Below are 70,766 nucleotides of genomic sequence, written 5' to 3' on the forward strand. Positions count from 1 at the left end.
CCCCCAACCGAACCCACCAAAAAGACAAACCTTAAATAAGCACTCAGCATTGCTGATTGTAATCCTGTTTTAGAGACGACCGGAAACAGCTAGCCTGTATGTAACCAAAACACCAATTCTCAGTCTGATGTGGAGATACTGTAGGTGTTCGACTTTTCTTGGATCCAATCAGTTGCTACGCAGCCAGCAGAGGCAGCAGGTTATTATTCCTGATGATGAAGAAATACACAGTGCCTGCTTTCACTTTGCATGATATGTGTATGTGTACTATTGTCTAACGTTAGCATTTTAAGACAGAAGTTACATCATATGCATGAATAGGTAGAGTGCTTATCTATCTATCTATCTATCTATCTATCTTTCTGTCTATCTATCATCTATCTAATGGGTGCAATACACAGACACATATATTGACTAATTAATGGCCAAGTAACAGATTAATGAAACACTAGACTCTCACTCAATGCAACTGAAGCTCAAACTTGTGGTGAAGTTGTACCACACGGGCTATAATATTAGTCAGATAATCCGGTTTAATGACTCGAAGCAGCAGATTGGGCCCATCAGACACCAGCTCCAGATCTTTGTGTATGGACACCTGCAAGTTACTCTAACTCAATTATCCAGGTGAACAAGCTTTAAAAAAAACTTTTTTAAAAATCACCCCACTCAGAATTATTATGAGGGGGGGGGAACTATCCATAGAGGCAAAAGTCAGCTTTGGTACCAGGCTGTAAATATCTTCCTCACTGCTGTAAATTTGGACATTTTAACACAGGAGTCTGTTTTTCTGCTTCCACTTTGAATTCATTTTTCAGCTCTGGAAGTTTCCCCTTGTTTAAGACGCGCTCACATCACTGCTGAAAACCGGAGAAGATGGGAAAGTGTTGGAAAAGTTGCCATGGTAACCAACGCTCACTGGAGATGAACTCAGTAATGATTAAAAAAAAAAGATAAAAATTACACCGAGCAGAAAATGAAAGCATACATTTAAACAGAGTCAAACACTAAAAGAGAATGTGGACACACTACAGATATGTTTCATTTTCATTTCATTTATTAATGTATTTATTTGGATCATTTAACTCAGTGGGTGCTTTTTATGACGTGATTTATTTGATTTTTTTTTTTTTTTTTGTATTCACATAAGTGTTTTCTGTTTCTTTTTAATGGTGGTCTGGACGAACAGCAGTGATAATGAAGAAAAGATGTTTAAAAAAAACAGATAGTTCACTGTCAATAAATCACAAGTGAAAAAAAAAAAGTTTAGGGGCTGCGTAAATCCCAGAGGAAGATAACTAATATCCCATAAAATGAACCTTTGTGGCTAGATTTTACTGGCTACAAGTGAGAAAATATGATTTTATTTGGAATGGGTGAAGTGACCCTTTAAACCAATTAAAGAGAAAACATAAAGAGGTTAAATATAAGGCTCGGTGGATTTGACCCTCCCCTCTCTCTGGCATCATTTAGTGTCTTAAAACAGTATGTGTTTGTGTTTTATGTGACCTCCATTTTCTCATCCCGACCTCACTAAGCGTGCAAGCGTGCGAGGTCAGGGCGCCCCTCCACTTGGTTAAACGTTTTAATGTTGTACCTGACATCTTTGTGTTTACAAACTAGAGTCATCCCTCTCGTGGGGAAGACAGTGATGGAGGACCTAGTCTGCTGAGGCTGGAGAAAAAAAATCCTAAAAATGAAGCCAAGACAGAGGTTTGACCCAGAACAAAGAGAGAGGGAGGCAGGAAAGATCCCTCTGGTTAATGGGAGCGTGTGATTTACGGCAGATGTTGGCCAACTCCTGTTCAATCTAGAAACAATACGTGTGACACAAGGCTCGTTTCTAGATGGGAATGAATCGATGACACAGAGCGGTGTGGACTTTATGACAACCTGGGCTGGCCAGGCTGTGGGGGTGTGACAGATGCAAGTCATCCAAAATGATTCACGGCACACATGTGACACCTGGAAGAAAAGTGAAGCAGAAGGCTGCATTCGATACAGCCACAGTCTGCCCCTCATTGATTGCTGTTACACTGAAGTATGGGGATCCTCGGATCAACCTGGGATGCCCCCTTTTTTTTTTAACGATACTTAAAATAGATTATTTCCTGGAAAAAAAATGATTTAATGGATCCCGATGACCTCCTGCTGAAAACTTTCTCTAACAGGGAGACACAGAGAAACTTTGCTGTTTCGCACCACAATACCTGCATTCATTTTAAGGTCTTTAGTGATGCTGTAACACAGCAATTTCCCAACTTTTGAGGACAAATAAAGTATTTCTTCTTCTTCTGTTGCTGCTTCTCTTTTTCATGCCATGACCACAGGCGTTACACGTTCGTGATATCTCTTGGTCACCTTGAGGAAATTGCTTCAAACGGGCACAAATGTTCACTTTGGCTCAAGGATGAGTTGAAAAGACTTTATTGAGAGTCGATTATTAGGAAGAAAAGTGAAAATTAGAAAATGAGTTCTTATGCAACAGAATGCATTTTTCATCTAACTGATTAGAAGTTCCAGAGCTTTGACAAACTTAATAATCAGATGTCCACCTCTGTGACCTGAATATGATGATAATGAGATGTAAAAATCAAGGCTAGGTAATGCTCTTTGTGTGTGTGTGTGTGTGTGTGTGTGTGTGTGTGTAGCTTATCAGTTGCAACAGCAGAAGAAAGATTGCGTTAGTCCTAATTCTTGGGGCTTTTTTTTAAATGTGGAATCAACTTTGTAGGCCCCCCCGGTAAATGCTGCCTTAAAACCTTTTTTTCCTTCTTTATCCTTTTTTAAAATCTATTCACTGGTTTTTATAAGGTAGCCCAGCGGAGGTCAAAAAACTGGCTTTGAAGGGAGCACAGAAGGCTAAACCATCGCAGTGGAATAAATTCATAACTTTCACTTATGGAAGTGTTTAAATCAGAGATGGAGGGGTTAACCTGAAGTTTAGAAAAGGAAAAAGAAACAAAGGAGTCCTGTGGTTTGATGAATTCTGCCTCTAATCTTCAACAAAGTTTGTTTTTAACATCTTAAATCATTGGCATGCCTCATATGATGAAAGATGATTAATTCACATCTTAGGAATGAAATGCACTGCTGTGATTTTTATACTGTGTTTAAAAAAAAAAACAGAATAGCAGAAGGATGAAATAATCAAGGCTCATTAGAGCCCGTGATGTTATAGGAGAGGAGCAAACTGAAGGCTTAAATCAACAGCTGAAATTAAAAACAGTGGGGTGTTCTGTTGACGGTGAACCTGTCCAATTGTTTGAGAATTTTTGTGACGCGTATCCTGCAGGGGAACAACATCTTGGCAATGAAAGTTTGATTTTAGAGAAGAGCAGGTCTAGCAGACAAAGGGAGAAATGAGGAGCGCCATGTTGTCCTCTATTGTTCAGGTTACAACAGGAGGCCAGGCCAAAAAGGAGGCTGGCTATGCAGAGGGGCATCGTGACCCGTCGGACTGTATGAGGGTTTTTCCCTTCTGCTATCTCTTAAAGCCTTATTGAGGGACCCAGCAAGGTGTTTGCTTGCATTTTGTTTGTTGCGAGCTGCTTGAGAGTCTCCGGCCTGACCTGTGAGCAGGTCTCTCTGCAGCCAGCTCTGCGCTGTTGTCGCCTGTCTGCGACAGCGCAGAGCCAAGCGTTGCCCGTGTCACGCTCCGATAGCTCAATTTAAATGGAAATTGGATGAACTGCTTGGAAGTGATCCAGCCATCCAGAACAATTAACCCATATTACCGGCAGGCCTTGGAGGAGTAATTTGACTTTGAATGAGAATGGGGAGGATGGCCTGTGGTTTTTAACACAACTGCAAACAAAATAGCCCCCAGAAAAGATTGTGTTGCCAGCTTTTGGTAACAAAAACGGTATTTATGTCAAACATAAATCCTATTTGATGCAGCAATACATTTTCATTCATCACTCCTGAGAGTTAACATCCACAGCTTTCTTTCACTTTATCAGGTGGATTAGTTTGTTCAGTACTTTTCATCTCCTCTGTCTAAGGCACTCAGCCCAGTGGTTCCTATTAAAGGTGTAAATAAATGTATATACTAAAAAAAAAAAAAATCAAAATTTCCTAAAATAGCTGGACACAGTCTTGCTATATGTAAGTGACATGTGTGTACCTATATTTAAAAAGTCAAGCAATCAGAAAATCTGTATATTTCAATAAATTTAAATACAGAACATCCAATCAGTACTTTGAGATCTACAGGTTATGAAAGGAGGTTAATACGGAGAGAGGCTGGAGACTGTCCTTCCCTAACCTTACCTCATCGAGGTCAGAGACTTTAGAAATTGCAGAAGTGTCACCTTTACTTTATTGGGGTGGCAGCAGATAACTAAGAGGCTACCATCTTAGAACCCAGCCAGATAAAACTCAAACTGTCTGTGAGATGAGATACCACTAGGAGCAAGCAAGAAAAGATGATTTTTGTGGTCTGAGTGGACCGACCTTTCAACTCTACCAGGAGGAGAAAATAGAGTTGATGTTCGGGGGGGGGTGATAATGTCGAGCACAGAAACTAAAGCTTTATCTCTTTCACACGCTCATCTTAGCACACTCGGAAAGAAAACATTCATTTTGGATCTGCTAAATTTGGGCCCGCGTGACCGTTTTCCCTTCTTTCATCTTTTAGCTCGTTATGTTGCATATTTATCAAGTGACAGATTGCTTCCAGATTACAAAATGTGAATACGACCATCTGCAGACTGGAAAGCAATGTAACATTAGCAACATGTCATTTGTGTAGGCCGACTTTCAGACCATTTGGCTTTGATTGGATAATCGCTCTCACACTAACACTGTAATTACAGCCAGTAGTCTTTGAAATCCTGTGATTTAAGAGTAAATGCACAGCCGCAGTAAACAGAAGACTTGGCCGGGGGTATGGGGTGAAAAGTACAAAATTAAAAAAAATACATATCTCTGTTTTATAGATGAGTATTTAAAAGTAGAGAGTTACTTTGCCCCCCCTGTGGTGCTCACCAAAAGAAGTTGGAGGAAAAAGCAAAAAGAGAGGAGAGAAGAATGGTAAAAGCAGCTGAAATCACGGCACTTTGTATGCAGGGGACTGAAGCGTGCTGCACTTTTGAGTCAGTCAGGTAATGGGTGAAATTGTGTCTGCTGCACAGCTTATAAATCGCAGTGCTGGCAGTATTTATCTATGTCTCAGACAATCCTGCTGGGAGATGGGAACGGTGAAATGAGAATCAACAGCCTACTTCTCCTCCCCTCAGCTCCCGTCAGGTCATTTCACCCCCACAACCCTCTTCTTGAAAGCAACGTGTGAGAAGAAACTGATAAATATAAAGCAAGCTGCGAGCCGCCCGGCTCTGCCCCTCTGCCTTTTCACCGCAGCTCCTCAGGTCATTTTAATGTATTTTGTCCACTCATGAAGGGAACCTAACTAAACCGCCTTCTCTTGCCAAAATTCCCTGCCAAGTATTTGCTATGATGAAGAATTTATCCCTGTCCACCACTGCCACATTCAAGGCCATCATATCCTGTCCAACACTGTGTTTTTCGCTCAAACTCTGCATATTTCATCCCCCAAATCAGAAGCTTTTACACTCGGGCGATGGCCGCTGTGCTTTGTAATAAAACACGCAACTGAGCTATTTCTAGTTTCCCATCCAAGACAATTGCCCTTTGGCTTTGTCTCTAACAGTCAGACACAGTTAGAAAGGGATGCAATCAGACGGTCAGACGTGGGCATGAGGAAAAGGGTGAAGGGAGAGAAGAGGACGGGAACACGGGGAGGCGACAATAACACGCAATTTCAGGCCTTGTTGTAATTCCTCTCTCGTCTCGGTCCCAAGTGACGAGCAGCGAAGCCGCCCAGGATTCCAATCATTCCTGTTGTCAGATTGGTACCCCAAGTGAGACTGAGTTGATTGCTTGAACAAATTTGCAAAGTAACAACGCAATTTGATGCCTTCGGAGGGTTTTAGCGTCAGATTTGTGGCATCAGCGGAGAGAGTCGCAGGAGACCATGCTGGAAAGTTGTTGCGTTCTTTGAGAAAATTGTCGGCAACTAAATTAGTCTCACTGTTCGTGATTACGCGCGTAAGACACTAAGCTGTTTTATATCTGTGTGGACTCTGTGGGGTTTTTCTGCAACTAAAGGAGGCTGCGGGATTTTTTTTTTTTTTTTTAAATATCCTTGTTTGCTTTATTAAGATGAGAAGCCTGACTGAATCCCGTTCTTTGTACAGGGAATACAAAGCTGGAGTCAGCAGCAGCAAGCTTGGCTGTATCAAAGAGGAACAAAACTCACCTGCCTGCGCCTTTAATGTTTCATTTATAATTGTGTTTTAAGCTTGACTTTGACGGTTGTGTGTGTAGCCTCTGTGCACCTCCTCACAAATGTAATGCCTGTATGAAGGCTGAAAAAAAAATTCTCTTATCTTTAATACAAAACTTGAAAAGCCATTTCCACTGCAAACTTTCTGCTGAGTGCAGCCCCTGCAGTGAATGGAAGAACGAAAATGTGCCGGCTGCCAGGAAAACTCCTCTATTTGGCAAAGCGATAAGGGAGGCCTTCCAAATGGATCTTTATAGCACACACGAGATCAGGACAAAAACTAAAGAGATGGCATTTCAGCATAATGTTTGCTTTTATTTTTTAATATTTTATGGATCAAAGTGCACATTCTTTGGTGAGCTTCAGGGGTGGTAGCATTGGTTTGTGAATCCTTTCGGCCTTTTTTGGCCGTCTTGGTTCTTGCAAGAGCAAAGGGTGGATCTGACACAGAGGACATTGCATTGTCATACGGCAGAGACTTGTCGATCAAAGGTTAGTATACCCACATCATGCTGTGTTAAACCTTGAAACTAGCTACTGAGACCACAAACACACCAGTCAATTGTTTACTGAGGGCATAAATCAAGTCAAAAGCAGGGCCACTTGGATAAGGGGAAAAGGATGGATGGATGGATGGATGGAGTTGCACCCTGCTGGTCAGTAGAAGGAATGCAGGTTTAACACACTTCCACATGGCTGCGATCACAGGCATTTAAAAAAAAAAGAAAAAAAAAAGGACCACACCAGCTCTTCTGTTTCCCCATCATTATCCTAAGCTGAACCAATCAGCTGCTCGCTGTAGCTTCAAACAGTATTTATTAGAAATATGATAGCAGATCAATATTGATTTTCTCATTTAACTCTCAAGAAAGCAAATAATCGGGAAATAAAGCCTTCCAAACATTGTGTCCCCTAACACATCAGGGATGTTTCATCCTTGCGCATAATGAGACATGTCATTTTCCACTAACTCCAATCAATGAATATCAGAGCCCGAGGAACCCCAATCATCTCACTATATGAATATGAATTGGTTGCTGTTCAATCATCAAAGATTGCACTGACATGTTAGTGCACCAAATATAAGGACAATTCATTTCCAGTGTGACAGTTGCTATTCTTCATGGCGATTACCCTTTTATGAAGTTTGACATATTATAATAGATTGGAGGCAGCCAAGGTGTGCCAGAAAAGTATATTTGTCTTGGAATGAAAAGCAGTCCTTGAAAACAAAGAAACTGACGGAAAGATCAGATGAACGTTTGCCGTGGGGTGGCTGCGGCTCAGGAGCTAGAGCAGGTCACCTGCTAATCAGAAAGTTGATGGTTTGATCCCAGTCTGCAGGCCAAAGCATCAAGATACCAAACCCCAAGCTGCTCTCTAATGTGTTCATCAGAGTGTGAATGTTAGAGCACTGGCCCTGTGACAACCAGCCACATCTTAATACATAAATATCAGTAATTTGTTGGCACTCACACTTTTTATTTGTGTTTGTTTTACAACATTTTGACCTTAATGTTTACACTGTTTACTCTGACTCCCTCTCGTGCACACGTGCAAAAACTTTACTTTTCCTCGTGCAGGTTTTGAAGGTGACGTTGACATTTGTCGGTCTCAAAATACAAGGTGCATTTTGAGCCCCACTTGTTGGCTCAGGTTATGGTCTAGGTTAACATTGTCATGCATCACGTGCTGTAGCGCTGCACAGCCGGCAAAGGCAGCGGTTCCTGTTAGATTGCTGTGTACTGAACTGTTACCGAGCGACCGCTGAGCTGCTTGAATCGCTGGAAGACCACTGGAAAAACGATTATCCAGACACCAATGGGTGGCTGGCTGCTCCCACTGGCAAAGCAATCACTGTGTTATTTGGTAGAGAATGAATTACTGAACATTTTGAGATTTGATGCTTAATCCCCAAATGAATGGCTCGGGGTATTAAGGGACTGCACCACTGTTTGTGCGTTGCGCCTCTTTTGTCATTTATTCTCCCCAACCTGCCATTCCATGTTATTTTTTTTTTTTAAATCTGATATTATCTGGAGGTAGATGCAGGAACTGTTGGTTAAAACAGTGGTAGCATCAAAGTATAGTCCTCTCCTTTGCTTTGTTCTTTGTAGTTGATCCAACTCTGTGCCTTTACTCATCTCCTGTGGCCACGTTTGATTTGCTGTAGCCTTGACCAAGGCTCGGCACTCAGCAGTGTCACCCCTGATTAGTAAGAAGCACAGATCTCTACAGAGCCCTGCAGAGGGCAAAAGAAAAAAAGCCAAAAAAAAAAAAGCATCAGAGATCACAATGGGTAATCACTGTTAAAAAAGGGTGGGGGCTGCAGAGGATATGAGAATCTTTGTACAAAGAGGTGTACTCCAGCAATATGAATGAGTTGCAAAGGCTGTGCCCTGCAGGGATTTCTATCATCTCTCTCAGAACTTGATACCAGGTTGAAGACGAAGCTTGCACCAGCTCCTTTTATCTAGCCTGAGATTGGTGATTAGATTGAGGAGCCCGGCAGAGGAGACAAGTCCTCTCCTCCACACCAAGAGGAAAAGCAATGTTCCACAAGACTACACATTCATTACTCAAAATAAATCTCCATTAAACAAATGCCACAAGCATAATTAGGCTATAGGAATAATTATAATTGTGATTAGTTTCTCCACGGGCTGACCTATGTAAATTGTGATTGACACTCGGCAAATAACGAATGCATTACTCTGGCATCAGCGATACGCAGACACATACGGCAGCAGAATACTGAGGAAACAAAGGGACTGAGGGCACGGGTGGCTGTAAACATGCCTCCACTGCACATTCATAATCCAAGCTACACAAGGCTACAAACAACCAGTGTGTTTTGTATAAGGAATAACTCCTCAAAGAAATGATTACACACACAGCTGCAAATGCATCATACCACAACAGTCCTGCAACAAATCCAGCCCTTATGAGGGTGATGATCTGTATTTAGTTAAAGCTGTGCGCCTCTATTGAAATACACACTTCTCAGTTTGAAAGGATACAGAACAACTACAGCCCCATGGAGCAGTGATACTATACTGAGTTCAGTTTTTTCTGTACGGGAGGCAAAATAATTCGGAAAAAAACAGGAGTTTGGTGGGAGTAAACTTGGCATGTATTATGATCCAGAATAAGTCATTTTGACTCCATTAGAAGACAACATAAAGTTAAATTATGGACTAAATAAGGCAAACAGTGTGTATGCATCAGTGCCCTGACATTTAAGAATAAAAGGGATCACTTGATAAAAATGGTGAGATTCAAACCAACCCAAGCTGTGTCCCAGTTCCATACTATATACAGACTATATGCTATATCAGTGACATCACAGGAAGGACTGTGTATAATTCAAGAATTTGACACACTAGTTTTATACTGACACAAAATTGACAAATGTGTGTAATGTCAAAGGGGGGAAATACCAGTAAAATAAACGGGTCAATATTTCTTTCCAAAAATGTCTGTTATTTTTGTTTGGGAACAGCACTCCCCTATGGCAGCAGCCTCTCCCAGCAGGCCGGGATGCCCCGCAAAAACTGCTCAGGAACTTAAGGAGTGAGGCCAAGGTCTGGCCTCCAACTCCACCAAACCCAATCTGACCCAGCATCTGCTGAGGGTGGCCACAACGCAAGAAACTAAACGAGGGTTTGTGTGCTGCTGATCCCAGAGTTAAACTGAAATTGTAATACATTTCCCCAAAAAAAATAAAACCCTGCAAAATATTCTGGTTAAAGATTTGGCATTGATCATACAAAGAACAGGTATACTGCACTTTAATTGAAAACTATTTTTATGGTCTGAAGTGATCATCTCTGCAGACTGTAGTTATTTCTATTTCTAGTGCAATAACTGTTAAAGATATTAACTGCTATTACCCTTGTGTTTCCCTTAGGATGCACCCTTACATTTGCACATTTCTCTAAGTCAAATTTAAAAGAACTGGAGTATATCAAAGTATGATGGCATGATCTGCTGCAGAAATCGAGCCAGACTGCTTTAGTTTTAGCTCAGTGTCGCCGAGTGTAATTACCAAGAGATGGTAAAAGTCCACATGCACACTGACCAGATTGTGTCCTTTAGTGTTGCAGCCCATAAAAACCATAGTTTGTTTTTACAAATGCTTAAATACATGTGATGCAACAGTACAGCGGACGCCTGTAAACTTTGATACGTTTAATCTCCACAAACAGCAGTCAATCAGTTGCATAGCACAGGACTGCCCGTCTAGCTCTTCAAAAGGAAATTATTACAGCTCGAGCCGTCATCCACCCAACTGCTCCAGGATCCCGCTGGCAGGGGAGTCCAGATATTCGTGTGGAGATAGCAGAGCCTATTATTACCAGTCTGCAGCTGCTGAGGCTTCCACTTTGTGTGCACCTTTCATCTCCAAAGATATCTTTTAGGGAAACAATACCCAGCCCAACCCTTCCTTTTGAACTCACCAGGTGGGGGCAGTAGTGCTGATATATCAAGTGAACAGGTGACTGTTGGAGGGAGAAGGTGGTGTCTGGCGTTTTGTATCTTATCTCTGTTAATGCGCCATGTGACTGCTCTGCCAATACATATGGTAACACTAATGTCAGCAGCTTTATTATATATTCAAAAAGGGCCACCCTGCTTGCTTGTGGCTCTTTAAATTTTAATGGAACAGCTAAGAATGGCAGATAAAGCCACCGACAGAAAAAGAAAAAACATCCGGTGCTCCTACAACCAGAAACCAAAGGAGTCATTTTCAGGCTATAGACTCTAATCCTGCCCTTTGGAAACCAATTTCCCCAGAGACACTGGGCTTCACACAACCAGAAAAACTATGGCATTAAAAGACCACAAGATAAACAGTTATGATATGTTCACATTTATTGTGCAGTGACTTTTATATACATATATTTTATACACCTAATTTACATGAACAGAAATAAATTAATCTGCTAATGTTCTTTAACTCATCTGGCTTTAGTGTTGCCACTGACTGGACACAGCAATCTTTGAAGGAGAAAAAGCACAATAATTCCAAGTGACACATGAGTGACAAGGCAGTAATATGAGTCCATGTAGTCTTAATTTTCAGTAGTGTTATATTTTACACACATAAAGAAGCAGTTGGTAAGAGCTTTTGTGCTGTGAGTTTGAACGAGTGGAGAGGCCCGCCCTGAGCTTTGCTTCCACCACTGGATGAAGACAACCGAATGATTCAGAGATCTGCTCAAACGACACCGTCGCGCTTGTCTGAAGCGCCGACATTTGGCTTTATCTTTGAAATATCGATTACACGGTTTGTGGATGCAAATTCTTTAGTGCTAGTCTTCTGATTTTAGCTTTAAACCACTTTAAAATTAGTGTTATTCTGAAAGACTAAGTGATAAAACTATTAACTTCAGTTGTTAGCTTAAATCATTTTAAAAATGGCTTAATTTTAGGGGGTTTAACGTTCCATAAAATATATTTATATATCAATTCATTCAAATATATTTCATACATGATTTTAACTCTGGATCCCTTATACATTATTTGCTGTAAAACACATTTTTCAGACATCGTGGCCAAACAGATGCCCCCTAGTGTCCAAAACATCTCACAAACAGCATCTTTAACATTAAATGACTATTACTATTGTGCTACATACAGTATTGATCACTGACAAGACACAAAGATAAAATACAACTCGGTTTAGTAGTGTGTTCTTTATAAAAACTAAATCTAATCGAGCTAATGTGAAAACCATCTTAAATTGTGTACACTGTAGTGTGTGAAAACAATAAAAAATACATTAACTGGAGTGGCCAGGTACCCACACGCATTAAAGCCTGGCCTAGGAAAGAATAAAAATGTAAACCACGTAGAGACCGTCTCTAGGTTTCCCCATTTACACAAACTGAATACAGACATCAACTTGCTCTCAACTTTTCAGTCTGAAGGACCTGACAGGAAGTCTAACTTTCTACTGCTAGTTTATGATAAACACTGACACTATCTAGAGTGACATGCCTATGTAACACCAAACAACACATCAGTTCCAGCCTCCTCTTTCACCATACAGAAACACAAAGAATTTACAGGATACACTGATGGCTCTTAAGCACTACAATGCTGCAAGCAGCAAAAACTCTAAGCTATCAAAACATGCAGCTTGTGGTGAGTTTCTACAGTACTATTCAGTAGTTGTTGGTGGTAAACGGCTTTGAGAAAACCCAGAGTTTGTCATTTTTTTTATTACTATTATATCTATCATAATATAATGATTTTAAACATGGCTCTGTTGTTCCATTAGCCTCACTCAAAATTCAGACTCTCAACAAAGTGAACAAATAATCGCTTGGCAGCCATCTTATCACCACACTGTAGTGGAACATCTGATTATTGCACACTAGCGCTGAACTTGCAAATGTTCATGCAGAATGAATGAGAAACACACTCCACTCAAATCAGAGTTTGCTCGCTATGTGACAGATGACTGTAGGAGTTCTTTGGAAGACTAAAAATACATTGTTTGAGTCGGGGACATGATTACGTGGCGCATCACCGAGACATCTAAAAACTCTTGTGTTACAACCGAGAGTGAGAGGGAGAGCGAAAGGGGTGCTGTGACGTTTTAGAAAATTAGTTTGGGGTCCGACACCGACTGACGACGACTGGTTTACAGTACGGCCTTGAGACAGTAGAAAAGGAGGCGTGCCGGAGATGATAATCGCACTGAGGAGAACAAGGGGATGAAGCGCATTTCTGTGAGGGAATCGGTCAACCTCTTTTTCAAGCAAAGTCAAGCATAGCATTTAAAATATTATACATCCACATCCAACATTCATGGCATTGTTTTCTGTTAAAACACAAAAATATTAAAGACTCACAGAAGGAGTCCCAGCAAAGACAACAATTGATGCCAGGGGCTCATCTGTTTGGAGATGAGAGTTTAAAATTCTTGTATAAAGTAAAAGCCAAAAATAAATAAATAAATGCAATCTTTTCAGACACACGTTTTCCCCACAAACTACTCTGCACACTACAGACTAAGTGATGAGACAAGTCGTAAGGCGAAGAAGTGGCAGAAGGATGAAGAGAAGGACAAGTGAGAGTGAGAAGGGGGCTGTTGTGATGGGTCCCGTGTTTAAAGGACAGTGAATCATCTGCACTCCAGCTCACGGGGACTGAGATCCTGACCTGTAGCTCTTGAAGCTGCCCAGCAGACTCTGCACGCCTTTCTTGACGCGTCGAGCCACAGAGTCGGCGGGAGGAGTGGGCAGGCATGAGGCGAGGCTGGGTGGACGTGCATCCAGACATTTCTGGTAGCGAAGCTACAAAAAAGAAAACACACACACACACACACACACACACAGAGGTTAAAGGTTCCACACAGAAGACCCAACACTGGAATCTGTAAACAACTGTGATTCACAACTGTGCCAAATTATCTTCTGACTTCAGGGAAAAACATATCTTCATCAGATATCATGTCTTCAGCTTATGCACCGGTTTATGTGACTCACCATGCAGGCAGCCTGCACCGCCTCACTCAGACTGGCCGCATTGGGTTCGCACCAAAACATGTGACAGGTGAACTCCCGGGGACCCTCGGCCATGATGAACGCAAAGGTGTGGACGTCCTTTCCCACACCCATGAAAGACAAGAAACGCACCCTGCACTCTGACAGCACCTCCTCGTCCTGCAGGTGAAAAGTATCAACAGTTAAAGACACGTTTGAAATGTGGAAATCTTCTGCAGCCAACAGAAGCCTCCACACGAGGGGAAAATTAAAAACTTCCTTTGTGTTTCCATTAATTCATTCTGAACATCTGCTGATTTACTTGCTGATCTTGATTAACCATCAACATATTTGCATTCTTAATGAAGTTCTTGTATGTTGTTGTAAGTTCTTAAACTTACAGCAACATACAAGACGAGCTCAGAATAAAAAAGAAGTCAGAAAAAGAATACTAATTAAGTAAGTGGCTTTGTTTCCTTTGTTCAGTTTCTCCTTACAATGTAAATTTTTCAAGGTAATCTTAAAATTACAAAGTCCTAGTCAAAAAAAAAAAAAGAGGTCTGATATGAAAATCTATTTGATTTTGGATCCATTCCCAAAGGATTTTATCCTACAGAATCTGAAAATTATTTTATTTTATTTAATAACCCAAGTTTATTCTACAGGAAGGTTACTGTAAGTGACATTTCACAACCCACACTGTGGAAACCACTCCTATATCTCACAATACACCTGTAAAAATGTGTCAATCATATTTTTTTTCCCCACACTCAACATGTGAACTCTGACAAATAAAGCTTAGATGTAAAAAGTAGTGTAGGAATGATATTAATCCTGTGAGGTCCAAGTCGTCATGAGTGACGACCCCAGCCCTGACCCTGACCACAGCTCCAACCCTAACCCAAATGTTTTGGACAAAAGTAAAATGCACTTTTAAAAAAGCATCAACAGTCTTTGATGTGTGTCAGAAATATTTTTGGGCCCTGAGCACAAAAACAATTTAAAAAATAAATAAAATTAATTATTCTGCTAGCAGGGCGTTAGGTCTGGGGGTCATCATCGATGATTACTTCACCACACTGACTCACTCCAACTTAACAATTTTAAACCCCTGTATGCAAAGCTAAACATGAACATGTTAAACACACTGGTGAAATCCCAGGAAAGGGCCAACCGTGAAGATAATCAGCCCCTGACGTTAATTCCCCGTACTGTCCTGTCACGTTCAGACTGTTTTCTGTTACCTGTTGTGAAAGTATTGTGAGGGTGGCTGGTGCGACATTCACAAAGACAGGAGTCCAGTCATTTTTATCTCTGCCATTCATTGCTGCCTCTAGTGTTTCATTGATTATTTCCATACCTGACAAGAACACACAAGAGTGCATGACAAACACTGTCAACATGACAAAACAAAAGTATTTAACAAAACAGTTACAAATCTTAAGGTGTTTTCTTACCAACTGGTTTAGCCACAGGCTCACTGCCCAGGTAATAAACACGGAAGCGCTGGAAGAGTTCATTTTTTGGAGCAGGAAACTCTGTTAAGAAAGGAGGAAACATGATGTGATGTGACCTGTTCCTACCCTTTCATTAAGGAGGATATTTAAAGTGTCTAACTTTGCTTCACCTTCAACAGGGATGACCACAGGTTTGCCTGGGTCAGAGTTCAGCCTGCTCACCCCTGGCTTGGAGGCCTTTCTCTCCATCATTATCTGAAGTTAAAAATCAGGTAAAGAATATGTGTAAATTTTAACTAAAAACATTCTTAGCTCTTTATCAGCTGAGACTCTTTGAATTCATAATGACAAATCCAATAAAGGCTAACCTTTGAACACATCTCATGTAAGCTGGTGGCGATGTTCTTGGCAGGTGAGTCACAGCGGAAAACGTGACACTTCAGAACTTGGGTCAGGTTGTCTCGAGCCACATAAGCAAAATCCCTGCGTGTGAAATCAGGGGGAAAAGGTCTTATATATGTACTGAGTGGTTTATTAAATCTGCAAGACGGTTTTAATAAATACAAGCTTAACTGGACATAAAAGACTCTCACTCTCTCACACACGCAAATAACAAAATAACACAATAATTTTATTGTTTTTAAAAACCATTAATGTGTACCTTTCCCTGCTCGTGATTGAAAATGCAGCATGAAAGAAGAAAAAATATATAATTATTAAGAAGACAGGAGGCAATGTTATTAAAAATCCAGCAGAGGGCAGCAGCATGCTGTGAAACACACTGACCATGACTGCAGGGCTGTAAATTACTTTAACCATTAAATAAGCACTCAATAAGGTGACAGCAAAAACATTCAAATATGAGTAATAAGGCAGCTTGTCCAGTCAGAAGTTATGAAGAATATTCCATAACTCAAGCTAAAATTACATTTCAATGCAAGAATTCATCACAACACACAGCAAATATGGCAGCTCAGCAGTTCATTTGAAATAGAAGAGGGGTTCAATCTATATACAAATGTTGGCATCCACCAGATCAAGATATCAAGATAGTGAAAAATATTTCTAACCTTTTTTTTTTTTTTTAAAGTGGTGTTAAATTTACTCAAGCTTTAAATACAGTTCTGTTTATCACCATCGCACTTACATGCTCTCCAAAGGCCGATTTTAACCCAGGAAAAACCCTGGAGGTATTTTATTTCATATTTAAACTGCCTCATTAGAAACGCGCGCCCACTGAGCACCTCACACAAATTATGTGAGCTACATTTTACTAGAAAGAAAAAACCCTCCATGTTCAATTTAAAAAATAAGCTTATAAACAAAAAATACATTTTTTAAGTATAATAAAAAATAGCAGGCCAGTGACATTACATTTTTAGAAGCAGGCTTTAAGACTGTAGTTAAATACATTTTATAGTTGTGCCATTTTCAATTTGGCCTTAGCTACTGACCTGCCGTTGTCTCTGCCAACACCCCAAACACGGATGCTGCAGATGGGCTGAGCGTGAAGCAGAGTCTGGCCCAGAGGGTCGATCAACTTCATGGTGTCATTCTCCAGGACCATTACCATGTCTTTACCCTGTCACAACACACACGTGTTTTAGTATGAGCCGTCAGACTTAATACTTAGTTGTTTAACTTGTGCCACACATTAGAACAAGATTTAACTGTTACCCAAGCTACGTGAAGTATTGGTCTTAAATTCAAACATTAATTTATACATGGAAACAAAGCGTTTTCAGTCATTTTAAACCAAAACACATAAGATTAATTGCAGTTGGCACTAACCACTAAATACAAAAGTGTGTTTCTGCACCGCTTATTCAAAGATGTTCTTATCAAAATAAATATTACTGTCACAGCGATGTCTCTGTGTGTTTGTGTGTCATTAAAATTCTCTCACTTCTCCCCAGATCCCAGCGGTGTCGTGAAGGTTGTGTTTGTGGTAAGACAGCTGTCTGATGCAGTTGTTGACAGCGACACTACTTTTGCCGGGCGCCATGTCCTCCTCAGACATCTCAACCCAGCCCAGGGAGCGCACTGCGAAACACTGAAAGTACAAATGCGCTGCACATCAGTAAAAGCTTTATAAACAAAAAGACTTTTAAAAAATATTCTTTCAAGTGCAGGAAACCATTAATCTTCGTTTGGTTGGTATGTAGGTAGGTAAATAAATAATCAGTCCCCCAGTACATTTGATATGTCCTGGATGTCTGACAGCAGTTTGCAGCCAGTTGTCTGTGACAGCATTTCTAACATTCAAACTGAAACCCTCCAACTCTCAACATACTGAAGAAAGCAAAAATAAAGCACATGACTTACCTTAGTTTCTAAGTCTGTGCTGATTGGAGCAAGCTTTTCTTCTTCCTCAGACTGGGAGCAATTGTAACTACAATGGCAGAAAGATAAAGTTTAAAAAGTCAGGTGGCAATCTCCTAAAGTAACATTGACCAATCAGAAACCTTTAACGCCACATACTTCAAGTTGATAGATGCATAGCGTAGAGTTGCTCCTTCAAACTCCTTCAGACTTTGATCAGATGCAACTTCTCCCTCCTCCTGAAGACAAACAAACAGTTGACTTTACTCGGCTTATTTAAAGGAGACGATGTAAACTTGACTGGTTTCACATCCTGAAACATCAGACCAGCCATTTCCAAATTCGGCCCACTTAAAAACCAGAAAATCTTCACTCTAATCAAAATGCAAATGATGTATTTCCTTGAAAATGTTATTCAAAAAACATAACACACTGTTGGCTATAAATTGCTAATGCTGCCCAGTCATATGTAAAGTGCTAATGCCAACCCATTTGCCACTGGGACACAAACTTCAATACAAGCGCAATAAATCTAGGTCAGAGTACTGAGTCCATCCATCCATTTTTTTCCACTTAACTGAGGACAGAGTAATGAGTAATACCACAAAATAACCCCCCCCCTTACCATTTTTAATTTACTTTTTATATAAACAAATACATTTATATAAGTATGTAACTGCACATACTTGTGAGTAATTTCAAACTGAATTTCTGTTATTACTGTGCCCCACCTGCAGTACCTCTGCGGCCCACCAGGGGGCCCTGGTCCACACTTTGGGAACCACTGCATCAGACATTTTTAATTATGAGTAACCATGAGAAACAGACGACCACTATCATCATCATCATCATCATCATTATGTGTTGGCTTGGGGGTACAGTACCAGACAAAAGTTTGGACACACCCATTCATTTGAATGTACAGACAGGGCCATATTATCACAGTGCATATGTGCCTGTAGTTCTGCAAATTATGCAGTCATGTACAAAACCTTTGTAAGGATTAGAGATGTTCCTCGTGACTAATTTACTAGTATGGCCAAAGTGCTGTTATAATAAAGTCAGCGAACAAGTGTGTGAAGTTTGATGGGTCTGGCTTGAGCATCTATGGCGTGAATTTGAACATCCTACACGAGATCATTCTGGGGTTATTTCAGATTTTCAGAAAACTTGACCTCTGACCTTTACCTTCAGATCAAGGTCACTGAGATTCAAAGTCATCCGAGATTTTTAGTAGAAGCATCTATAGTGTGAATTTGAACATCCTAGGTCACATAATTCTCGTATTATGGCCAACATTTAAGTTTTTGTCAAACAGACACCAACACCGCAGACGCCAAGGCTAAGACGATACCCCGACTTTTTCTTAAAACCGCCAAGCTAAAAAAAAAAAAAAAGTGTATTTAAGAGTAACTTTAAACCATCGATCACATTCTCTAATAGATCTTATTTCAGATGTTGCTGAAATATGTGGCATAACACTGCACATCATCTAGGTCAATTCGCCAATTGTAAATAACATTACAAATGCTAGCAGCAGATTTCAATCATTGGGGGCCTAAGCATCCATATGGAGTACAACTGTCTTACTTTCCAACTTTTAAATTAATAAAATATGAATATGAAAAATTTGTTTAACTAAGTGATTGCAGCAATGTTTAATCTTCTAGTGGACAAGTCACACACACATCCTTATTAAATACACTCAAAAAATATTTCAGAACTTTTTGTTGGCTTCAGAATGGAGGTACATTCAATGACACTACAGCCATGGCTTACCTTCCACAGTTCCCCTTCACCAGCTCCTTCATCAGTGCTGGAAAGTTGAGCCCAAGATTCCTAGAAAAATGTGACACTGTCAGCTACAGTTTAACATGTCACTGCCTCTGTCAACCCAGTACGCTGGTTAGACCTCACCTCAGGTTCCTCGCAGGGTGTAGTTTCCAGGGACATTGTGGAGGACATCATGGAGTCACCAACTTTACCCATGGGTGAAGGAGGCTCCCACTGGGTGGTGCCTGTGGGGATGTGCCAGTAGTATGTGCCTGATGTATCTCGCACCCTCATCCATCCTGATGGCAGGTCTGTGTCCGTCTCAAAAGCACTGGAATCCCAGAAAGACTCTGAAAGGCAAGATTCAGTGGAGCAAGGTTAGTATAGGCAACAGCATCAACTAAAAGCTAAAACTGTGTGTGAAAATAAATATTGGTTAAAGGCTAAAACTAATACTGACATCAGTCAAATAATGGGTTCATATAAGTAATATAGCATGGTGTCACACAATCATGCCAAATTGAATGTAAATACAGATAATCCACTATGACAACAGTCTATCTTCTTTGCCAATATGATTAGAAGCCATAATTCTGCCATATTGCTTCTATTTTGAGTGTGTTGGTTCTTCCTGTTAGCTGCAGCATGGTCCTGATAAATGGAGACTACATTGTTCTGACTTTTTTAATGTATATCTGTACAAGCTGTAACATCCAGCTGCAACAAACAGCTGCCTAAGCCTCTCCTGCATCATTTTACCTCTGTTGCCATTTGGAGAGCTGTCAGCCGTGTTGTCCTGAGACAGTGCAGGCCAGCTAGACTCTTCATCGCTTGGTGTCCCGTTCATGTTGGAAAAGAGGAGGCAAGTATTTCTCCCCACTCTCTGACACTCCTCATTGATCTCTTCTTCTGCCAGTTTCTCTCCTCTGGTGCCGCCTGATGTATCCTCATCCTCTTCCAATTTATTTTCCTTCTCTTTATCATCCTCGTCTCTCTCTTTATCTTTCTCTTCTGTGGACTCCAGGGTGTCGATGAGTAGCGGCTCATTAAGGATGTTCTTGGACTCCTCCTGACTGAGACCAGGGGTCATTGCTTTTTTGGGAGACTTGGTCTGCTCCTCGTTACCCTGCTGATCTTCCTGAGTGGTGTTCTGGTGAGGGAAGTCTTCCTTGTTCCCATTCTGATTGATATTGCAGTTGTGGTCTTGGTCCTGCTGATTTTCGGCTACTTTTCGCAGCTGGTTTTGGCCTTCTTTTACCCACTTGGCATTGTTGCCGGTGGATTCCTGGTCGCACCAGTGGCTGCCGTCATTCAGCTTGTTCTTTAGCTCTTCCTCTTGCTTTTGTTTATTCACAACATATGTCATATCTTCATCATCATGACCACCCATGGTAACTGTCCATGTAGCTGCTCTGAGAGAGGGGAGCAGAAATACATTAGCATCGCCTTTAGCATACGGGTTAGCAGAGATTTAGCAGCAATTCTCATCAAACTTTATCAAATGTATAATGGTCGCTCGCTACAATTATGTAAATACATATATTAATTAAATATATATAAATATATCGCTGTTAAAAGGTATATTATCGTCGAAGTAATAACGTTTCAATCTGAGGAATGAAGTCTGTTTCTTGTTCGAGTATTCCGGGTTGGCCGTTTCAGTGCCAACTTTCACTGTTTGGGTTCTGACGAATGCGAAGCGCACTTCAGCAGCTTCTCCTTCCATTTGCCAACACGACCATTTTCTCTTTAGATAAACAAGCCCAGTAACGAGCCCGCATCAACCAGAGGTATTATTTTAGGTTCACTCACGGTCTTTTACTAGAACTCAGTTAAAACGGTGCTTTTATTTATTAGACGCCATAGCCGCAGCTGGAAATAACGGGCACCGTCCGCCATCACCAGTAACGACATCTTTGCTAGGCTAATGTTAGCTTGAAGGCTAGCTAGCTAACCTTTCCAAACTGCAAAATCAACGCAAGTGCAGCATCGCCGATTTAATCAACAATTCTGACTTACCAGCTCCGCCAAACCCCTATGTCGTCGAAATATGCTATACCGTGCGGACTAACTACATATTTCCACAGATCGTGAGGGCTCTCGCTCGGTTTCTAGGTGGTGTTTTCTGTCAGTGGGCTCGCCTGGTGATGGAGGGCGAACCTGCGTCACGGATTAACGTCATGGCCAGAGCCCACTGCTGCCGCTCAGGCGCGGAGCAGGAGAGGGCCTAATGAAGGAAAACTGGCACTGGGCTCTGTTTTTGGACATATTGATCCGGTGCTGAGCGGGGAGATCACAGCCCCAGGAGCCCAAAGAGTTAACGACCCCCGGTTTTATTCCTTAAATATAACTTATATAACAAAAACAAGCAAAATAAGACACAGAGGTATGCAAAAAACAATAACGAGGAGATAAAAATGACATTAAGAAGAATAGCTACAAATGGGTGCAGAAATACACAACGCTGAAGTGAAAAGTATTCGAAACATACAGGTGGAGACACACAAGAACCATTTCCTGCATTTGGGTATCTTAATTCTTGGGACTTTTTACATGTTTGTGTTTATGCATTATGGGCTGAACCATTAAATTATCTGTTTTTTAATAAGCCCAGTATTTATCTGTGACAGTGAAGCAAGGATTAACATCCTTGGGGCGAAAAAGTACTAAAACAACACTGTGAAATACTTTGCTGACTATTATTATTATTATTAGTAGTAGTAGTAAAAGCTTGAACAACATTTTTTGTCAGTTGTATTCAGGTGTTTCAGGTCTACTTAGATATTTTAAGCAATCCTATCACTACATGACCTGAGCTTTGTGACATCAGAAGCTGCTATCAGAAGATGGGTACACTGTAGTTATAAAGGGATGGACATGGTCAGCAGCAATGCTCAGATAGGCTGTGGAGTTTAAACAATGCTGTTGGTACTAAGGGGCCCAAAGTGTGCTAGGAAATGATCACCCACTCCATTGCACTTTCCTGTTCCTAGCTGACAGGAGTGGCCCCAGGCAGACCCGTCGCTATGGGCGGGCCCTAGGGGGCCGTGCCCGCCCACTGATACGCTTGGGCCCGCCCTGGCCCGCCCACCCAAGCCAGATCACTAATCAAGCTAATAATAGTGGTGCCCCCCTGTTGGACTTCATAAGCCCCCCTTAAGACTGAGATCTGGCGATGGGACTGGCCCCAGGTGTGGTCTTCTGCTGCTTTAGTCCATCGGCTTTATAGTTTGCTGCATGTTCAGAGATGCTCTTCTGCATACCTTGGTTGTAATGAATGGTTGAGTTATATGGCTCCAAGCAATTCTTCTCTGACCTCTGGCATCAACAAGGAATTTTCCCTGCTCACTGGATAGTTTCTCTTTTTTGGCCCATTCTCAGATGGATGTGTGACCAACTTATCTGTCACCAACAACCATGCCACATTCAAAGTCACTTAAATCACCTTTCTTCCTCATTCTGATGCTCAGTTAAGCAGGCTGTCTTGTCTACATGCCTAAATACATTAAATAGCTGTCATATGATTGGCAAAGACTTTTGTTAATATACTGTTGATAAAGTGCATGCTGAGTAGGACTGGTAACGGGATATATTTATCTATTTTTACTACCACTAAATATATTCAGCTCACTCAATGATACAGAAAGTTCACAAAGCAGTTCCCTGAGACATAAATATTAGCTTTTTAAATATTAAAAGCCTGAAACTTGTCGCCTCTCTTAGGTTGATCTATTTGCAATCTTTACATTTTCCACAGTAACCCTGTGATGTCCAGTTCCCTCTAGAAAATGCACACATTCAAGTTGTCTGTATGTTATATTTTTAATATACTTATATATAAATACATACATTTGCATATGTCATTCTTGATTTTGGCTTCAGCACAAACAGGCAAGCTGGTGGAGGCACAGAAAAGATGCAACTGAAACAAAAATAAAACATAAGTGATATAAAGCATGAAGTAATCCAGTGGATCAAATAACAAATGAGAGAACAAAAAACACGTTGCAGCATTAAGTCCCTTGATGTCCCGTCATCTTCTGCAGGCAGCTGCTTCAACCACAAAACTGCGATCAGCTTCTCTGACAACACCTAATTTTGCCTGTATCTGTATTATATTTTAATAAATTACAACATAGGCTGCAGTTTTTATGTTGGTTCACCAAGGAATAATATCTACATTGAGCCCAAACAGTTTCAGACACCCTGACACAAGCTGACTAAAGCTTTTGTTCAACAGCAGAGCAAACAGGATTCAAATAATGGAACAGGGAAAAACAAAACACATGAATTACTGAAGGATTAAACAAACACATTTAAGTAATGCTGAGTACACTAACACAATTATCAAGAGTAAATCACCAATCTTGCATTCTGGGTTAATTCTTCCCAAAGGCAGTGGCACAGAGAAGCTTTTATGGCCAGTTTTAAATCATTGGGAGGTTGTTCAGGATACAGGCAGTGCTTGAAAAGGCCAAGCTCATCATTACCACTATACAGCCCAGCTAAAAGGTGCAACACTGCTTCTTGTACACGCACTCAAGGGGACTGCTCATTCATATAAAGTTTTATCTTATACACTTAAATGTTCAGCTTCATACATTCGATACTGCTGATACAACAAACACACACATATTCCCACAAGCTTCGGGTTAATATGTTTTGTTTGGGCCATCATTGCAAAAGGAGCAGTCACCTTAGAGGGAGGCTTTCTAGTAGTGAGACAACTCCAAATCAAACAAGGCCCTAAATCCACTGAAGTAATTCAGCAGAATGTCATGCTGACCGCTACGGATTATTCAGTCACTTGGAGATTGTACTCAGCCCAATATGATTGCAGTTTATACAGTGAACCGTAAATACTATGCTTCTGCAGATCAGTAACCAAAACTGTAATAAAATTTTGATATCACATTAAAAGAAGAAAAAAAAATATATAAAAAGGAGTGACTTCTGCTGTATTCATCTCACAAGCAGAAGGTACAGTGGCGTTGAATGCAGCGGTAAAGAGTGAGAGCTTAAGGCAATACTGGTAAGCACCACACCACCATCTCAGAGTCAAATCTGGGTTATGATATCCTGCTGTTCATTGCTTCGGTAAAGAAGGTCAGAAGAGGTTTTTCACTTGTCCTGCATTTTTTCCAGAATTGGCACAATCATGTCAAATTTAGGCCTCTTTGCTGGGTCTTCGTTCATGCATATCTTCATGAGCTTGCAAATGTGGGGAGAAATGCCAGGGGGAATAGTGGGCCTCAAACCCTCCAAGGAAACCTAAAAACCCAGAACAGACATAACAAATGCATTAAACAGGCAGTAAGTGTGAGCTCTGCCTGCAAACTGTTGATATTCAGTTGGTAATCCAGTAAGCAATCGTCCTGCTGACCTTCATGCCTATCTCCATGTTGGAGAGGTCAGCAAACGGCACTTCTCTGGTCACCAGCTCCCACAGCAGGATAGCAAAGCTCCACATGTCTGCTGACCGGCGGTTGATCTCTTCTGGCCTCTTCTGCAGGGCTGAGCAACACAAAGAGAAACAAATGAAGGTTACACAGTAAAGTAAGAACATGCCACTGCTTCAGACTAATGTGCACAAATTAAAAAAAATAAAATAAAAAAAAAATCACTGTAGCTAATGAGGCTATTCCTATTTCCTGCATATTGCATTAGAAAAAAATGTGGAGACAATTCCTGTTTCCACTGCTGGGAATTACAGTCAGTCTGCAAATAGCAGCAGCGAAGCAGAAAATATACATACAGTATTTGGTGTATATAGTAGGTGAACCACGATGATTAAATATGACATGATTAAATTTAGTGTGAACAGTTTAGAAGCCCTAAAAAAAAATATATGGCCCTTACCCCACAGTGTTCAACATCTGCAAGTGCACACATTACTGCATGATGTGCAATCTTTATAAATGCTAAAAACCAAAGTGATTTAGATTTGACTGCTTTCAAGGAGTTTTATTATGTCAAGTGCTCCAAGTTTTCCAGTGCTCTTCCAGGTATGAACCAGGGACCACACAAGCCAAGCCCAAAGGGGGTGCATCAAGTGAACATAACCAGGATGAAGTTCACAGGACTGGCCACTGTAAATTCACCCCCCATGATCACTGTCAGCCGTCTCCTGAGGTGTCTGAGAAAACGTATTGGGCACAAACCACCTAAAGTGCGACACATGCTTTACAAACGTAGAGCTCTGTGGGCTTTTCACCTGTGGTCTAGCAGCTTACAGTATATGTTGCTATGGAAACCTAATCTTGTGGATGGAGATGAAGTGAAGAAATCTGAGCAGCTGCTGTCACAAACACGGGCAGCGGATTACAGATGGAAAGGGCAACAGCAGCTTAATGTCAGCTTAAATACATTTACTTCGACCACAGTGTTTAGTCTCTATTGTAAAATGAGCTCATCTACATCAGTTTGGTAAAATGTAACTAACTAAACTCATGGCTCTGTAAGTAGCTGTGTTTCTTTGAAGAACAGATTGTTCACATTCCATAATCCATATCCATAATCCATAATCCTCTAGAAATTACTCTAAAAATGCAAATAAACATGCTACATCCACTGTAGATTAAAATCTGTGCCTCCTTTTCCTAAAAAAAATCTGTTGCAATTTTTTTATAAGGTGATACAGTAAATATAAGCAAATCACTTATACATAAATCATAATGGAAATGCAGCTTACTGAGTTAGACTGTGCATTATATTCAGGATTAAATTGCACTACATGTACTCTCATGCTCAAATGTTTGTGGTCGCTTAGAATGTCTCTGTTTATGTTTGCCTTACATCATATGAAACTGAAGAGAAATGCTATAAACAGCAATAAGTATTGGAATCACTAACAGAAATATCAGGAGAAATCTGAAATAGCAGTTATGGTTATAGACCCTTTTACAGTTTGTAAACAGCCCCATCCATCCCCCAAACAGCCAATCAATGGCAGGAACCAGGAAACCTGAGAGACATTGGTGTTGCTGCACTAAAGCGAGCACACAGCAGAGTTTAGCAACAGTTTCAGTAGTGCGGCGGCTGGCGTATCGACTCAGTATTGCAGTTAAGATTTGAGCCAAAGGTGTAAATGAAGCCACATTAAAATCAGATTTGATGGGTGACTTTAAATGAAATTCTAATGAATGCCTGACATTCAGAAGAAATTCCTGAATATATATAGCACATTATTAAAATTTGTTATCATACCAACTCTGTGCATTTGTGTTTTAAATAGAAACACACTCTGTGGTCCTTCATAGCTCACATCACATCATTTGTGTTGCTTCTGTGTAACTGGTGGTGATAAATCTCCTGGATCCCATCCTCCACACGCGGTTTCTGTTTGCTTGCCTGTTGCAAATGTTCCCTGGCTATTTTCACATTTTGTAATTGGTTTATGTTTCCAGCTAACTTTGATTTCAATCTATCTCCTGGGGAAATCAGCTGTAAATTACATTTGGCTCAGAGACAGTCTGGAGTTTCCTGCATCCGTCATTCAAGTGCAAGTTTGTGTGGCTTCAGCTGTCACTTTGGATCTGTGCTGTACGACTGATGCTTACCCTCAGGGGCTACCCATGCTGGTGAGTACATCCTGCCAGGACACTGGAAGGAAAACTTGACGTCTGCCATGCTGATCCTCGCTGTCATGTCCTCATCTATCTGTGGAAACAAGAAAATTGACTGAGATGTCACTAAAAAGTGTACCACGCATCTCTTCTTCTTCTGTATTTTTCTTATTCTTACCATTACACTCTTGCTGTTGAGATAATGGCGAGGGATCATGGGTTCAAGTGTGTGTAAGAAGGCCATTCCATTAGCAATGTCCAGGGCAAACTTGACCGCCTGTGTCTGGTCCACCACAAAATCTGACAGCACGATGATGAACAAGTAATAACAGGTTTAAGCCACGTCTTTCACTACATTATATGATGACAGTGAAATTGCTGCTGTCGAAAAAGTGATGACAACTTAATGACCAAAATGCTTAAGTGCAATAAATCACAAACCCCTGCAAATCACGTAAAGTGGTGACAAGTATGGACTTGTGACCAGAGTGGAGGTACTCACTGGTGCCTTCATGCAGCACGTTGTAGAGGGAGCCATAAGGCATCCAGTGTGTGATGATGATGGGGTGAGGGGCAGGAGGAGATTGACATGCTCCCAACATGGGTAGGACATTCGGGTGGGAAAATATCCTGGGATGTAGCCCAAGAGGGAGGGACAGGGGAGGGAGACAGACACACAAAAACAGGCAAATCCAGAGGATTTGACATAAAAAGACGTATTGCGTGAGATGCACCTCCCCCCAAAATAAATTATACATAGAGTTTGGTTTAAGACAGTGCAAACAGACAAATGAGTGACTGCAACAGCAAAAAAGGAAAGCGCCCATGGAGAAAAGTCAGGATTAAATATTAACCTGAGTTTGGGATACTCCTCATTGAAGTCTCTGCCTTTCCTAGTGGTCCAGTCGCGAATTTTTAGCACTTTAATAGCAATTTCATTTCCCTGCCAGCGCCCCTGCCACAGCTATAGAAGAGAAACCAAAAAAGAAAAAGTGCATTGGATGACCTGCATCTTTAATTTATCAGCAGCAGCTCTGCATTAATATCAAGCACAATGAAATACAAGAAGAAACTACCTCTCCAGACTGGTTCTCGTTTACTTTAAGGATGAGAGAAAGCTGTTTGTAGTCGATGCCTGCGAGTTTGTTCAAAGTTCCATTGCCTAAAAACACAAGACAGAGACACATTCAAGCTCAGCCAAAAAGCCCGTTATTTATGTGAAATTTAGACCAACAACAACATGAGGACGAAAAAAATTTGGAAATTTCAAAAGCCACATTAAGATTAGTGGGGAGACCGGCATGGAACATTTTTCCATTTCATGCAGCACTCCGTGCAAACCAGCAGATGGAAACTGGTTGGCTAATGAATTGGTTTATGGGTTGCTGGGACTCACGGGGACGGGTTCTGGTGGTGCCTTTCCAAAAGCTGTCCTTGAAGGGAATTTTAGCCAAGGTCTGTCCCATTTTCTCAGCCTTTTCTGTGTGCGGTAGAGAAATGAGAAAGTCAGTACAGCGCAACAAACCAGAAACATGTGCGACTGACAGTTTGGAATACCTCTGAGAAGTTCACGCAGGTGAGGTTTGGCTTTGTCCATAGGAGTTTCCCCATATTTGTTACAGATGCTCACCAGAGCTCCATTAGTCACAAGATCCTGAGAAAAATACAAATGTTATCAACACTTTAAACATAATTAAAAACAGAGGGGTTTTAACTTTATCACCACCAGGGGGCACACTAACCTCAGATACTTCGTCTTGCCCCCAGAAGCAAGCATAATGCAGTGGTGTGTTCCCATGTTCATTGACAGCATTGGTGTCTGCTTTGCATTGGATCAGCTAAAAGGAGGAGAAACAACGGATTACATGCAGAGAAAGGCTGGTCAGATCTTGTTTAGGCTGTACACAGAGATGATCCTAAACGCTGCCAAGAAAAATCATGCACGGTTGTCTTGCCTGTAGACACATACCAGAGGTATTGAGACGTGCCTAATATTAAACTCAATAGCTGTCTTACAGCCATTTTAAATCGACATACTGGAGCAGAAGACCCACATCATAGCAACAGGACTGTGTACAACATAGAAATACAGACTACCCTCATCAACACCTTTCAACAAATATATTAACAGCTACAATGTGTTTGCTGCCTTTTGAAAACCCCCTGAAGTTTCACATGCTGCATTGTGAAGGCACTGCCACTTAGTTTGCAGCAGTTTGCATAGTCAATAATTTGAACTCATTTTGATGAAACGTGCTTTCCGGAAAACATGCTTACCAATTGTGGCAGTAAGCACATTTTATGATCATACTTAAGCTGTATCTGTTGCAAAAGGTGGAGCTACAAGAACAGACAAGACATTAGTGTTTTAGCTGTGCTGATGATATCATTTCAGGTTTCACAATATCCTGTGCTTATGAACCAAACTTTCAGAGACAGCATCATTTTGAAACTTGCATGTTAAGAGATTAGCACCAATCTCACTGCTCTGTCACAAGTGGAAACCTCCCAGGCAGAAAAAGTGTGAAAAACTGCAGTCCCTTAATTTGAGGCTGGCTCCAGAAATGAGCTAATCCTCAGGCTCCTTTATTAACATGTCCATTTTCAGGCATGAAAATAGTTTGCAGCCTGGTTTTGAGCTCCATAGCCAATTTTTAACTGTAACAACTGCAGGAATTATTTTTATTTTTTTATATATATGACTAGCATATAACATATAGATTTTGTTAAGGCTTAAAGTTAGGGGTGTGACTGATTTTACAAATGTATAGACACAGGCAGCTGGATCCAGAAGTTGTCTGCAAGGCTTCTGCAAACTCCAGTCTGGACCTCTTAACCATGTATGTGCTGTTGATTCATAATGAGGCTGAAATCTACAGTGGGTAAAGTAGTATTTAATAATCTGCTAATTACCACTATTAAACAGAACTTTGGATGCATGTCTAACATATATAGATGCTCATCTCGAGGCTTCAAAATGAGACGTCAATGGGTGACGTCACGGCAGTGGTATCCATCTTGTACGCTGCCTATTGTTACATCCAACCAGTCTGTGAATGCAGCTAACTAACCAAGCTAACTGTTGCTACTTTCCCACCATTCATCACGCGTTCTTGGTTCGAGACCAGCTAGTTTGCGGGGCCGGAGTTGAACCCGTTTTTCGGCCGAGCACCGAGTGCTTCCCTGCAGTGGAAAACCCGCCTAACGGTTCAAATAAAGGCACCGGCTCCGGAACCCTGTTGGTGGGAAAGAGGCTTGTAGTACTATCGAGTATCACTCCAGACTAAATATGGCACTAAAACCCTGTCAGTGGCCACAAAGCCAAGGCTGAGTCCAGAAACTAATGATTGACGTCTGTTTTTTATATACAATCCATGACATGTTTATGATATGTTTTATGTTATGATCACAGTGGAATTCATCAAATAGACTCTAAGCAGAGTTACTGTACTCCAGTGTTTACACAAACCCTACCTTTCCCACAATGTCGCGATGTCCATGGCTGGCGGCCAGGTGCAGGGGTGTGTCATCTCCCCGGTTCATGACGTTAATTCGCGCTCCTCTCATAATGAGCATGTCCACCACGCTGGAGCGGCCCTCTCTGCATGCCCAGTGGAGAGGGCTGAAGCCATGGTCATCTCTGCAGGGACAGAAGCACACACACTGAGAACTGAGCAAAGCAAACTTTGGGAAAACCTTTTGAGTTTAACTTGAGGGACAAAACATCAGAATTCTGTGGTTTAAGTGCTGTAATGGTACAGCTGTTTTTGGAACACGAGTTTTTGCATTGACAATCAAACAGGAAAAAAGAGAAACCTAGAACGTCAATATATATATAAAAAAAAACATATAATCAGGCCAATCAGCTGTTAAAAATACCTCAGTTTATACATAATTATCAGTACAATGGGGAGACCAAGCTAAAGAATCCATCCTAGTACATTCACACAATAGTGTCTACCTTCAAGAAGGTTATGTAATGTAATGTACATAATACAGCTCCAAAGCATTGCATACCACAGACATTATAAAGTTAAAGTTCTATGGAAATAGTACAACCTGAATGACTAAGCCTTCATGCAGAATTTACTGAAAAGATATTTATTATCCTTGTTCCCGCTAATCTGTTGCGTCAGTGGCGTGAAGCTGTGTGTGCATGAATTTGTTCATTTTTACAGTCATTTATTCCCTCTGCAAAAAAGGAAGCTGATGCGACTCAGAGTGGCAAAAGCTAACAGGCCTCTGGCAGCCATCATTCCTGTCTCTGTGACAGTAGCAACGACACATGTCGCACAGTAGCCTCGATTACATGACAGAGACACTGATGGAGTGTCTGCGCTGTGAAAGACAGAGAGACTGAGAGATTAAGACACAGGAAGAGCTCGGTGACAGGGAGTCAATCAAAAAACAGCAGGCACTGCAGTCCTTAAACGGCTCAGTGAGACCTCCTCCAGCAGCGGATATGACTTTCTCTTCCACCACATCATTTGGACTTCTACGACAGATTTCACGTTCCCATTGCAAGAGCGAGCACAATCCTCCTATTAATATCATTCTCACTTGTTCAGAAATTATGAGTACACAGCGTAATAATGAGATCCAAGAACTGAGGGAGTATTATGAATCTGCAGGAATTTGGACCGTCTGCCCCCTGCATTCAATTCACTGATTTGTATTCACGCTAAACAGCATCAAGAGCCCCACAGAGACCCTCAGTCCCACAACACACATCTAACTGTGCGACCTGCTGTGGATCTGCACAGAGCAATTTCCTCTCAGACCAAAAGGCCAAATCCCAAAACTAATTAGCCTTAGTTTATGAGTGAAAAACTACCCACACACTTTATAAGCTTCCAGTGCCAAGCAAGTCTGTTTGAGGGGAGGAAGTGGGAGTACTGAAGTTTATGTACACATTCTTTAAAATCAATCATTCACAAAATAAACAGGATGACAAGCGTGCTCTGTATGAGCTCAGATGTTCTGTTTAGCAACAGTTGATGTTGGTGGATTAGCCCTTAAACACGTTAATCTCCATCTATTCCGCGGTTCCAGCTTCTCCAGGGACATGATCTGCTGCTTTTGTCAGTTTTATATCACTAACTAACTTTGTGTTTTGGCCTTGAATAATAATATTAAATGCAACAACCTTTGACAATGTCATATTTTTTCGACACAGGTTTTGCTTATTGTAAAACAAAAACAACAAAAAAAACCCCGAACAAAGAGAAAAATACAATTTGTGAACAAGTTGTTCAAATATGAGTTGTTCAAATTCCTTCAAAAGTTCAATTAACTAATTATTATTGGATTATTTACATTAAAAAATATATATTTTAATGTTTTAATTAAAAAAAAAATATAAAGATAGCTCCGATTCACATATAAATGCTGAAAATATACTGTGGTTACATCAATTAAGGCTCAGAGCTCTGGCCTCTGCATCTCTGTTCCAGGATGGATTTTCCCTTTAAGCAACCTTCACCCACCAAACCCATGGGGGACTGGAGTGCCAGGGTATTCTCCCGCTCAGCCCCTCCTCACCGACTGCGGTAATTTATTTCAGGCACTTCCACCTGCCAGCAGAGCTCAGGCTGGCAGACTGAAGAGCCAGAGGAAGCGCCCCTGTCTGCACCCTGTATGTCTCTGCACAAACATCCCTGCCGACTCACATAACAAGCCTCTGCTAAAGAAAGATAAATCCACTGAAGCAGCTGAAAAGCAGCTAAAGCAATATTAGATCATGTTTTTACTTTGGGGAAACTCACTTTTTTAGGGTTTCTTTTCTTCACTCTAAGTTAAAGGGAACATTCTAAAATTATAAGCACGACAACTTTAATCTCCACATTTTGACTTTATTCTCAAACTGCACAATGTTTTTTTCCTCACTGTGGCCCTAATACTCCTTCGTAGACCGGAGATGATGACCATGTTGGAAATATTTAGGAGAATGTGTTTTAAACTTTGCAATTAGTCTTCTAACCTTGGAGGAAGCAGTAAGGGGAAATGAGTGGAGCTATCTAATACCGCCGGGAAACAAATACCGGAAACATATCAGTGGATAATGGGTAGATGATGTGGACTGCTATGGCTTAACTGTGCATTCCTCTTTTGAAAGAAAAAAAAAAAATCACCATACAGTACCACACGCACAAAGATTTTCTTTCTCTTCCAGCCCTGCCCACGACAATAATCTCCTCCCCCTCGACCCCAGTTCTGGTAGGTGATAAAAGCTTCCCTTGAGGCCCATGTGTTACTCCTTGTAAGGAGATTCAGCATTCCACTACTACTCTTCATCTGGGAGTTACATCAGTGTAAACACACCGTCATCGCGGAGCACAGAAAATATCACAGTGAGGGGTGTGACAGGCCAGAGCGCACTGAGTTTACTAAACCACAGAAAGGGAAGGCTTAGAGCTTCTGCAGCGTTTTACACCCTGGAGGAGACACATCGACCGGAAAAGGGAACCTGACGTGTAATCAACTAATGGGCGAGTCGCATGCATGAATCCACACAGGCTCAATGCAATCAGACAGATTCACAAGAAGTGGACACTTAAAAAAAAAGGAAAAAACAAAGTAAAAAGGACTATTTTTAGAATATAACTATTTTGTTTAAAAGAGTCCCTCTTTTATGTTTAGAGCAAAAATGTGCCAAATTAAAAAAAAAAAAAAAACTGATGCTAATCACATAACATTTAACTGAATTAAAATGTTTCTAGCGACAGCCTTCAACTTTTTCTGTCAGTTATTAAATGTTTTCTTTCTTACAACCATGAAATCACGCACGTCAAACTACAGCATGACCATTCATCCATGTTTGAACAGGGGCAAGAAAAAATACGCTCTTCTGTTTTCACAGTACTCCGAGCATCCTGAAAGCGTGACACCAGTATCATTTGCAAATGAATAACTGTCACTATAAAAAAAAAAAAAAAAAAAAAAAATAAAATACTCCTGGGTGTCAGTGTGTTCAGCCTACTAACCATAAATCCACTAAAACAGGGAAAAAAGGGAGCAGCTCCAAGTTACACAGTAAACATAATTAAACTGACTCATTTATTACTTCTTTGTTTGCTCTGAAAACAAATACTGGAAGTCTAAATCTGTGACAGAAATCTTTAAAAAGACGAGATTCGTGGGTGGCCATCCAGACTGGGCTGCCAAGTTTTTCCCAATGCAGAAATCTTAGGATAAAAGAAGCTCAGGACTGTTTATCTGCAACTATCAGACAGAAATGCTGCAAACTAAACGTGCCATGTTAGAAGTAAAGAAACCCACAATATCTTCTGCACCTGAATCATGCATTAATACATATCCACAAAGTTGTGTTCAGAGCCTGTGTAGCCCGATTTTTATTGCTGTGACTAACTATACCATCACAGCATGCTTCCTGCTCAACATCACTCTTTTGATTTACTCTGCTGGCATTTTGGACATAAACATGCGCCCACAAGGAAATGGGTTCAACAGCAGTGCACAGTCTCATGGGGGAATGAGAAGGCGGGCTCTCGGCCTGCACCACAGAAGAGCTTTAAGAATAAAGCATTTGAAATAAAAACATGCGCTACATATTTCTTTGACATTTTGATCCATGCTATCAGGAATCACAAATTCATGTTTTAGCAAATCTGAAGCAAAGAGGCACAACTGCTTAGGGGAATAAAATTAAATTCTGATGAACTGGTCTGGACAGAAGTGATTTATACATTCTGGATATCAAAAAAACCTCCAGCTCACCCTTGATTGAGGTCATTCTCGGTGTTGTCCAGCCATAAGCGAACTGCCACTGCATTGCCTTCACGGCACTGTGTGAAGATATCATCCATTTTATTCCGTTTCTCCTAGGACGCACCCGTGGGAGCAGATGCAGAACTAAACTGGGACGGACAAAAGCAGCAACCCGAGGGGTTCAGGCACGTCCTGGCCAGCATCAGTCCCTCATTTGGGACAGTGTGGATCACAATCAGAGAGGCTCAGCAGCACCCACACAACCTTAAAAAAAAAAAAAAAAAGGTGACATAAAGTGGGAAGTTACTCAGTTAAAATCTTTTTTTTTTTTTAATCTACTGTACAATCCTAAAAAGGAGAATGTCTAGAAACAAGGCAGCCTAGTGTTGAGTAATCTCCACCTGAGTAATACAGGGTGGGTATGCTGTTTACAGCACTGTGACTCACAAAATGTAGCTGTATGAAAAAATAGCCCAGCACACCAGGGTAGATAAATATATTCATCCAAAGTCATACTAAAGTCTTTACTCCCTTAATACACATGCAATAGCCTAATAGATTGATAATAAATCAATCAGTTCAGTTATTTATCACAAAAACTGACCCTTTCCAGTTTACAGTCTGTGGATTTGCTGCGTTTCTGTCTATTAAGCATAAAGTTTGGGGGGGTTGGGTCACTGAACAGGGAAAACCCAGCAATTTAAAGATGTCACCAAGAGCCCTTTTGTATTTTTAGCAGATAATATTCAAGATGGTAATCAACAAATGATAATAAAAAAATGTTTTTGAAGGTCTAATTTATTATTAAACTGGCACTAACCATGTCTAGGATCACAGTTTTGAGTGATTACAAGTCCCATCAATGAGGGAGCACATTTCAAATATTTAATTTTTCAGTGTGATCACCACACATCTTTAATCCACACAGTTTGCCAGGATCCTGGCTCCATGCACTCAGGTCACATCTACACTCCAACTATCTGTTGTCACTGCCTGATTAGCTTCCCTGCTATCCGGCTAACACAGCGGGGGAAAGCTCACTTAAGTCATCCACCTAATTCTTCAGTTGCTGGCAGCACCACTGGCTGCCTTCACTGCACCATACAGTACAGAAATTCGGTTAGTTCCTCATTTTAAACCTCCATCCTCTGCTCGGTGAAATGAAACGCAAACGGGTACGTGCTAACAAGCTAACTATCGATCCTGCTGTGCGGGGGCTGTCCGTTTTTCCTCCCATATGACGGTGAATGACTGAGGATTTCACTCAGACTGTCACTTAGTAGTTTAAACGGGTCAAACTAAAAGCAAATTTACCTCTATCTCTTTAAACTTACCAGGTATATGAGCTTGTTGCGGTGTATTGTAGCCGTACAGAGCAGAAATAACTCCGGCACACGGAGCGCTGCGCGTCCACGCCCGTACGTATGTCAGGAGAGACAGCGCGCCTCCTACAGGCTACGCGGAGAATAGCAACGACTGAAAATTCACCCCCTCAGGTCATGATTTTTGTTTTCTTGAAATTATCACATTTTATGTGTCTAAAATGTGTATAAAATGCGTAGCTCAGGTCAAGGTTTCAATAAATGCCATCATGTTACTACATGTAGCCTATAACATGTTACTCACGTACCTAAAGTTACATTCTAGATAAGACAACCTATGTCAGAAGGACACAGAAAAAAAAAAAAATTTGAAAAATATTTTTGTATTTTGTAAAGGATTTGACTTTTACAGCGGGTCAGTCTGAATAGTCACATCGGTTTTTATCGTGGGTCTAGTTAAGTGTTTAGCATTTTCAAATTTAAAAAGCAGTTTGCTCTGCAGCTTAAATTTAAATGACAACTCTAATTTAATTTAATCTAATCTAATTTCATAATCTAATTTCTGTGGACAGTCATAACCACAACAGAACTACTTACTAAGAGATCATGTTTGTTTGTTGTTTGTTTACTTTTGTTTGTTGTTTTCACTTGTTTTGTGAATTTAAAGGGAAAAATCCACCCTTAAACAGAACATAGTTTCTGTCTTGTTATAGTTTTAGGTTATGTCACTTGTCTTTATGTTATATCGCTTAAAAACCCTTAAAAATAACAGAATCTTAATGTTTTTTATTATCATCACCAAAAAAAAAAAAAAAAAAAAAAAAACGCCATTTCCCATGTATCTCCGGTGTGCTTACGTCAGTAATGTGCGCCCGTAGTTCTGTTTTGCTTCTTTGGCCCGCATGACACAAAACCAACGTGGCTTTTGCTAGAGTGGAGTTTTCTGCAGGTATTAAGCGTAGTTACATGTTCATTAAATAAAACCGTTTCGTCTTAAGACCGGAAACAGGGTGTGTGACACGTGAATCAGCTCGCTTTGAAGCAAACTCGTGAGTATTTGAATGAACAGAGTTAGCTCACAGACATGTAAAACTTAGGTTAGCGGTCTGATGGCAAAGAAGTGGCCCTTTACAAGGCTTTCATCTCCGGCAGGGGTTTACATGGGTGTGCATTTTTCTAACAGGACTCACAGAAACATGTTTAATGAGGATGAAGACTGGAATGATGAACGAGAGGCTCAAATCTTGAGTAAAACCGTCCTCAGTAACACCAAGAAGACAGACGGTGGCACCAGTGTGAAGGTACATGCGGACTGTAACTTTAATAACCAGACGTAAAGTAAGAAAAATCATATTACAGAGCGTGACAGTGTTTTAATATTAGACTGTCTCTAATTGTCTGAGTGTCTACTCATTTTTGTTTAGTTTGTTTTGTTTTTTTTTAAGTTAAATGATTAATGATTCAGCCTACTGCAATCCTCATCAGCTCAAGGTTGTGGGTAAAAGCAGCCTGATGCGGACTCTGAAGACTCTGGGATCAGTACCAGAGTGGAAGCGTGACAGCCATCAGGAGGACAGTGATGAAGACTCAGAAGACGCTCCACCACGGAGTAAGACAAAGAAGAAGAGAAGAAAAAAGAGAAAGCACGTAGAGGAGCAGCAAGAGAACGGAGATCAGAGTTTAAAGGAGGAGAAGTCTGCACCAAAAAAGAGGAAGAAAGATGATAAAGCTGGTGAGTAATCAGACAATGGTCAGCTACATCAAAGTTTTTATCCAGCATTTGTAAGTAGAGTATTTTGATGTACACTACTGTGAAAAGTCTTGAGCCATCTCCCATTTCTTTATATTTTGTTTAGAAAATGAGAAATAGGTGCAGCGATTTACTGAGGCACATCCTAACATACATGGAAAAACAGTCTTCTTCTTCTCTCAGCTGCTTTCTTTAGGAGTCACCACAGCGAATCAGCTGCCTCCCTCTCACCCTATCCCTAGCATCCTTCTCTGTCACACAAACACTCTGTATGTCACTACATCCATGAATCTTCTCTGTGGTCTTCCTCTTTTCCTCCTGCCTGGCAGCACCATATTCACTGTCTTTTGTCCAGTATATTCACTGTCCTTCCTTCGCACATCTCAAACCATCTCAACCTTGCCTCTTTAACTTTGTCTCCAAACTGCTCAATTTGAGCTGTCTCTCTAATGTACTCATTTCTAATTCTTTCCATTCTAAATTCTGGTCACTCCCAGTGGAAATTTTAGCTTCTTCAGCTCTGCCTTCTGTCTTTAAGTCACTGCCACCGTCTCCAAACTATTTATCACAGCAGGTCTCACTACTATCTTGTAAACCTTCCTTTTTTGCTGTTATCTTTTTGTCACAAATCACCCCTGACACTCATCTCCACCCGCTCCACCCTGCCTACACGCTCTTCGTCACCTTTCTTGTGCACTGTCTGCTGCTTTTGATGGTTGACCCCAAGTATTTAAACTCATCTACCTTCATTACCTCTGCTCCCTGCAGCGTCACTGTTACACCTGTCTCCCTCTCATTCACACATTCATTCTGTCTTGCTTCCACTGATTTTCATTCCTCTTCTCTCCAGAGCATACCTCCACCTCTCCAGGTTCTCTTCCACCTGCTCCCTACTCTCGCTCCAGATCACAACGTTGCCTGCATAGTCCCCAGACACTCCTGCCTAACCTCATCTGTCAGCCTGCCCATCACTATTGCAAACAAGAAGGGGTTCAGAGCTGATCCCTGATGTAATCTCACCCCCACCTTAAACCCATTTGTAACCTCTGCAACACACCTCTACCGACATGTCCTGCACCACCCTCACATACTTCTCTGCCACTCCTGACTTCCTCATACAGTACCACTGGCACTCTATCATATGCTTTCTCTACATCCACAAAGACTCAGTGCATCTCCTTCTGAACTTCTCTAAAGTGTATTTCCCCATCAACACTCTCAAAGCAAACATCACATCTGGGAATCAGCTTGTTGGCGCAAAAATGATATTTTATGTCTGTCAAACTGTGTGGCATAGTCAACCAAAGTGAACATGAAATGAGAACAGTTTATTTGCTTTTGTGACAGGCTGCTTGTAACAAAGTGCCTAACTATACAATTTAAAACAGGTAGAATTAGCTCAAGACTTTAGCACAGTATGGTGCAAGAGTGTAAATTATTGACTAAACTGTTTTCTAAAATTTTTTTCTTCCTAAAGGGTCTCCGAAGGCAAAAGGAACATCTTCAGGGGAGGGGATGGACAAAGAAGTGACTAAATCTGCACTGGTGAAAGTGAACAATCCACAAAACACAGAGAGGATGAGCAGGAAGCAGTGGAAAAACAAAATGAAGAACAAGAGGAAATGTAAAAATAAATACAGCCAGAAACAGCCCGAGGAGGAAGTAAGTAATGCAAAGTCTGCAGGAAAACACAAACCAAAGGAAGAAGTGAAAAATGATTTGCATAGCAACAACAAGAGTGAAAAAAACAGCCAAAAGAAGAAAAAAGATCGGAAACCTCTGAAAAAGAAACACACTGAGGAGGAGACTAATGAGAAGAAGTGTATCCCAGCTCAAAAAAATGTACCTGAATCTTCTGCTGATGTATCAGAGCAGCAAACGTGTGAACGTGCAGTGGAAGTTCCAGCTAATCAGCAGCAGTCCCCCACAAAAAGACTGAAACCTGAGCAGAGCAAAGCTCAGACTCTGAAAAGACAGAAGCTGCAGAGGATGCTCCACAGCCAGGACACGGAGCACCACGCGAGTCCTGCAGAGCCAAAAGAGGAGCCGACGGTGTCAGAGGAAGAGGTGAAACGAGACCGCTCTGCCTCCCTCAGGTGCCGCATGGAGCAGCGGTTGGAGGCCGCTCGTTTCCGCTACATTAACGAAGTTTTGTACAGCACGTCCAGCGGCGAGGCGAAGCGTATGTTCAAGCAGGACCCACAGGCCTTCTGGATCTACCACAAAGGTTACACGGCTCAGGTTCAGAGGTGGCCCGCCAATCCAGTGGACGCCATCATCTCTTATATTCAGAAAAGGTGAGTAATATTAATGCATGAAATTGAATTTTTTCAAAAGCACTTAAAGGCCACAGAAAGTGTGAGAACACCTCCATCAGGCAATCACTTTTCCACCTCCATATTTTTTTCTCAGATCCTGCTAGAATTATTTTGCATGATTCACCCTTCAAAATAATCCTTATCTTATTTTATGCTGGACCTTGGTCATTGGTCTGAAACAAACTGTTTTAGCTCAGCTCCCGTTAAGCCAACTTTCTGCATTGCTAACCCTTATAAGCAGATGGCCTGGACAGCAGGTGGAGCAGAGCTGTGTGTGAGATGACAGCGTCACTCAAACTGTCAGAAACTGAGCATGTAGTGTAGGGATTACTTGTACATACAGTGACCTCATGTGAAGCTTTGGACATGTTTAATATCACCTCCAACAGCATAGCACTGAATATATGACAGAAAATAAGCAAGTGTTTCTCACATAAAGGACACAACAGGAGACAGTCTGTTCACACATGCTTGCACGACTAGAATTACTCAGTTTGGTTGATGCTGTCTGCAGAGAGCATGCAGTGGGGTAGGATGCCCACTGTAAATTCCCCAAATTATTTACTGCATCAGGTGTCTCTGCTCGAGACACCTGTGTTCTCACATGTACCTGTGTCCGTTAATGTGTGGAAAAGTTCAATGTTTGCAGTGCAGCTGTAAAAACTGCTAAAGTCAGGAGATTCTTAATCACCTCAGCTCAGCATCCGAGCGCTTCTTCATATTTTGAGCAGAAAGTACGGGATGCTGAACTCAGATCTGTGCTCTAGTATTGTAAAATATATTGTTACTTTCAGACTTTTCCAGAACATTTACAGGCGATATCCGTGCATCTCAAGAAAAAGAAGAAATTCTTCATGCAGAACTCCTGATACGACATCATTTATCTGCTGTAAACAGTAATAGATGACATTACTCTGCTGCAGACTCTGACAGCGAGGACTCGCGCAGCTAATTTTGCACCGCGTGTGTTTAATCGATGCTTTGTTTTGCTGCTGTGAGGAGATTGCCTCGTTAACATCAGCAGTTTGGTGGAAGACGAACGACTTGACATTAGTTTGTTCTGTGGAGTTCAGCCGTTCTAAAAGAAACATCTACTGTATCTCTTGTTTCAGGCCTTCCTCTCTCGTGGTTGCAGACTTTGGTTGCGGTGACTGTAAAATAGCGCGCAGCGTGAAGAACAGGGTTCACAGCTTTGACCTGGCAGCTACCTGTGAGCTGGTCACAGTCTGTGACATGGCACACGTAAGTGTCTTTCTTTCTGCAAAACACCTGTACAGTCTCTGTGATTGTTATTAAATGGATGTTTAAGAGTCTGTGTTATAAAATGAAATGTATCGTGTCTGTTCAGGTGCCTCTCGATGACAGCTCTGTGGACATCGCTGTGTTTTGTCTCTCCCTCATGGGGACCAACCTGGCGGACTTTTTAGCAGAGGCCAATCGAGTGTTAAAAATGGAGTAAATGATGCGACTGATTCCACATATGCATTCTTAGTTTTGTTCACACGCCGTGTGTCTCATTGTTTTTTGACACCTTTATTGCAGAGGAGTCCTTAAAATAGCAGAAGTGACGAGCAGATTCGACAATGTGCGAAGCTTCATCACTGCGCTGTCAACGCTTGGATTCAAGATGGTGTTGAAGGTGAGGAGAAAGGGCCGTGTTCTGTTTACAGGAAAAAAAGCATGTCAGAGCTATAAAATCAAGGTTCAGTGATGACGATAGCAAAGTGTAGGCCTGCATAAAAATCTGCATGTTGCTTGTTTGTTTCCAGCTGTACAAGCTGAATTAAACATGTAAAATATTCAATATTTAGTGTGTGCAAGCATCATTGTTTCAATCTCATTGTACATCCTGTATAATGACAATAAAGGCATTCTATTCTATTCTATTCTATTTTTCCTTTTAAGAGCCTGTAGTTGGCAGATGCATCTCCTATAATTATAGCTCGTGGCGCTATGGGCAGGAAACCACATGCAGGCAGAAAAGAATATTCTGTACTGTTTTGCTGTTGGCAAGAAAGAGAGAGTTAAATTTATCACAGGTAGATGGACGTCATCAAAACAACTCAGTCTGAACAAGACTTGGACCACATGAAGAGCAGTAGCTCACATATTCAAATTTGCCTGCTAGATTTATTGTTATTTTTGTCTTTTCTCCCCTTCAGGACACAGAAAATAGTCATTTCTACTCCTTTGAATTTGTGAAGATGAAAAAGGCTCCAGAAAATGTAAAGAAAGTTGGACTGCAGTTGAAGCCGTGTGTTTACAAGAAGAGATGAAGATGTTACAGGACGTCATAAAGGAACTTCTCTTTGCATGTGTATATAACTGGACTGTGCCTGTTGTACTCGCAGTTTTCAGGAGGAGTGCATTTTTCTTAAATGTATCATGTTTGGTACATTTTTGATTATTCATTTTACATTTTGTTATAAATACGTGATTTTTTTTTTTGTCATATGGTGGCTGCTGTTTTCTCAGCACAAGATATCAAGATATTGATTCTGTTATTTACTCAGATACTGTAAATAAAAACTGTATTTACAGTCTTGGAGTAAGTCACTACTGCTGCCTGGGATACTGTGTATAGAGGCAGTTTTCTAAGAGAAGTCCCATAAATGCTACAATCGGGGGGGGGGGGGGGGGGGGGGGGGCGCACCTAAAAGTCTTTAAAATATAAACTTTTTTAAATTATTGTGTGTGATGTGTCTGTGCTCATTTGCATCCAACAAACTTTAAAGGATGATACTGAATGTGAGAGTTTGTGAACAAACAATTGACTCACTTGGTTTCTTGCATAATCATTTTCCACAAGAGGGCATAACAGCGCTGCAGAGAAGCTGGAGTTTATGTCTGAATCATACACAGTGCAAGAATTTATAGCTTCTCTCCTTTTGTCATAGCAGATGGTCCTCACTAATTAAGCATAGCAAAGACACTACAAGGACATGTTTTCTTAAGTTGGAGCAGTCTGACAGTCCTCTGTACTGTATCTGAAACTGTTTTTTGGGGTTTAATAATAATACACTGCACAAACAAATTGAAGGAACACTTTTTAATCAGAGTTTAGCATCAAGTTAGTTAAACTTCTGGGACGTTGATCTGGTCAGTTAAGTAGCAGAGAGGCTTTGGTGTTAATGAAATTAACAACAGGTGCACTAGACCATCATCTCCAGGATGGCACATCAATACGTGCCATTGCTAGAAGGTTTGCTGTGTCTCCCAGCACAGTCTCAAGCATATGGAGGAGACTGCAGGAGACAGGCGGTTACTCTAGGAGAGCTGAACAGGGCTGTAGAAGGTCCTTCTATGCAGCAGTATGTTGGAGCAGCAGCTTGTCTACAGCTGAGAGGAAGAGGATAGACAAGCTCATCAGGAAAGCCAGCTCTGTCCTAGGATGTCCTCTCGACTCAGTGCAGGTGGTGGGAGACAGAAGGACTCTGACCAAAATAACATCACTGATGGACAAGGTCTCCCATCCCATGCATGAAACTGTTGCTGAGCTGGAGAGCTCCTTCAGTGACAGACTGCTGCATCCTAAATGCACAAAGGAGCGTTACCGCAGCTCCTTCCTCCCAGCAGCTGTAAGACTTTATAACCATCACTGCTCCCAACAAAAACCACAATAACCTACACAATGTAGGATAATATATAATATACTGTAAATAGTCCGGCACATCATGCACATTGTATATAGTGTTATTATTATTAGTAGTATTAAGGTTAATATTGTTTGTTGATTTTATATATATTCTTTTCTTAATAGTGTGAATTATTATATCTTTATTTATATTTATAATAACTGCGGCTGCTGTTACACCCAAATTTCCCCTCTGTGGGACAATAAAGGCTGTTTCTTCTTCTTCTTCTTCTTCTTCTTCTTAACCCATCAGCAGGACTGGTATCTGCTTCTTTGTGCAAGGAGGAACATGATGAGCACTGCCAGACAAAAACAAAATTACCTCTACCAGGCCACTGGTGTGACCAATCAGAAACAGTCATCATGACGATGGCCTGAAGGCCCAACATCCTGTAGTAGGCCCTCTGCACCGTGGAGCTCGACTGATGAGAGCAGGTTCACCCTGAGCACATGTGACAGACATGAAAGGGTCTGGAGAAGCTGTGGAGAACGTTATGCTGCCTGTGACATTGTTCAGCACGACCGTTTTGGTGGTGTGTCAGTGCTGATCTGGGGACACATATCCATGGAGGGAGACACAGACCTCTACAGCCTAGGCAACCGCACCTTGACTGCCATTAGGTATTGAGATGAAATCCTTGGACCCTCTGTCAGACCCTATGCTGGTGCAGTGGGTCCTGGGTTCCTCCTGGTGCACGAGAATGCCCGGCCTCATGTGGCGAGAGTATGCAGGCAGTTCGTGGAGGATGAAGGAATTGATACCACTGACTGCTCCCCATGTTTGTCTGACCTAAATCCAATAGGACACATCTGGGACTTTATGTTTTGGTCCATCCTACACAACCAGGTTGCACCTCAGACTGTCCAGGAGCTCAGTGATGCCCTGGTCTAGGTCTGGGAGGAGCATACCCAGATGTTATCAGGCATGCATATAAGCACGTGGGGGGCATACAAACTACTGAGTACCATTTTGAGTGGTTGCAATGAAATTTCAACTAAATGTTCAAGCCTGCTGCATCATTTGGTCACATTTCTCCCATTGAGATCTGATGTGTTTTCAAAGTGTTCCTTTATTTTTTATTTTTTGAGCACCTTATGTAAGAAGTTAAAAACAAAGGAAAAATACTTTGGAATCACTTTATTGACAAACCAAAAATACACATCTGAAAATACACTGTGTATAATGCAAAGTGAAAAATTCAAGTAAAACCTTTGTTGAAAAACAAAAAAAAAAAGTGCAAAATGCATGCATATCGAGCAAAAAGCCAAGAAGTGCCAAAAACTGCTGTTCCTAAAGTGACCACTTGAGGCTGGCCGCAAAACTGAGACTCCTGTGTTAAAACGTCTTCATAACTTCAGAGCATAACAAAGCATATTTACATTATGGTCCAAAAAAACGTTTTTTCCTCTGTGGATAGTTTGCCCTTTCATAGCAACTCAAGAGTGGGTTAATGTTTTTTATTTTACTATTAGGTAATCCATCTGGTCACCTGTGTGGGCCGGCACAAGTCGCTGCAGCCAGTCTGTCTGCTAAACCTCACCTCTGCTATCTGTAGTCACCAGTATTATAGCCTGATAAAAAGCTGCTTTTGGCTGCCCCCTAGTCTGTGACTTATCACTAATTAGCATGTGTGTTACAGTTTATGAATATGAATAGTTTGTGACAATTTACATATTACATACAACATATTTCCACCCTCTGGTCCAAATATGTTAAATATGTTAAAAAGCGAATGTAGCAGTGGCCAAAATGTGGTGTCCAGCATCAATGGGTGGTTACATGCATACATCTTTTATATACTCTTTAAACTTTAAAGTCCTCAGTGCTAATCTGTTCAAAATTGTTCATTATTCAAAATATATATACATAGATTAACTTGAAATGCTAATTTCAAAGGCGAACATAACCCTCAAAAACACTGGAAAAAAGAGCACTGCAGTTTCAGTAAGATGCCACATCTGGTCTGCACACAGCTGGATGTGGTTTTAAAAAACCCTGTAAAGCATTGTTGTCTTCACACTGTGCTCTTGACATCAATGACTATGGCATAACGGACCCTATGACTGCACTCCTCGCTGCCCTTTTCTCTCACTGCTGGCTTCTTCACCTCAGGAGAGCCGGGGTCCTGCATCAGGGATGTCAACGCTGAGAGATACTCCTCCTGATTTACAGAGAGAAATGGAGACGCCAAGGAAAGGCCACCAGGAGCTGTTATATTTAGTTTAAGATTTTAGAGACACTATGAAAAGCTGGAGAGAACGATTTAAATGTACCTTATACTGTTTTCTGTCGTTTCTTTGGCTGTAAAGCAAAAGCAAACATGTTAAGATTCATTAAATTATTTTTCAGACTTCACCACTAGATGGCACTGTGACACAATTGGCCACACCGAGTCGATTCACATAAGTGGACTGCAGGGGTGAACGCATGTGACAGGAATATCAATGAATACGAGTGGTGACCCGAGTCTTCATCATTGATCTCTGGTGTCAGAAGCAGCAGCTCGCTTTGTACACTGTGACCTCAGTGACAATAAACCCAGTGATGTCCTGCTGCTGACAAAAAAAATGTCCCCATGCAGCACTGGAGATGAGGGAAAAAGGAGCGGGGGGGGGGGGGGGGGGGGGGGGGGGGGGGGGGGGGGGGGGGGGGACATTAGTCCCAAATAACTTTCCTCTGTGGGGAGTCAGGTTTTCTTGTTGTTCACTGGGTGCCTGACCTTCCCAAATTAACTTGACAGGACCCTCCCACCGGAGCAAGGGATAACGGACAGAGACTCCGTCTGTCAATGGCACCTTCGCCAAATTCCACCAAGTTCCAGTCAGAGTGGCAGGCGTGTTAAAATAACCTGTAAACCGCTCTTGTGCAGTTTTATTCACACGGGGCCTGATCTGATCGCGACAGACATTCTTGTGAGAAGTTAGATTTGGCGCTTGACTGTGGAAATGTGGAAGCTTCTGCAGGCAGAAACCATTAACAGGTCTAGGATTGTGAAAGATATCCCACATCAGAACTAAAAGATGTGACTTTTTCTCCAACAGCAACAGGATTAAAAGCTGAATTTGTGGATTTTTTTGATTGATGAATGGCAGCTTGATTTTCATTATACTAATAACTTCCGAACATGTGGACTTTTTGCACTTTTTACCTTCTCTTTTGCAATGTGTCGGTGATGATAATTGGCCAGCTCACAGCGGTCTGTTGCAGAACTTGCCAGAAGTAACACTGCTAAAAGCCAGAACAGGAAGCTGGAAAATAAATCTGTTTGTCTGGCTGACTAACAATTTCTACCTGTCTGCAGGCAGTGCTGCGGTGTCAGAGGCACCTGTCTGCGTCAGCCGCATAACTTCCTGTTTGTGAATAACAGCATGGCACTGGGGTTTTGGTTAGTGGGGTTAACGATCCGCACATCCTGTTTGTCTAGTACTGTGTGCCATCGGCAGCGTTGCCCTCATTTGCCCGTCAACACATCACCTGCTGAGCTGCTGTTTGTCACCTGTGGAAGTGTGTAACTCACCAGCACACACAGAGGATGATGATGGAGATAAGAATGAGGGCTAATGCTGAAGAGATGCAAATCATGGATGTGAGAGCTGCAACACAAAGTACACAAAGCAATCTATATCAGTCAAGCATCTCAGCAAACCTCAGAGTGAAACTGGTGACGCACCTAAGCATGCAGATATTATCAGGATCTCTCTATTGTGTCATGTGTCTCTGAGTGCAAAACCCATCATGGCAGACACGTACCAAGCTGTTCAATCCTACTTGTGACTTCCACCTGAATGCTGACTGTTGCAGTGTGGTGATAGAAGGATGCGCAGCAGGTGTACAGGCCTTTGTTCAGCTCTTCAAGCTCTGGCTGGAAGATCATTGCCAAACCTGCCATTTGCACAAACGAGCCATCACTCCTGAAATGCAAAAGACTTTGAATTGAATTTATCTTTACGGAAATTTTTGTGAAATATAGTAATGTACTGCATTGCTGAGGGTTAAACAAGACCATTAAAGCCACCCTAATGTTGATATGCTGAACAGGAGGCTGCAGGTAACTGGCTTTCCCTTTTCTTGCAGAGTGGAAACAGGGAAAGTGCTAACCTGGCTCTGCCCCGTACTAAAACGCCTGCACCATCATCCCTAAAGCTCACTTTAGCACTTAATATAGTGTTTTAAAAAAACCCAAAACGAACAAACACTTGCCCAGATCCGGGCTAGTTGCTTGCCCAATGCAAACAAAATAAAATTTATTATGCAAAAATAAATTTTGCTCTATGACAGGGTGTTGCTTCTTCTACTTTCTCTGCTACTGTGGGAACGCTTCAATTTTGTGTGTTCACAGGAACTTCCTGATCATGATTAGGTGATAGATAAAAGGTAGACCACTCACCAGCTGAGGTTATAATCAGGCTATTTTGTTTTTATAATTTTACTGAAAATAGTTAATGCACCTGCTCACCAAATAATCCTCCACACAGCCTTGTATTGAAGATAAAATTTTAATTTTTTTTTCACAATGACTTGTTTAAAGTTGCTGTTTTTAACATTTAGACCACGCCAGTCTGGTTGTTTGCCCGGTTCCAGTCTAAGCAGAGCTAAACTATCTCCTGGCATGATCTTATTCAGCTAAATTATGCTCTTTTACGTAAATAATCCAATTAATATTTTCAGAGTGCTACTTCTGAATCGTGAAATCACGGAGTTTTGAGCAGTACGCTGTGTTCACCGAGCTTCTGTGTCATCGTGATTAGGTGGTTTAAAACAGAGGATACCCCACCTCTTACAGCTGAGGTTGTACTCCGGCACGTTGCCCTCAACTCTGAGCAGTATTTTCTGTTCGTGATGATTGTCATGGAGAGAAAGTCTGTATACAGCAGGTTGATCATTGTAGCGGCTTTGCAGAGGAGTCGTGTAGTTCAGGACTCTCAGAGAAGAAATGTCTGCAGAAAAAAAATCAGTCAGAATGTGAAAGATGAACTTTGTGTGTCGGGGCTTCACATGAGTACTGTCTCTGTTACACTTACAGTATCTGGGGATGTGAACGGTCCTTTTCTGTGTGGTCCCTGGTTCAAACTGATACACACATGTCAGGTTTTGCCCCTCATGACGGTCCAGAGGAAACTTATAAGTCAGCCTGACGTTCATTGTGTTTCCTTCATGTTCTGTGAGCATGGAGGTTTGACTTTCGGTATTTTCAGGAAGGTCCCAGGCGAGATTTGTCTGGACACACTCCCCTGTGCACTCACATGCTGCCAGCCAGAGACGAGAGTCTCGCTGTCTCACCACAGCTGCGCTCAGCAGGGGGGCTTCTGAAAAAAAAAAAAAGAGGGGTGGCAGGAAGGAGAAGAGTGACTGCGTGAGGTTGTCTGTGTCATAGAAAGAAATACTTCTAAGAAATGAGTAGCGTACTGTGCACAGGGATGTTTATTGTTCTTTCTTCTGCTGCCTCCAGGCTTGGATGCTTCACTATGCAAGTCAAATTCTGACCAGCATAGAGAGAGGACAGGAAGTTCACAGAGCTAGAAGCCAATACCAGACCGTGAGGCTGTTGTTTAGTCTCTGTCAGATTACTGATGCTGTTGTCGGTGTTTCCGATGTGCCAGGTTATAGCCGCTGCAGGAGGGGCACTGTCCGCCGAGCACTGCACCTTTGTGTACTTGTGACCGTCTCTCCACTCAGTGCTGGTGTTGATGGTGATGTTAGGATGAGCTGTGCAGGAAAGAGAAGTTAAATAACAGGAAGTGAGGGCTTTCACTCGAGAAATAAATAAATAAATAAAAGAAATCATCCATTGGTTAATTTGTTGAACATACCGCAGAGAGGGAGCGTTATGCTTCTGTTCTCTGGTTTCTCAAATGCCGGGTGATTTATCACACACTCTGCAGTGAGCTCCCAAGGCAAACAGGCAGGGAGGAGTAAAACTCCCCTGACAGAGTGGCTTCCATTATGAGAAGTGGAGTTGAACCAAAAGTCTTCAGACACACCCTCCGGTAGAAGCCAGGACATGTTGGCTGCAGGAACAGCATCAGCTGCTGAGCACTCAATCACCCTGTGTCCACCTTCAGTCCGCAAATCAACTCGTATTGTGGGAGGAACTGGCGGGAAGTGTGCAGAGAAAAGAGTTCATGTCAATATTTCATAGTCAGATGATGGAGAAGGTCAAAGCAGAGTCAATACCTGCAAAGAGGTTCACCTACTTTGTTGTATGGGCTTAATGGTGACATTGAACCGCAGCACTGCTTTAAGGTGCTGATAAGAGAAGACACATTCATAAAGACCAGCATGCTGATGCTCCACAGGACCCTGAAATCTGAGGCTTCTGTTCACTGGCTTCACGCTCTCAGGCAAGGGGCCATCATCTCTAGGGGGTAAATATGTAAAATAGTCAGGAACGTTTTACTGTGTCTTAACATGAAAATACAAAAGGAAAACAAAGCTTGAATAAATAAACATTTTGTTCAGAAAATCTGGTTCCTGCTGACAGTCGCTTGTGGTTTTTGTGCCACCAAATGTGCCACCACTGAAACTACCTACATATCCTGTGGAGGATGTTTCACTACATGTGTTCATGAAACAATATTATTGAAGCTTCTTTTTTCTGCAAAAGACAATTATTGTTTTTCTTTATTGTACAGTACCAGTCCAAGTTTGGACACAATGTGTCCAAACCTTTGATTGGTACTGTACCTTGTTGAAAAAAAAGCACTCCACCAAAGGACCACACCACCAACTGGCTGGCAACACATCAGAGGGAGACCCAAGTTTATTTATTCCTGAACTCTGCTATAGTAACTTTGCATGATTCACAGTTCAAAATAATGCTCATTAATCTGGCACTGTTCATCAGCTGTCTGAAACAACCTTTTTTTAAGCTCCTCTTCTTTTAAGGCCCCCCCTCTCTTCAAGCCATCATTCTTCTGACTGGCTGCCCTTTGCAAACAGAAGGTTTGAACAGTAATGTGGGTGGGGCTTCTGTGCCACAGCCAGAGCTGTTTGCCTGAGATGCCCACTTTAAGGATATCCACTTTTACTGACATCATACAGAGCTAGTAGCAGAAAAAAAAAATGTCTGCTAGAGTACACAGCTTGCTAGGTTAATAAAGGAACAGTAACTGAGTGCACAACTGCTCTGTATCACATTCTTAATTTCACATTTCCAACCGGTAACACAGGATGTCTGTTACAATTATACTTTTTAGAGTTCACACACGTGAAGTTTATGGAGTGCTCCTTTAACAGCAAATTTTTCGTACTTGTTGCAGATAACATTGTAGCGTGGCACATTCCCTTCGACCTCGAGCCAGATAACAGCTTCAGTGTCTTCTTCCTGCAGCTCTACATCTTCAAAATCATCCTTGCTGCCTTCCAAGTCTGAGTGCAACTGACCTCCAGCCAAATCTGTACATTAGAAAAAAAGAATCTGTTTTCCTTTGTTACCTCTTGAGCATTAACAGTTTATTCAACACTGATTGTACTCACAGAAATTTGGCAGCGTTAGTACTCGTGACTCCTTTTGTGCGAATTTTGGATGGTCAAATACACAGGTGACGTTATGACCCCCATATTCTGTTACGGGGAGGTGGACTGAGACTGTTTGCATGTTAGAGTCAGAGTCGTTCTCTCTCTGCAGCTCTTTAGCTGTGTTCAAAGCCAAGTAGATGTCAGTGTCAGGTCTCCCTCCAGATGAAGTGCAAGAGACCACCCAGAAATCATTTCCTTCTTTTTGCTGTACCATCTCCGCTTTGATATTCACATTTGGCCTTGCTGCAGAGCAGGAAGAGAGGCGAGAAGAGTTATTTTTCACGAGCTCTAATGTTATTTCCAGCAAATTAAAAAGTCAGATAGCAAGTAGAGGCTCAGGGTGTTTTGGTTAAATAGGAAGCCGGGGCCGGATGAGTTGAATGTTAGCTAAACACACACCATGAGGGGCTTCTGCTTGGGTACTGGAGAGTGCTGACTTAGGCTTATCACCTGTCCCATCTGTTGGCTGAGCTGCAGCTGAGAGCAGATGTCTGGCCCAGCTGCTACCCAACTGAAGCTGACAGAACCGCAGGCTTTAATACCGCAAATCAGCAGAGATCAGAGTCTATTATCAAATACATAAAAGTTTTGGTGTTATGCAATAGTCAAATGTCTCTAACGAGCAAGTGAGCTAACACCTCATAATAAATTGAATGCTGGGCAGGGGTGTGCACACTTGGAGTGAGTTAATGTGTTTTGGCTTTAATAATTCCATCTGTTAACATGTAAAGTTCTGTCTGGGTTAAACCACTGCAGTTTGAAAATGATCGACGCTGCAGTGCTTCAGTGAAGGGTAAATCATGGACAAATGAGTTCGGTGGCCTGGCTTACATTAACGAGACTGTTACTGTAAAGTCTACCATAGAAACAGCAATCAGAAAAGTGATGAGCTGGAGATATTGGTGGAGACTCAGAAAGTACACCACAACAGCTTCCATGTGAAGTTCTCCATTGAACTGTTGCTCAGATACAGACTAAACATCCAGAGGAACACTTCGTATTTTCAGGAGACTTCAGTCATGTTTCCCTCTTCTCCAACCTGACTGCATTCACACAACTTGTTGACTGTCCTACCAGAGAAAATAAAACCCCTGATCTGCTGCACACCAAAACCACCACAGAAGCCATCCTGAACAAATCTGATCACATGTTTATGGAACAAAAAAAAAAACCCTAAAAAAACATCAGTATTGGAAGACTCCTCTCCTTCTTCTTCTTCATCTTCTTCTAAACCACCTAATACTGGCTGTTCCAATAACAGATTCATGCACATAAACTCAACCATTTCTGGCCCAGATTAAAGGAAACAGAGTTCATAACAAAACCCAGACAGGTGGTGGTGCTGGTGGTGCTGCTGGTGGTGGTGGTGGTGGGTTGTATCTGTTTTATCAGCTGCTTCTTGACCCTGGGTGTTTGGTGCTGAGGTTTTGTGTGAGCGCTTTGTGGGTGGATTGTGTTCATGGACAGTACGCCTTTTTTTCAATGGCCAGCAGGGGGCGACTCCTATAGATGCAAAAACATGTTGGCCTGTATAGAAGTCAGTGGGAAAATGGCCCTCAGCTCCCCTGCTTTATGACCTCACTAAACACTTTTCTGATGAGTTTATCATGTAAATCTATAGTTTTAAGTTATATTCAATGCAAAATTACATTAATCTAGCAAATTATGAGCTCTGTTGGGTTTAAAAAGGATGTTAATTTAGGATATGCTGATTGGCTAATAACTTAAGTCGTTATCCAGTGAGCATGCAGTGCATATCTGATTCAGATAATGACATCTGAAAATGCTTGTTTTCTGAAATTATTTTGCTTTCATAGACGATATTATATTTTTATTAAAGTCTTTCCCTTTTTTTTAAGAACCAAAATCATATTAGAAAACATACAAACACGAATAACCAACTGATCATTTGTACAACTCTGTAACAGCTGAGGGTGCTGCTTGTATTGGTCATCCTCACAGCATCCTCTACGTGCAACATGTTGCTGCAGCTCTGCAGTGCTGTGAATAAAACAGAAAGGTGCTGGCCTAAAAAAAACAAACAAAATCATGACCTAAATACTAAAATGCTCAGTGGACCTGAGAAGAACTGCAGAGTCAGGTAAGGTAAGGACTCACTGCTTTGACCCTCCCTTCCCGTCCTGTGCTATTCATACCATCGTATTGATTTTAGCAGGTTTAATGCTGCAAATTATTTGAAAAAACCTACAAAGCATAATGTCATAATCAAAGTGAGATTGCTGGATTTTTAGGTTCTTCTTTGTTAAGGTTTAATGTTGTAAAGTTGGGTTTTCACCTGCTGGATGAATGCACGTGTGCATGTTTTGACCTGCTGGACTGGAGCCATTAAACTGCACAATGCAGCACGTTACAGTACTGTTATTAATTAGTTGCTGGGCTTCTGCTTCTTTTTCCTTCCATATACTGAACTTCAGTGAAAGAGTGCATTCCCACATGAATGCATTGCACTGTGCAATGTGATTTATGGTCTGTCACCGTGCATGTGGAGCAGAGTGAGAAGGAACAGGCTGCGTAAAATCTCAGCAGGAGAAACTTATTGTGCTGCGAGATGCTGAGTCATGATGCGTGATTGCAAACGTCTGACTGGTGACGCAGTACAATATGTCACCACCTAGCAACAGCGACGTACAAACACAACAACTCTGATAGGATCTGCTGCAAGCGTGAGCTTACTGTAGGTTTCCACCCTGACTGTGGTGAGTGTGGCCTGTGGGAAGGTCAGGTGATCGACCACACAGGTCATGCTGTCCTTGTCCTGCAGGTGGGTGGGGAAGCGGAGGATGCTGCTCACGGTGATGGTGTCGTTTGATGGAAGGGTGTTATTCACAACCACGATAAAGGGGAAAGCTGAAGGAGGGAGGCCGTCCACCGACCAGCTGACACGAGGCTCAGGCCTGCCGTTGATGGCGGAGCATGACACAGACTGATAGTGAGTCCCATTTACAATCTCAGCACTCACAGTGGTCTCTATTTCAGGTTGAACTGTGAAGAAATTTACAAATAAACATGTTAAGTGATGCAGGCATATCCTGGAGTAATGACGCATCAGTTTAATTCAAATCTGGTGGTGCATCAGTTACCACCTTTTAGATTTAGGAATGTTTGTGGCAACCTCACTGGGCTGATTTCTTCTCACAGAAGTGAGTGAATTAAAAAAAATATATTATTGATTTTTCTTACCTATTACACGGATGATTACGGTGCCACTGTAAGTGTCTTTATCTGATTCAAACTCACAGGTGTATTCTCCTTCTACTTCCACACTGGTCACCCTCATCCGAACTGTGAGGTTGGTGAGAGATGCCGGGAGTGAAAAGTTGTCATGCTGAAACGCTTTCCCATTGACAAATCCCGCCAGTCGCTTGTATTTTTTTGAATTGACCTTCTGTTTCCACTCGCTGCTCTCAATAGCACTATCACCCAGATAGACACAGCTCAGGTACACCTCCTCTCCCAGGACTGCTGTGATGCGCTCACAAGGCTCTTCATCCCAACCTAATGAGAGGTCAGAAGTTCAACTCAGAGATCTTGAAACTGAAAACATCGAGAAAGCAGAAACATCTTGAGGGGGAAATGGGTTTGATGAGAGGACTGAGCACAGGGTGATAGATGTTATATTTGTTGTGCCTCAGAGAGGTTTGACTCATCCTGTTGTCTGTCACTAGTTAAGAAAAACTGTGATAGATGAGGCAGAGTAACTGGGTCAGTGTGATGAACTCCTCAGTCATTTCATCAGTATTAGAGCTTGCCTTTGACTAATCAATAGAAACAATACTAGAGGTGTCTAGAGCTTAATGTGAAATGTTGTGTCTCCCAATTCCCAATTAAAATAAAAAAATAAAATAAATAGGCTAAAGTAGAAAAAACATAAAATTTATTATAAATAAAAGAAAAATAAAAGAAACTGAAGAGAAAATTGGAAAAAAATAAAATGTTGAAGGGTTAGTTTTGAAACAAAGGTGAGTGTTTCAACAAAGAGCAAACTTTAAAAAAGTGACATAATCCAAAAGGAAAATCCAAAAATATGATGAGTCAGGAAAAAAAGGAGAACATGAAGGGTATCAGAGGGCAGCACACAGGGAAGCATACACAGGCGGTGTGACAAACAGCACTATTTATACACTGAGGGCTGACTGCAGCATGATAAAGAAATGAGATGCAGGTAAAAGTAATTAACACAGGTGAAGACAGTCAGAGATAGAAAGTAAAACTAACACAGTGTATGAACGATAACAACCCTCAGAGTGAAAAAAGAAGCAATCAAATGAGGAATACTAACAGAGACAAGAAGACTCACAGGTGCAGAAAGATGACAGCAGGAACCAAAGCTGCATTTGCTAATTAAAAATCAAGGCACGAGTCAGCCATAAGGTAAAAGCAGAAATCAAAGACTCAGTAGTAATAATATCACCAGAAGTAAAAGTCACAGAATAATAAAGAAATGAAAACAGGATTCCCAATATTCGACAAGCACAAAGATTCTAACACTAGAAACCCAAAGCCAGAACCCAGAAGGCTAGGATCACACCATTTTATAACTAAAAGATTGTTCATGTTATAAAATTATTTGGGTTTACAGTGAAAAAGCTGAATACAAGAGGTTAACCAGCACACAATGACCGTACTACATAAAAGCAGCCTCGTCCCCTCCCTGTGTATCTGATGGAGGACTCCATTATTTTAATGAAATGAAAACCGTCCAGAATAAGATCCACACCCAGACAGGGTCCTCTACAGTGTTCAGAAATCAGCCACAGTTAGGGACACACTTCACAGGAGAGGACATTTAATATAGGCTGGCAGGTTTTAGCACCCTCAGAAAGGACAGTGTGCAGACTTTTAATGCATACCAAGTCCCCTTCACTCTGTTTCCTCTCCAGACTTCATCAAAGTGCACTTGAGGACACAGCTTGCTCTACCAGTCAGCTGAAGCCAAGAACTTCTATTCAGCTTAAGGTACATGATGAGTAAAATGACGACAGCTCACTGCTGCACTACTTCATTGAAAACCTCTTAACATGCAGCCGGCTGCTGCAGTCTAAACTGTTCGCATCAAGCACTGTTAATGCTGCTGGTCTTACTATACATCACAGCAAATGGAAACAATGTGGAGAGGCTCCAAAGCCTTTTAAGAGGACGAGAAAGCAAGAAAGAGAAATAAGTATGCTGTATCAGTTCAATTATGCCTAGTGGGCCCGTAATTCATTTGCCCTTGCAGGTTATTGCCAAAATAAATGTCAGCCAAGAATGGAAAAGGCACACCTTAAGGATACAAACTAAGTAATAACTGTGAAAGAAAAATCATACATTCTTCTACTGCATCATATTTCCTGAGTCCCAGGGGCTTCTTTTTCTCACCAGACAGCAGCAATGCACCAGTGGCACACAGCAAGCCTTCCTCTGCAGACCCGGGATGTGGTAAACAAATAAAGACTTTCAACTGTAGAAAACAGAGCTCTTTCACACATTTCAACTTTCATCTCCAACTGGAAGTCTCAGTGACTCTGCAGAAACAAAAACTGCACCAAATCAAAGAGTAGGATCTTTAAATAAGTGCAGCCAGGACAGGGTTTTCCCCTAATCTTAAAGACCTCATATATTAGTTTTAAAAGGCTGTAAATAAATAAAATAAAAAATGCTGTGGTGACACTGAGGGCGCACATATAATTACTAATAATGAGCTGCCTGCCAAACATACCATCAGGAATATGTTGCAGAAATAGCTATTATTTAGAGCTTCATGATGCATCCAGTGCGTGGTTTTATTGCCTGTTTGCATTTATGATTGGACTAATCACCTAAGTAAAGCCCCAGCAGCACTGCTGGGTGTAAATGCTTCAGGTTAAACAAGAGCTGAAGGTCCAGTAAAATAAACCTATAAACAGCTGACTGGCAGCAGATGGACTGTAACTCTGCAGACTTACCCAGAATATCCAAAGAATGAGCAACATGTAGGACAAAACCCAAAATCAACAGCCATGAGTGTCCCATGATGGTGTCATCGACCGAAGCAGAACTGGATGGACCAGCTGTACGTGTGGCACAGGGTATTTAAAGGGTGTGTGTATTATGTGGTTTATGGTTTATGGTGCACACCCTCTACAGCTGATATTCACATCTGTGAGCCTTTGCTGCCACTTGTACACCTACAGACTGTAAATGCAAAGCACACTCGCTTAAAAAATGCTTTTTTGCAACAGCAAGTGTTCTCTTGCATGTTTCGCATGTGTCTGACAGTTCACCTCTCAGATGCCCAGAGTCTGTTTTCTCACAATCGCTATACAGGATGCGTCTGTTCAGTTACTCAGCCACCTCATGTAGCATGATGCCTTTGGAAGTGGTAAAGCTATGCATCATTCATACCATCCCATCCCGGCTGGGGCCCGCAGAGACTGCCTGTCTGCAAAACAGCTTGCTACTGTTCATGCCCTGCAGTTCGGGAAATCGCTCACTTCTGGTCATTGTTTTATGGCATAATGTTCCTCTAATTCACTTCGAGTCTGTATGTTTTATGTTTTTTCTTTCTATTTTCTGAGCATAATTTATCACCCTACGAGGCAAACTGCAAACAAACAAATGTGGAAGAGAAAGGTGAATCTTGCAGAGGCTGAGCAGTGCACAGCTTTTCAGAGGTTTCCATCTTATCTTTCTCGCTAAAGTTGATCAGCTTTGGCATTGAGTCACGCGGACCGCATGAGGATGCCAGTGAATGAAATGACCCAACAGAAAAATTGCTGTCAACACATTTCGATCGTGTGGTTTGTAACGGCTGTTTTTGAATTACGCGTTATGAAACTGGCGATTGTGGTGAGAACCTCTGTAGGCTGTAAAAATGAGTTTACAACAAAGAAAAGAGTAGCTCTCTCATCCTCTTTCACTCTCTACCTCACACATTCACACATACATACAGGGTAGTGTTTCCATCACTTCAGAGGACTTTACATTTCCTGGAGTCTCACTGTAACCCCACCATAGCAACTACTTCTCTAACATGACCCTTACTCTGACCTCAAATCATGTCCCCACCCTAAAATTGACATATTTACATTATGTAGAGGAGCGTTTAGCCCCCAAAAGGGAGGCAGTTCCTTGAACTATAACTGTGTAAACAGATTTATGGTAGAATGAGTTCAGTTGGTTTTATGGTCCTGAGTCTGTGACCAAATCCAAATTTATTCATAAAGCACATTTAAAACAACAAAGCTGACCAACGTTTTGCACATGAAACAAAGGGACACACCATAAAATAAGTGATACGCCCCACACACACACACACACACACACACACACGCACACACACACACATACAGACAACAACAGCCTAAATACCTAGCTCTCACTCCGGGTTGAAAACCAAAGAATAAGAGTGAGTTTTAAGGCACACTTTATTACCTTTAATGCTTCCACAGCTTTGGGGCAATGGCCAAGAAAGCCCCCCCAACTCTAGTTTTTGGAACACGAAGGAGGGGCTGGTCAGCAGATCACACAAAGGAACATAAGGTGTCATGAGATCAGCAAGATACAATGGAGCCAACTCATTAAGGGATTTAAAGACATTCAATAAAATCTTAAAATCAATCCCAAAACACACAGGAAGGCAGCAAAGGGAGGCCAGAGCTGGGGAGATACGCTCCAACTCATGGGTTCTGGTAAGAAGGCGAGCAGAGGCATTTTGGACCAGTTAAAGGCGTGAAAGGGAGGCCTGATTTACACCAACGTAAAGGGCATTGCAATAGTCAAGTCTCTCTGTCACCTGGGGCACATGTGCAGTAGCTGTATTGTCCGTGCGGTCACAAAAAACAGGCAGGCGTGCAAATGTCCACATGGACCTTTGCGCTCACCATTTGATGATGGATTTTACATCACTCGAACCCAAAGGGACATGTGGAAGTGGAAAGTATAACCCCAGGAATGACTACCTGGCCACTGCATCTCCAGCTGTCCATGTGAGCAACAGAGTCTATTCAAAGCTGAACAGAGCTGTTCAAGCTAACTGTATTTATATATACATATATATAGCATCATCACAATCAAGCAGTACGCTGTTGCCAAAGACCTTCATAAATAGACACAAAAATGGAACCATGAATGCGGCTCAACAAGCCAAAAGTCATATGTTAAGGTAGTAGATGGATGCTGATTGGCTGAAAAAAAAAATGGCTTGAACAGGAAAGAGAACAGCGGACCAAAAGTATGGAAGAGAACCACACACAATGCTGCAGCAGACACTTGTTATTATTACTCACTTTCACTTCACTACACAGGAAAAAAAAAAAAAGCCCAGCAACACAAATCAAAAAGACTAACACACATTTATGATTGTTTCACATTTTTTGGATGTGCCCCCTGGAGTCAGTACATGAACACTACATGTAGATGTGGGCCCTGCAAAGGTCTCCATACATGTCGCACCTACACAAAAACCACTTCGTTTTGGTCCAGTCGAGATCAAATTCACATGTTTAATCCCTTAGATGTATTTATTTCATCCACATTTCACGTTAACTGCCAGAATTCAAGCATCATACTGTTTGTCTTTAATTATCTTAATAACTGATGAAGGGAAACTGCATTGTGATGTGATGTGTAACATTTAGTATCGGTATTTAGAAATCATGCAAAGCAGATTATGAACCACACAGACAGATAAGAGAGAGTTTGTCAGGAGGATCTAATGAAGATTACAGCTCTCATTACTTCCAGTTTTGATCATATCTGCGGAAGGCAAAACACAGTTCACTCTGTTACCAAAATTACATGCAACGTTTGGTTTTGAGGGCAAACGCTTGACACAGAGTCGAGTTTGTCTCTTAATACCTGTTGAAATCACATGGTCATGGACGTGGAGGTAGTTTTTCCTGCTAATTAAATTACCTGAAGCAGTTATTCCCAAAAGATGGGAGGAGGTGGAGGAAAGTTTGGAGAAAGAGTCCGGAAAGCTTCACTCTTTTGCGGGTGTGCCCTGCGCTGTCTGCGAGCTAATACGTTTTACTGACAAGGAATTATCAACATTTCACAGACGGGGTATTTATCGATTTCACAGATGTACAACCGGCATCCTTCTCGACTCGCTGTCTTTCTCTTTATCACTTTCTTTATGGATACATATGTGGAAATTCAGCTGGAAAAAGGTAGTTGGTGATCAGCCAGTAATAATGTGTGTGTGCAGTAAAGTGTCAGGAAGCCTGCCGGTTAAGGGCTGCGTGGTAACCCACTTAACTCTGTGGAACCTTATCATCAATTTCTTCAGAGGAGGGAAAATCACTGATCATCTCCAGCGTCTCCTCCTGCTGTTATTCATTTACAGATGAACTATCACCGAGCCCTCCCACACATACAAAGGGATTTGAACAGATTCCGACCTGACATGCAAGTCGATTGGTATTAATCTGAGATACACACCAGCACTGGCCTGTGATACAACTGGCATTCACGTGAAGGAGAAAACTAAACTCAAGCTAGCTGTGCAATAAGCATGCATCACTCTCTGGACTCTGCGTCTTGAAGTATGATCTAGTACAGTGAACCTTTGCAAACACGTGGGGCGTGCACAAATAGAAAGAGAAGAGGAGAAAGGGTTTCAAGTCAGTCAACTGAAAAAACTTTTGTGTTTTATTCTTCAATCAAGATCACCTTTAAATGTAAACAAATATAGCCTATTATTAAAAAAATAGATGAGGATTACAACCCGTCTCATTTCTGTGCAGTAAGCTCAGCTCAGCACAAAGGCTGGAGCCAGAGGTAACAAAGGCAGCTTACCAGCACTAAACCTCACTAATTGTGTCCTCATTTTTTTAGTCCATGCAACAAGAAAAGTGTTTGCCGGTAACTAGAACAAGATTAGCCAGATCAGCAGCTAACACCCCATCAACGGAACATCTAACTCAGATCAGATATGCATACTTTCATTTTCATCGCATTGCTGGCTGCTTTGTGTACTGAACACAAAAGAGTGACGCACAACAGCATTAGCATCAAAACCACTTTTCTAATATTGTTTGTGCCAACAAAACAGCGCTGACCCATCAGAGCATAGACATAGGCCCCATAGGCATCTCTGGTTCTGTGATTGAGATCTAGGACATTTTGGAGACCAGTTCAAAGATTGACTCTTAGTTCCTCAAGTTGGTCCTGAGCTATTTTTTGTTGTGTGGGAAGCATTCACCCACTGGAGAAGGCTGCTGGCATTGGGGAGTGCTGCCATCGCAGGTCTGCAAGAGCCTTTAGTGGTAATAAGTACCAAAGTAACATCCGCTGTGACTTTTCTCGTTCTGTTACGTGACAGTTGTGCTTCTGGTCTCTGAGAGAAGTTTGTGTCACGGTTACCAGATGGACTCCAATGTAGGATGTGATATAAAGGTTTACCAGGTCATTTACAAAAATATTTGCAACAAGATGACGTTTGGACCTGGGCAGATCAGGTTTCAATAAGAGTAGGAGTGAGCAGGAGTCCAGGACTGCAGGCCATGTTTGATAGAGTAACTGTGAGGAAGGAGGACAACAAATTCTAAACAGGAAACTAGACTGAGCCTGAGTGACTATACCACATGAGTTGAGATGACGATAGTGAATGAAGGTCAGGGCCGAAGCTTTATACTGCAGGTGAGTGGAAATGGAAAACAGGCGCGCTGGCCGAGGAAGCGCGGGAAGCTTCTGCACGCCAGGCTCTCCTGTAAGAAATTCATGCATGCTCACATTCACATGAAAGAGAGCGAGAGGGAATGCACCACTGTTAGTGTCACAAGCTTTTCAGTTGGTGCTGAGCAGGTGTGCAGTGGCAGCAGTTTTGATAAGAGCAGTGATGGTGGACAAAAAGATGCAAGATACTTACTGTAGACAGTCCATAGAGCAGGAGGAACTACAGAGATCAGGGATCATGTGTTTCATCGTTAATGTGGCAAAATATTGATTGTGGTTTTAACATCTAAATGCACCTAACATAAAAACAGTCATAATGCATAATGTCCCCTTTAAGAGTGCTATAAAACTACATTAATACAGTCCTGCAATAGCCCTTACCTTCATTTAGGTCATGTTCATTTTCTGTATTGAATTATACTGCAACAGACTGGTGACCTGTCCTGAGTGGACCCTGCCTCTCGTCCTATGGCAGCTGGGATAGGCTCCAGCCCCCCCTTGACCCTGAATTGGATAAGCGGAAGAAAGTGGATGGCTGGATGGATGGAATTATACTACAGATGTTTGTACTCTATAATCCACCTTAACTGACAGTATAACACCTGTCTAAATGTGTAACTCTTCTCTTGCAGACGTTCAATAAAAACTTAATATCATGACTTTCATGACGGGAGGATTTATTGCTGGACTGTAAGTTCCTCATAAATCCTCAAGGGGGTAAGGGATTGTTTCACAGGCATTCTGTTACAGCAATGAATCATATTTTATGAAATCAGAATTCTTGTTTTCATGCATTTTCTTTCTGTCTAATTCATAAACGTGAAGGGTGGTTTGCACGAGTTTCATGGAATGATCGATATTTTGTGCAGACAAAAGAGAGGTGTGTAGTGCACTACACTGTTGAGGAGGTGCTGACCACAAAAGCAGCTGCATGCTTGTAACCACGGAAAGATAAACACCTTTTATGCAGAACAGAAGCCAACATTGTAACGGCACCTTCATAAGTGTGCTACACATTAAACATAAAATTCTCCATAAATTATGAACTCAGGGCACTCGTGACTTAAATTTAGTCACAAAACTTCCTGCCCTTGTTTTGAGGAGCACATAATGGTTACTGATGTGTTTTATCAGCTCCTATAAAACAGTACACAACGACAATGAATCATATACATCTCTGGGATGTTTATGACTTGTTGTCTGACAACCTTCCAAAGTCACTTTAATGCTTTGTAAATCCATCAGCCAACAGCGCGTCATAATTTCACTGCACAGAGATCTGTCGGCTTCAAGCACTTTGTGTGTGTTTGTACCCTGAGACGACTCATTCTGAAACACTGATTTTGTAGAATAATTTCTGAATCCGAAAGGCCATTAAACATAAACTCACGCTGCAATTATCACAGCGCAGAAAGTTTTGTGCAGGTGCAAGCTCGCGGAGTAAAAACGGATTCAAACGTGCAGAAATGAGAGAAAGCTTTCAAATGACAGAACCATCCTCTGCAGTTTCTTTGTTCCCTTTCCTCTTTGACTCATAACATCTCTGATCAATCTGATCTTCTTTGATGCCCCAGAGTGTTTTAACGGTTGAGGGGGTTGGCTGCTGAGTGCTTAATGGTTATTTAGTTGGTGGAAATTACTCAAACGGTGATGCGGGCAGTTCTAAAGATGATGCATCTTAATGTTCAGGTCATGAACCATTTATGCACTTGAAGAGCTGAGGCCAGTGTTTTATGGTTATTTAGTTGATGGAAATGACTCAAACACACTCAAGAAGAGTGAGGAGGCGTATCTGGTCATTACAGTAAGTAGTGGAACGATTGAGGAAGAGGGTTAGTGATGAATGATAGTGCTCTGATGTTTCAGGCAAGTATAGCTCTTTGTTTTCTGGAAAAAAAATAAACACGAGCGACCGGTGTGTACTGCCAGCTGAACCCAAAGCTTTGGTGGCTCGTGTGCAGATGGGAGGATTGTTCTCATTCCAGGGGTGAAAAAGCGAGCTGCTGGCAAAGCATCAAGTGAGAATGTAAGCGAAATGGACAGCAGATGGTTCTGGTTCATGCACCGGTTGTTTGGGACGTGCTGAGCATGACTGGGCCGGTGCACCCCTCCAGACCTGGCACCAGTCCTGGCTTCCCCTGCCACAGGACCAGTAGGCCGAGTCTGTGCTGATGCAACCTACAATGCTCCCATTAGAGGAGGAGGTGAGTTACAAGGTGCATCTAAGGAGACAATGACATTTGAACCTACATAAAGCCATCACAAACTTCAAAATATTTTATAGTATTCTAATAAACAACCAATCTGAGTGACTGTGTTTTTATCTTGTTACAAACCACACAGCTGCTGCTGCTGCTGCTGCTGTTGTTGTTGCACAGCCAGAAGGACACACCTCAGCAACCACTTTCAGTAGCGGCCATGTGAAAAGGTCAGTTGCCGTGCAGGATTTTGACATCATGAAAGCCAAATTGGAGAAGTTTGATCTGACGTTCATGTGACTCAGCAGCTTGAAACTGACATCATTAGTTATGTGCAAGTTCCTTTAAAAATGAACAAACAAGCACAGACACAGAGAAACATGATGCATTTATCGATTTTAAAACTGAACACTCCCCACAGCACAGAAGCTTTCACAGAATGCGATGTGAAGAGTTGATATGTTGCAGGGTGTGAAAGCACCCTGAAGTCCGTTCTGTATTTTTATTCAAAACTTGAGCACCACTGTCACATTCTGGTCCCACAAACACACCACCCAACCACAACAGTCCTGGTTCAACTCTCACAGGAAACCTTTGTAGCACTTGATCCCCTCTCTCCTCTTGTGCTTTCAGTCTGCTCCTACACTTTTGAATAATATTTCCTAAATGCCTTCAGACATCAGCAGCAGGTGAAATCATCATATGCAATGTGAAACTGCTCGCTCACATTAACAACCACAAACAAATTTTTCACCGACTCCGCTGTTCCAGTCGTTCCCTGTGGAAGATTTTAGTATTTTTATGCTCAGTGTTTTTGTTTTTTGTGATACAAAGTGTCTCTCAGTGTTTTGTCATTGTTTTTTAGCAGCAGCAGCACACATCTGTTTTCGGCTCCCTGCGCAGCATCAAGCAGCAGACAGACACAATTAACAAGTAGGTGGTGAACATACTGTAGTATTTATCAGCTAAAGAGTCAGATAGCTCCTCTGGGAGTTTAAAGGGACCAAAACAGAGCTGGAAGGAGAGCAAAGATGGGAATCATGCCTATAGATAGATGTAAATCTGCAGATTCATGTAATTAGTGATGGTGAAAATGAAGCTTTCTGAAGCAGTCAATCACTATGAAGCAATTGCATTTTTTATTCGTCCTCCACATGGTTTCATTCATGCAGTTTGGGCTACACAGGGTTTGGCCAGATGCTCTGTGCCGTTCCTGTGTCTGACTTCCTGCCCCGATCATCTGCTGTGAAGCTTGATGCAACTTCCAGTAAAAACAGGCACATTCTTTAGCAGTGAGTAGTTTCTGGGTGGCTTACCTTGTGGAGTCACAGCCAATTTTAAGAGTGAGTGCCATAAATTCTGGTTCCTGGTGACACCTGCTAGTCAGATTCCCAAGCAGGTTCTTAGTCATGTGACAGCCCTATGCCAAAATTCTATTTGAAAGGCATGAACTGTGAAACCTCCCCAGAGTGTACCCACCTCATGACAGCTACCTCCCCGTGACCCCGAATTGGATAAGCAGCTAAGGAAATGGATGAATTGATGGTTTTTAGCTTGCTCTGCTCTCCTATCATGCCCTGCTTTAAAAAATAAATGACCTGTGAACTATAAAACACATAGACTGTATATAAAGATGGACACAGCCACAGTGACTTCACCCATTGGTCTGTGAAGCTTCAGCTTGAGCATTTTGGCCTTTTGAAATCTTATGTGATGAATGAGGGGGCGATTCTGATTGTGAGATTGTGGATGTAGTAGTAGGTCCAAAGTGCTTTGTGCTCCGTTTTCACTCTAATGGGGGCTGAAATTTACCAAATAATCATCATGTTGTATTCAGTAAGACCTAAAATGAAAGACTGAGATCATAGCTGAGAGATATAATCTCTCCAGCGTGTCCTGGGTCTGCACTGGGGCCTCCCCCCAGTAGGATATGCCCGGAAAACCTCCTTTCGATGTGGAGGAGCAGTGGCACTACTTTGAGCCACCCCCATGGAGCTCAAAGTAGAGCCGCTGCAACCACCCGTGTTGGGTGCAGTGTGTGTCGGGAGGTGGCCAAGGGTGGAGGCCTTAGCAGAGTGATCCCCGGCTATCGAGACTGGATAGTAAAAAACATATTTCCACTTTGGCTTCACTTTCAGGCCCAGATATATATATATATATATATATATATATATATATATATATATATATATATATATATATATATATATATATATATATATATATATATATATATATATATATATATATCATACAGTAATTTAAAAAAAATGTGCTGACTGTCCTTAAATGGTTTCCACATACTGTTTTGTGTTAAATCAAACATTAATTTCCTGTTGAATTTATGTGTTTCAGATGTGTTTGTGACAAAGTTAAGAACACTCTTTTGTGGAAGATGAAATATTGCCTATTGCAGTCTGGGGATGCCTTCTGCAGGAGGTAATAAATGAGTTAAAGATGTTGCTTTAGTTGACAGCGAGCTCTTAATTAAAGCAGTGTGGGATAATGAGAGTTCACCTCCGCTCAGGCATGCACTGCATTAAACTCAGCTGACACAACAGAAATTCACATGCAACCTTAGACCTAGGGGACAAATTACTCTGGCACCGGCCAGGCAGGGACTGTGCAGGAAGGCGAGCAGCAAATCAATAGAGTTTTATAGACCTGAATCATGCCTAAGTGTTCCTCCTTAGCTCTTTTCCTTTCATTCATCTTTCTGTCTTAGCCTGCTCACTAGAGGAGAGAAGTGACACACATCCAGACCCCTGTGGTGGAGATTATTATATTTTTCACTCTGTTAGTTGATGTGATATCTCTATTCTGACTGCTGCACCTGTTTTCATGCTTGATATGAACACACAGCACGTTTCTCTGCAGAGTTTCACGTTAGAGATGAAAGTACCTGACGGGAAGTTTATGTAAGAAAACTGTGTTTAAAGTTTGAGCTGAACAAAACTAATGGCTGCCACCTGTAGGTAGAACGGATTAATTATAAGAGCTCTGATGCAAAAAACAGTCTACGTTATGGCAGAAAGCATGCAAAAGATTATTTAAAAAAAAGATACCAAACATCATAAATGAATAAAAATGTACTTAAACTTCACTTGCAGAGAACATGTCTGACATTTATGGGAAGGAATGGGTGGTCGTTTTAAGGTATTTTTCATCATGTATTTGTCTACATTTAATTAAGGTAAGATAGTACACACATACTGTAGGTGTGTACTATCTTACCTAAACAATTAAAGATGTTGCTTTAATTATAATTAATTAAGTAATCAATTGTTTAAATCTAAACAATTAATTACTTTGATTGAGACATGTTTTTTATTACATGTTTCCTGAAATCTGACTTGAACGTGTGATGATGTTTCTCTAAATATTTGCAAATTTGTACACTTTCCAAGAGAGAAATCTTAATATTGGATAGATCCAATTTCAATTTTTTTTTTTGCATCAAGGATTTTCCACGGAGGTGATTCTGGAATTATCTTCTGATCGCTCCACAAATCTGTAAATGCTGTCAACAGCCAGAAAACAAAAAAAGAAAAAAAAAAGAATTAATTTTCCAGATTTTTAGTAAGAAAATCCTCGATAAATCATGTTCTAGATGATATATGAATAAAACCCTCCGTAAATTTTCATAATCTAGACATCACAACACTGGAATGTTCAGTGTATAGCCTTGAATCCTTGAAGCTAAAGTAAATATAAGAGCACATTTTTACTGGAAACTAGAAGCTGACGGTAGATAATTTAAATTTTTTCACCATGAAACCTCCCCAAGACAATTAAAGTGAGATAATATGCAGCTTATTTGCTTAACTCTCCAAGAGACAAAGTAAAATAAACTAAATGTGCATTTTGCGTCAGTGCTTTAAATAAACATAGAAGTAAAATCCCCTTCAGTCTCAAAACTGCCTGTGATGTGTTACTTTACAGATTCTGATCAATAATAAAACATAAAATGATCTAATATATATTAAACTATCCAGCAGTATATACACTCACTGGCCACTTTGTTAGGTACACCTGTTCAACAGCTCAATAACACAAATATCTGATCAGCCAATCACATAGCAGTAAATCAGTCAAGCTGAGGATGGTCAAGATGACCTGCTGAAGTCTGAGCATCAGAATGGAGAAATAAGGTGATTTAAATTACTTTGAACATGGTTGTTGGTGCCAGATGGGCTGCTCTGAGTCTTTCAGCAACTGCTGATCTATTTTTCCACACAACTATCTTTAGGGTTTACAAAGTATGATCCAAAAAAGAGAAAATATGTAGTGAGTGGCATTCCTCTGGATGAGAATGCCTTGTTGATCCCAGAGGTCAGAGGAGAACGACCAGGCTGCTTCAGCCTGGTGGGAAGGCGAAAGCAACTCAAATAACAACTCATTACAACTAAGGTGTGCAGAAGAGCATCTCTGAATGCACAACACATTGAACCTTGAACCAGATGGGCTACGGCAGCAGAAGACCACGCTGGGTGCCACTCCTGCCAGCTAAGAACAGGAAACTGAGGCAACAGTTTGCACAGGTTCACCAAAGTTGGCTCATGGAAGGCTGGAAAATAATATTGTGGTCTGATTAATCTTGATTTCTTCTGGAACATGCAGGCAATTGGGTCACAATTTGATGTGAACAACATGAAGGGGGTCCAATAGGGGGTCCAACCTGGTACTGGCACAGTGTACTTAATAATTTGTCCGGTGGCTGTAAATATAATTTCCAGCTGCAGCAAATGACATAATTTTGTACCTTTAATCATAATTGAACTTCATGGCCCTAAAAAGGGTGGTTCGTTCAGCTAAACGGACCATCAGAACCACCCTCCCCAACCTGCAGGACATTTACACCAAGCAGTGCAGGCTGAGGGCCATGAAGATCCTAAAACAGCCCAGCCACCCCGGACACTCTCTCTTCTCCCTGCTCCCATCAGGCCGGCGTTACCGCTGCCTGAGGGCTAAGACTGAAAGGTTGAAGAAGAGTTTTTACCCACAAGCCATCCGTCTGCTCAACTCTGAGCCCTAACTGGACCATTATTGCACAATGTAAATATTATAATTTATAAAAGTGTGTATAGTGTATAGTATATAGAGTATAGTGTATAGTGTGAATTACTTTTTTTTATTTTTATTCTTCTTATTTATATGTGTGTGTATATATGGTTGCAGGTACAAAATACATTTCACTGTGCATTGTACTGTGTATAACTGTGCATGTGACAAATAAACACTATCTTAATCTTAATCTTAAAATCTTAATCTTATTTATGGAAAGGGTATTTCAGGGTATATGCTATCATTTTTGCTACATTATCACGGCTAATGTGTATTTCCATATGATTTTATTGGTAGAAATACCTCTGAGTATTTCTTTCATCCTTCCCCACAAACTAACAGAGGAGACATAGCTGAGACGCATGATTATACCTTAAACTAGAGTCAGCACATTGTTTCTGTCATTAGTTACTGTAAATAAAATTAACCCTGAATCAACAAAGAGTGCTTTATGTACACTTAAAAGCACCTGTTTATGATTAAAAAAAAATCCTCAGCTGGGGTGATTTGCAGTCTACCAGCGAGTGTGAAAAATCATTAACTACACACACACAGAGGATGCAGGCCCTTAAAAATCCTTGTGGCTCCTCTTGTGCATGTAATGCATGCTCAGGCAGTGCATTCTGGGAGCACACTGTACTCCCACACAGCGATGAGAGAATCTAAAGGCAAATCCAAACCTTTAACCTCTGATGGCAGAAAACGTGTCTGTCAAGCCTTATCAGGGGAAACCATTTGTCCCCAAGTGACCGCTCTCCATGAATCTGCCTGCAACATGTTGCTGACCTTCATCTTACTTACACTGACTCAGCCTTTTTCCTGCTTAATGTTAAGTGATTACACTGCTGATGACGCCCAGTGGGTGTGAGAGGCATTTGTCAAGAATCAGTCCAATATTTGTCTAACTACGCTTCGTAAGCCTCAGAAGCCTAAGGCCATAAATCCCAACGCTCAGGCCTCCACAGTCAGCTTCTAATTGATTGTTTTAATGGGCAAAAGTTAACGATGAGCAATCAGTGTGGTAATAGATGTGAAGCATTAAGTGTATCTGAAATGGTGTAGCCTTGGTTTGCCATAACTCATCATTGTTAATAAACATGACAAGCAAAAAACAAAAGGAGTAATAAAATTACCATATTCTGATATTACTGCATATTCATTTATGGCATCATGCCAAAAATGATTAGCAGTATGAGTGCAGTCATGGCCCACTAGTTGCTATGCAAAAATGGGTCCTCCCCTACTGGTGGGTGAGTAGTTGCTGGCGAGTGGTTGTTGGAGTTTGCACCCGAAACCTCCGTGCAGCTGCGGACTGATGCAGTCGCCCATAGTTTGCATGAAAAATGCAGACGTCTCTGCAAACACTCACCAACTGCTCACAGAGTGTTAGTAAAACTTGAAAAAGGGTGACACAAATGGGAAAGGAGAAGGTTTGGGCTCAAAGTTGTATCCATTTCACTGCAGAAAAGTCAGCATCTTCCATGCAAACTATGGTTGACCAAAGCATTCACAAGGAGGTTTTCAGTGCACATTTTCCTGTGCCTTTTGTTAAGACAAAAAAAAAAAAGAAAGAAAATCCCCACCTATTTGCAATATTTCTGTCTTCCTCTGACTCCTTTGCTCACAGCTGCACCGTAGTGTTAGCCAGCTCAGC

General features: G+C 41.5%; 4 protein-coding genes across 5 annotated transcripts; 1 reads left to right on the forward strand and 3 right to left on the reverse strand.

Annotated features, from left to right (window-relative positions):
- Positions 1 to 11,167: 11,167 nt before the first annotated feature.
- apbb1 (amyloid beta (A4) precursor protein-binding, family B, member 1 (Fe65)) lies at positions 11,168 to 21,527 on the reverse strand. 2 transcript variants are annotated; one of them, XM_030743647.1, is made up of 15 exons: positions 21,375 to 21,527; positions 20,115 to 20,767; positions 19,500 to 19,705; positions 19,362 to 19,421; positions 17,742 to 17,821; positions 17,586 to 17,652; positions 17,167 to 17,313; positions 16,715 to 16,842; positions 15,922 to 15,927; positions 15,629 to 15,743; positions 15,431 to 15,515; positions 15,261 to 15,341; positions 15,048 to 15,163; positions 13,807 to 13,983; positions 11,168 to 13,614 (listed from the first exon to the last, which is right to left on the reverse strand). In XM_030743647.1, exons 2-15 carry the CDS (start codon positions 20,743 to 20,745, stop codon positions 13,459 to 13,461), a joined length of 2,055 nt encoding a protein of 684 aa, XP_030599507.1. In that variant the 5' UTR covers positions 20,746 to 20,767; positions 21,375 to 21,527; the 3' UTR covers positions 11,168 to 13,458. The 2 variants fall into 2 exon arrangements, with proteins under 2 accessions (XP_030599507.1, XP_030599508.1); XM_030743648.1 differs by lacking the exon at positions 15,922 to 15,927.
- Positions 21,528 to 23,194: 1,667 nt separating this feature from the next.
- LOC115790891 (integrin-linked protein kinase) lies at positions 23,195 to 36,092 on the reverse strand. The gene is made up of 13 exons (XM_030744897.1): positions 35,983 to 36,092; positions 34,658 to 34,912; positions 30,395 to 30,560; positions 28,663 to 28,758; positions 28,478 to 28,574; positions 28,317 to 28,400; positions 27,997 to 28,082; positions 27,775 to 27,884; positions 27,423 to 27,550; positions 27,099 to 27,220; positions 26,915 to 27,014; positions 24,739 to 24,869; positions 23,195 to 24,626 (listed from the first exon to the last, which is right to left on the reverse strand). The coding sequence occupies exons 2-13, from the start codon at positions 34,744 to 34,746 to the stop codon at positions 24,477 to 24,479; spliced, it is 1,359 nt and encodes a 452-aa protein (XP_030600757.1). The 5' UTR covers positions 34,747 to 34,912; positions 35,983 to 36,092; the 3' UTR covers positions 23,195 to 24,476.
- A 761-nt stretch (positions 36,093 to 36,853) lies between these two features.
- Positions 36,854 to 42,667, forward strand: rrp8 (ribosomal RNA processing 8). The gene is made up of 8 exons (XM_030744829.1): positions 36,854 to 37,019; positions 37,154 to 37,271; positions 37,456 to 37,702; positions 39,198 to 40,017; positions 41,151 to 41,280; positions 41,387 to 41,493; positions 41,581 to 41,677; positions 42,201 to 42,667. Exons 2-8 carry the CDS (start codon positions 37,167 to 37,169, stop codon positions 42,312 to 42,314), a joined length of 1,620 nt encoding a protein of 539 aa, XP_030600689.1. The 5' UTR covers positions 36,854 to 37,019; positions 37,154 to 37,166; the 3' UTR covers positions 42,315 to 42,667.
- Positions 42,668 to 44,863: 2,196 nt separating this feature from the next.
- LOC115790907 (uncharacterized) lies at positions 44,864 to 57,225 on the reverse strand. Its single transcript, XM_030744917.1, has 14 exons — positions 57,137 to 57,225; positions 54,393 to 54,707; positions 53,886 to 54,194; positions 51,150 to 51,434; positions 50,924 to 51,068; positions 49,868 to 50,031; positions 49,484 to 49,765; positions 49,080 to 49,379; positions 48,695 to 48,979; positions 48,448 to 48,610; positions 47,424 to 47,584; positions 47,191 to 47,266; positions 45,947 to 45,974; positions 44,864 to 45,834 (listed from the first exon to the last, which is right to left on the reverse strand). The coding sequence occupies exons 1-14, from the start codon at positions 57,201 to 57,203 to the stop codon at positions 45,688 to 45,690; spliced, it is 2,727 nt and encodes a 908-aa protein (XP_030600777.1). The 5' UTR covers positions 57,204 to 57,225; the 3' UTR covers positions 44,864 to 45,687.
- Between the last annotated feature and the right edge of the window lie 13,541 nt (positions 57,226 to 70,766).

This window comes from Archocentrus centrarchus, chromosome 13 (assembly GCF_007364275.1).
Source record: "Archocentrus centrarchus isolate MPI-CPG fArcCen1 chromosome 13, fArcCen1, whole genome shotgun sequence".
Taxonomy (NCBI): Eukaryota; Metazoa; Chordata; class Actinopteri; order Cichliformes; family Cichlidae; genus Archocentrus; species Archocentrus centrarchus.

What these genes read in the sequence shown, in the direction of transcription:
- rrp8 (XM_030744829.1), top strand. Translation starts at nt 37,167, where the DNA reads ATGTTTAATGAGGATGAAGACTGGAATGATGAACGAGAGGCTCAAATC. An exon ending in ACGGTGGCACCAGTGTGAAG is followed by an intron (nt 37,272 to 37,455) that starts GTACATGCGGAC and finishes AATCCTCATCAG; the next exon opens with CTCAAGGTTGTGGGTAAAAG. An exon ending in GATTCAAGATGGTGTTGAAG is followed by an intron (nt 41,678 to 42,200) that starts GTGAGGAGAAAG and finishes TCTCCCCTTCAG; the next exon opens with GACACAGAAAATAGTCATTT.
- LOC115790891 (XM_030744897.1), bottom strand. Translation starts at nt 34,746, where the DNA reads ATGGATGATATCTTCACACAGTGCCGTGAAGGCAATGCAGTGGCAGTT. An exon ending in ATCGCGACATTGTGGGAAAG is followed by an intron (nt 28,759 to 30,394) that starts GTAGGGTTTGTG and finishes TCCTCCTTTTAG; the next exon opens with CTGATCCAATGCAAAGCAGA. An exon ending in GAGGAGTATCCCAAACTCAG is followed by an intron (nt 27,551 to 27,774) that starts GTTAATATTTAA and finishes GCTACATCCCAG; the next exon opens with GATATTTTCCCACCCGAATG.
- LOC115790907 (XM_030744917.1), bottom strand. Translation starts at nt 57,203, where the DNA reads ATGGGACACTCATGGCTGTTGATTTTGGGTTTTGTCCTACATGTTGCT. An exon ending in ACTAACGCTGCCAAATTTCT is followed by an intron (nt 51,069 to 51,149) that starts GTGAGTACAATC and finishes TCTAATGTACAG; the next exon opens with ATTTGGCTGGAGGTCAGTTG. An exon ending in CATAACGCTCCCTCTCTGCG is followed by an intron (nt 49,380 to 49,483) that starts GTATGTTCAACA and finishes TTTCCTGCACAG; the next exon opens with CTCATCCTAACATCACCATC.
- apbb1 (XM_030743647.1), bottom strand. Translation starts at nt 20,745, where the DNA reads ATGGGTGGTCATGATGATGAAGATATGACATATGTTGTGAATAAACAA. An exon ending in TATGCATCTATCAACTTGAA is followed by an intron (nt 17,653 to 17,741) that starts GTATGTGGCGTT and finishes CTGCCATTGTAG; the next exon opens with TTACAATTGCTCCCAGTCTG. An exon ending in TCACAATACTTTCACAACAG is followed by an intron (nt 13,984 to 15,047) that starts GTAACAGAAAAC and finishes TTTCACCTGCAG; the next exon opens with GACGAGGAGGTGCTGTCAGA.